At 37.2% G+C, this 72089-nt stretch overlaps 2 protein-coding genes across 3 annotated transcripts; one reads left to right on the top strand and one right to left on the bottom strand.

Annotated features, from left to right (window-relative positions):
- Positions 1-9360: 9360 nt before the first annotated feature.
- On the top strand, positions 9361-17331 carry LOC103705309 (adenylyl-sulfate kinase 3-like). 2 transcript variants are annotated; one of them, XM_008788972.4, is made up of 7 exons: positions 9419-10094; positions 10896-11036; positions 14250-14399; positions 14662-14780; positions 14873-14957; positions 15129-15175; positions 16824-17331. In XM_008788972.4, the coding sequence occupies exons 1-7, from the start codon at positions 9881-9883 to the stop codon at positions 16920-16922; spliced, it is 855 nt and encodes a 284-aa protein (XP_008787194.2). In that variant the 5' UTR covers positions 9419-9880; the 3' UTR covers positions 16923-17331. The 2 variants fall into 2 exon arrangements, with proteins under 2 accessions (XP_038973060.1, XP_008787194.2); XM_039117132.1 differs by lacking the exon at positions 14250-14399 and having other exon boundaries at positions 9361-10094.
- Positions 17332-26277: 8946 nt separating this feature from the next.
- Positions 26278-58161, bottom strand: LOC103698347 (anthocyanin synthase-like). Its single transcript, XM_039117095.1, has 2 exons — positions 57946-58161; positions 26278-26820 (listed from the first exon to the last, which is right to left on the bottom strand). The coding sequence occupies exons 1-2, from the start codon at positions 58159-58161 to the stop codon at positions 26278-26280; spliced, it is 759 nt and encodes a 252-aa protein (XP_038973023.1).
- Between the last annotated feature and the right edge of the window lie 13928 nt (positions 58162-72089).

The following is a 72089-nucleotide window of genomic DNA, read 5'->3' as shown; positions in this document are numbered from 1 at the left end:
GACGCCGCATATTAAAGGCGCCTCGAAACGCGCGATAATTCAAAATCCCCTAATCCATAGACATAACCGAAACTACTTCCCGCGCTCGAACTTGCGAGCAGCTCGAGCTCGAAAGTCGGGGGGTAGTGTTAGGGGAAAATGTCGCCACCCCAGGGGCCGACCGAGCAGACCCCTCCGAGCAGGGGCCGACCGAGTAGACCCCTCTGAGCAGGGGCCGACGGAGCAAACCCCTCCGACCCGCAGGCGGTCGAGCCGACCCCCCCTTCGGCCTGGCAACATCCAGATAGCCCTACCAACCCTTGGACGTCTGACCTGCGCGTTGAGATCACATCCTCCCGCAGTACGATCAAAAGACCACGTTTTGTCTTCGCCAACAATTAATGTGTATGGGTCCTGCGGACATCCGGTTCACTCAACAATCAAAGCGCATGGCACCTGCAGGCCCTCAGCCTACTCAACAATTAAAGAGTATGGCTTCCATCGATTACGGACTTCGAGCCTCTCACGGCAAACCAGCATGGCTACGAATGATGGCATGACTCCACGACGACTTGAGCTTCGGCCTAATCTCCTACAGTAACAGCATTGATTTACACGATCGGGCATTGATGCACAATTGTACGACAAGCCATTTGCTCTGTCACATCACAGATAACCCGGCCCCCCTATAAAAGGAGAACTCCTCCATTTTAGAAGGGGATCTGACTTTCCGGCCCTCTCTCTCTCTCCCTCGATCTCTCTCTTCCCCCACATTGATCCTTCACTAACTTAAGCATCGGAGGGCCGGCGCCGAACAGCCCGGCCACCGGCTTCTTGCAGGTCTCCAGGAGGACGCCGCTCGCCGACAAATCGCTACCCGCCACTTAGGCAGCGGAGCTCCTCCCTTTCGGCCGACAGTCGCCCCCGGGTCCAGTTTCCAGCAACAGATACGTACATATGTATGTATATATACATACATATATATATACACACACACACATATATATACACACACACACACACATATATATGTGTATATGTATGTGCATACATATATATGTGTATATATATGTGTATATATATTATTAATGCTTTATCTGGTTAATTGTCTCAAGTATTATATATGTACTCCTGCCACACAACACACTCCGGATCCATAGAAAAATTATAAGAGTGCAAGTCGGATCAATTGGCATTCTTTTAGGTTTGGATTGATTTTGTTTTTACATATCTTCCATCAATATTTGAACGTTAGCTTTGACCCACGCGGTGAAAAAGAGTTGTTTGCAGGATCAAGCGTAGCAACATTGTCGGTGTCCATCGTGCGTCACTGTTGAAGCTGCAAATAGGTGGGTCAACCTATGATCTGACCCGATCCCAATCTATTAAACCTGATGATCTAAATTATATGGGAAGAACCATACAAAAGTTGGGTCGAGTTCGAAAGTTGGAACGGATGTAATTTTTTGGTCGGATTTAGGACATATATTTTCAACTCAGCCCAATCCAATTTGGCTCGTATACTCATCCGAATACAAAAAAAATGGGTCCGTTGCAATCCGAAATAGATTTAACCCAAATCATATAAACTTCCTTCGTCTTTGCTATAAATATTTTTCTTAGTTGATTAAATGAACTCTCATTTAAATTAATTTTGCTTAATTATATTTGAAAATTCATATCTCATTGTTCATTTTGATAGATTTTTATTGTAATGCACTCAAGTAATATATATATATATATATATATATATATATATATATATATATATTAGAGTTTGTAAACTAAAAAATAATCAATTACTTGGATCAAATTAAAAGTTTTTTGAATGAAAATTTAAGTTAAACTGGTACATTTTAGTTTAATTTTTTAATAATTTTATATTTATTTTTTTTAGTTATAAAAGAATAGTTAGATGCTCGAGTCGAATTACAAGCCCAATCCAATCCAACTCGAACTCAAAGATTTTGGATTGGATTCATTCACCTGCTGTCTATTTATTCTTTCAATGGACCTACCTAACCCGACCTAATCATTTAACGAGTTTGGTTTAAGACTAAATTCTGACCCTTATATGAAATCGGGTTGGGCCACAAGCAAGTCCCATCTGATTTGACCTATTTGCAACTGTAATTATTGCTTGGAGCTTGTTAATAAGCAAAAATGATCATGATAATATCTGTTTTTAAAACAAATTAAGGTACATGCTTAGGTTTTTCAAATCAGATAGCACGCGTGTGTGCATGCGTGTATAATTGGCATATAAAATGTTATAATACCTAAGAGAATTTTTGATGGATGGTTAGGATATCCTCTTACGTTAAAATAAAGAAAAGGTAATACTTTTTCTGTTTTCCTCTCCGCATGGGTGCATGCAAGCCCGTGTATTTTCAAGAGAAGTGTCATGACTTTGGTTACAAATAGAGGTTGGCAAACTTCTGTTACTTTTATAGTTACAGAGCTGGTAGGTATCTTTATTTGTAGAAAGGTATGGCTCCTTTTAAAGTTAACATTTTTGATTAGTTGTCTATTAATTATAAGTTCTTAACAACAAGGATAAAAATACATAAAATAAATAAATGCTTGGCCAGCCTATTATAGATATCCTTTGTGTCCACATGGATGAATCATGCTAATTAAGCATCTTTCTCTCTCTAGTGACTTTTTTTTAAAAAAAACCATTGATTTACTTTCACTTTTATTGATCTATGAATAGTTCTACTTGTCATTTTGTTAATTAGCATTATATTAGAGCTTGGGTTTTCCTAAGGATATGAGTTGAAATCCTTTTCAGTATTTAGCATATCTTTATACACCAACTGTTGCACATTAACCTTTGTAGGAAAGAAGAATATGTGGAAAAGAAAATATTGTGGAGGACTTTTTCTACCCTTTCTCATGAGGTAGTTATCATGTACGTATATTTATAGTTGAGAATGTATGAGAGATTACAACTAGAATGATTCAAAGATAGAAAGAAATAACAAATGAATCCCTATGATCAATCCTAAATTTATGTTATTCAAAATTCATAATCCCTAGAATCATGGATCCTTGATATGTGGCTTGATATAGGGCTGCTATGAAGATACTGCCAATACTCTCCTACAAGCTAAGATGGATACCACTAATAGCTTGGAATTACAACTGTTGAAAATATTGGGAGACAAGTTCTATAGTGAATATATCAGTGGTTGGAAGAGATGAATTGGACATACTGATAACAAGTCATTTGCTCTTGATCAAAATGAAAATCAATTTCAATATGCTTGCCCCAAGAATGAAACACATGATTGGTAGTAAAATATATGTCAGATAAAATTATTACACAAAAGTATAAGGGCTTGAGAAAGTGAGATACCTAATTTCTGTAGTAAAGATTGAATCCAAATTAATTCAACAGTAGCATTGTCAAGCCCTTTTTATTCGGATTCAGTACTTGAACATGCCATAGTGTGTTGTTTTTTTTAGCACTCTAGGATATGAGATTACGACCAAGAAAAATATTGAAGCCACTTACAGAACACCGATCATCAGGATCATTAGCCCAATTGGCGTCAGAATAGGCATGAAAAGAAAAGGATGAGCTTTTGGTTAAATAAATACCATAATTGATAGTATTCTTTAAGTAGCAAAGATACACTTGATTGTAAGCCAATGCGTGGAGTGGGCCTATTCATGACCTGACATACTTGATTGACTGCAAAGGCAATGTTAGGACGTATAAGAGTAAGGTACTGAAACACACCCATCATACTCCGATGTTGAGCCGGATTAGAAAGTGACGAACCATCAGAATAAAAAAGTTGGGACTTAGTAGATATAGGTGTTGAGATAGGCTTAGAACCATCCATATTAGTTTTGAGAAGAACATCAGAAATATATTTTGATTAGGTTAGATGAAGGCCAAAAGTAGTAGTCTTAGCGTCAATGCCTAAAATATACTAAAGAGGGCCTAGATTCTTCATGGCAAATTCAGTTTGTAAAGAAGCAATAAGGTCATCCAATAGAGTAGTAAGAGAGCTAGTAAGAATAATATCATCAACATAAACTAGAAGAAGTGTCATATGTTCTTTGGTGCGCTTGATAAAAAGTGAGACATCTGCCTAAGACCCATGAAAGCTAAGAGTATGTAAGTGAGAATTCAATTGTCGAAACCAAGCACATGGTGCCTGTCTAAGACCATAACGCTGTAGCTTGCAAAGATAAGTGGGATGGTTCGGGTTAGTAAAACCAAGAGGTTGTTTCATATAAACATCCTCGATGAGATGTCCATGAAGGAATGCATTTTTGACATCCAATTGCCAAATGCCCAACTTTCAAAAACTGCAAGAGAAAGAACAATATGAATTGTGACACGCTTGATAACTGGGCTAAACGTCTTATTATAATTAATATTCTCTTGTTGATTGAAGCCTTTAGCAACCAAGTAGACTTTATAGTGCTTGATAGAGCTATTAGATCACCTTCTGATTTTTAACACCCATTTACAGCCTATAACATCCTGTGAAGGAGAGGGTGGAACTAAAAGCCAAGTACTATTAGAGAGCAAGGCATTGTACTCATCTGCCATCGCTTCATCTATTGATGATCACATTGAGCTTAAGTGAAGTTGGTGGGCTCGGCAGGAATAGTGGAAGCCACAAATACCAAGGGATATTTTGTGATAAAGTGACGTGGCTTAAGCATGCCATCCTTGGAGCATGTGACCATATGATGACCACCAATGTGGAAAGAAAAAGTCATCGATTTAGGAGTAATTGGTTCGACAAAAGCTATAGAATGTTGGTCATATGTCATGGTTGGATCAATGTCGTATATTTGTAAAGAATTGGGCTGAGTTTGAGGACTTGGGGCTAAAGATATAGGTGGATCAGTGTGGGTTGATGTTAACTGATCATTGGGCTCAAGTGTAAGCCATGGTAAAGAAGAGGCATTAGAAGGGCTACTAGTTGACTTAGAAGTGTCATTAGAAGAGCTCTGTTCATAAAGAAACACTATCTCATCAAAAAAAAAATCATGAGATATGAAAATGCACCTAAAAAAAGGATGATAACACCGGTACCCATGAAAACTTGTAGGATAACTAAGAAAGGCACATGGAAAAGAACCATATTCTAATTTATTTTTTGTTATAGGAATGAAGACAGAGGAAACATAAGGAGCCAAAAACATGAAGAAAATTATAAGCTAGTTTTTTATTAAATAATTTTTTCCAAGGTGAAGAAAAATGGAATGCACATGTGGGTAAATGATTAATGAGAAAATTAGCCATTTCAAAGGCTGTATCCCAAAATTTAGAAGAAAGGTTAGATTGGACAAGAAGAGCAAGGCCTACTTCTATAATGTAGCGATGTTTGCACTCTATAGGCCCATTTTGTTAGGAGGTGTGCGGGCATGAGAAGTGTTGACCAATTCTATGATCATTTAGTTCTTGTTGAAACGGTTGCGACTGAAACTCACGAACACAATTAGTTTGGAGAAATTTAATTTTACAATGTAAAATATTTTCAATATGCAACCGAAAAATATGAAAGACATGATAAATATCAGAACAATTTTTCAATGGATAATATCAGGAGAAACGACTATAATCATTTAAAAAATGTATATATTACTGATACCCAAAATGCGATGTAACAAGAGAAGGCTCCAAAATATCAGTATACACAAGTTCAAGAGAAGAAGAAGATCTAGAGTGAGAGTGTGAAAAGGATAAAGAGTGATTCTTACTTAATTGATAAGCAAATTGAAACTTTATTATTGTTATGAAAATTCAAACATGATTTAAGAATTCTAGAAACAAGGGGTATAGAAACATGGCCAAGACGTTGATACCAAAGAAATTGAGAAACACTAGTTGATGCAACATATGCAATAGAAGCCTTCTTTATGACACTTCTAGATTAGAAACAATAAACTTTTTTCTTAAAGCATGCCCTTGAGGAAGGTTTGAGCGGAGGTGAGGTCCTTCCCACAAAAATGGTCATAACTCAAAATAATTGAAATTATAACATGTAAATTGAGATATAGATAAAAGATTTTTGGTGATTTGAGGAACATGTAAAATATTCTTAAGTTGAAAAAGATGAGTAGAAGTATGTAAAAGAGAGTGACCAATAATTTTTATAACCAAACCTGAACCATTTTCTATGGTAACCTAGTCAGAACCACCACAGTCACAGATAAGATGAAGATTAAGCATATCTAAAGTCATGTAATAAGAGGCACATGTGTATGTGTACCATGTTGAATCATTCACAACAACAATATTTGCTTGTGGAGAAATAACTTCTGCTTGATAAGATTGATCAAAGCAATGGTAACACATCAAGACCGCATGCCTATATTTGTGGCAAACTTGACAATGTATCTTATTTTGATTTCGGGCATTAGTAGTATTTGGAGGTTTTAAGTCACAACCCTTCTGGTGGTAAGATTCCTAAGGAGAAAAAATAGTTGCTTCATCATTTAAGAAATTACGCATTGGCTGCTGGGGTCATTATGGCAGACCTCGTTGGCTGCCTTTTTACACATAATTTGTAGTGGGTGGAATCCCACCCATAGCTAAATGAGTTATGAAAGTTTGGAGTTTCAGTTGGGTATTATGTTGGAGAAGAATGCTATGTAGTTCTTCAAAAGTAGTGGCAATCTTCGTGGTAAGGAGTATGAAGACAAGGTGTTTGTACTCTAGACCAAGGCCGAGCAAGATTTGATGGCATAAATCGCCAGGCAATACTGGTCTATTAATGATAGCCAAGTTGTCAAATATTTTTTTTTTCCTCTTGCAAATAATTCGCTATAGAGAGCGAGCCCCCGTTATGAGCATAAAAATCCGTTATAAGAGTACTGTAACATGCTTCACTCTGGATGTCATTAAGTCGCTCAAGAGCAAGCCAAATATCTTGGGCATATGGTGATCTGACGACATGAACCATTATCGCATAGGATATGTTGTTGAGGAGCCACGCTAGAGCGATTTGATCACAGAGTATCTATGACTTATAGGTTGGATTAGAGATTGGCTTCTCTATCCTTTCATCATCTAAAGTTATGACAATCATTGGAGATGGAGGTGAGATCGTGCCATCAATAAGATTCCATAGTTGGTTGTTAAGAGAGGTTGGATACCTGCCTTCCAGGTAATAAAATTATCCCTATTAAGTTGAATAGCAACTGAAGACAGGTAGAGTGGTAGGTGTAGGCATGGAGTTGAAGGAGGACGCCCTAGAGATAACAAAGGTTGAAGGCACTGATACCATGTAGGAAAAAAGAATATGTGGAAAAAAATATTGTGGAGAACTTTTTCTAACCTTTCTCATGAGATAATCATCATGTATAGTTATAGTTAAGAATGTACAAGAGACTACAACAAGGATAATACAAAGATAGAAAGAAATAACAAATGGATCCTTAAGATCAATCCTATATTTATTTTATTCGAAATTTAAAATTTAGAATTTAGAATTCAGAATTCAGAATTTATAATTTAAAAATTTGAAATTCTTAGAATTATAGATCTTGGATATGTGGCTTGATATAGGGTTGAGATAAAGATATTGCCAAGAACCTTCATAGTTAATGTATACAGTTATGTAGATATTGTAGATCTTTATCTACAAGCTATGCATTAGGTTTGTTTTGATTGCACATCAAACTATACTAGCTATACTCATTAATTCCAATAGAAAATCTATGCAGTTTTTTAAAGGCTACATAAACTTATATAAAAAATGAGTATTTTTATAGCAATTGTTAGCCAATAAAAGAAGGTTAGATATGCAACTGAAACTGAAATTACACAATTATATATTATATTACATAAATTAGTAACAATTATTTTGAATTTTTACATCCCAACTTTGTATGCTAACCTTCATAGATGATCTCCATGTTTTCACAGATATTCAATTATGCCCGATTTTGCTCCTTTTAATTTTGGTGTCATACAAGTTTTCAAATATTGCAAATAGAAACTTGCCAAATTGCACAACATCAATTGAACTGTAGATGTCGTTCACGAAGGTTAATGTGTACAACAAACATATGGAACTCTGAAATAAATCATATTAATTTATACACTGAAATAAATATACTTTTTGCCCTCCTATTTTAATTGGATGGCTAGACTTATTTTTGCAACTGCTCAAGCGCTCTATAAAAGTGTGCAATTTTTCTTACATGCATGGCAAAATGTTACCATCACATTATGTACATAGTGCACGTAAGGTTAACGTGCAAACTAATATAGAGAGAGATGTGCAATTGAAACAATGTTATGCTACAACCATGCTCTTGGGTATTACACAAAGCTGCCACCGACGGCAGCTTTTTTAAGCTGCTTCTTGCTCCGGTTTTTTTTCTCTTAAAACTATATCGATTCCCTTTCATTGATATGATGACAAATTGAATCCATCCCCACCTCCGAAGAAAACAAAAATGATATAATGACAAAGTTTATAAGAAAAACCTTGAAAAACTGTCTTCTTCCAAAAAGTATATAGTGAAAAATGCGCACTTGTGGGCCTTCCGGACAGGATGTCATGTGTCCTCCTGAGGTACCTTAACCACATTTTCTTTCTTCCGTTATCTTCTCCAAAGTGTTACAAATACAAAACTAAATAGAAAAGCTAACCCACCAACACAGTGATGAGGGCCCATCAAATTCTACTTTTTTTTATGCCATTCTCAAGATAAGTTGCAGACAATAATTTTGAGCTTGTATCAAAAAAAGTCTAAGAGTTCGTTTGGTTCGCGAAAAGCATTTTTTTTTCTCAAAAAAATATGATTCATGAAAAATTGATTTCTGAAAAGAGGATGCCTAAGGAAATACTTTTGGCATGTTTGGTTGACCATGAAAAAGTGATAGATTTTAAAGGGCTTATGTTTGGTTGACTATCCTTTTTTTTAGGAAAGTTATGTGTAATTCCTATTATACTCTTAATAAAAATTATGTCTTTAATGCGTTGAATCAAATAAGAATAGCTAAAGGGCCTTTTTCGAAAAAAATAAAAATGTTTCGATTTCCGGTTTATGAAAAAATAATTTTTTCATTTTTATTATTGGAAAGACTTTTTCATGAAACGTGGAAATCATATTTCCATAAAAATCCAACTTTTCCATCTTTTTTTTTTTGAAAATTTCAATCAAATAAAAGGTATCTCTTTACTTTTTCGTTGACCACATTTTTCTTTCTTCTTTTTTCGCAAACCAAATGAACCCTAAACATGCCAAATATCTAAATTAACTCGGCATTGCCCATCGACGGATGCCAAGAAACAAAGAAACTTTAATGGTGTGGGCTTGGCCGACTGATGCACCCCACACCATCCTCACCTACACCCATCACTATACATTCACTAGTGCTGTCTTTGTGGGATCATAACATTTAGTGTTTATCCTCTATTAGATATCAAATATTATAATATCTTCCTCCCGTCCCAGGAATCATAGCTGGATCTTCCCCCCTCCCCTGAAAAAAAAAAAAAAAAAACCACATCCATTTTTTTCTGAAATTTTCTATGCAATGTGCTCTTATGTATAAAAAAAAACAGCCACACGTCACATCTACCACTGCACTCCATCGCTACTCCCACTCTCTCCCCCATTCTGGACTCACCACCCAACGCCACCACGTAGCCGTTGCTCTCTCCATAAATGGCTCTCCCGCCATTTGCCGTTCTCCCAGGCCATTGCGTTGGATTCGTGTCATCGTCTCCTATTAGTTCGTCAATTTGTTTTTAAAAGCAAAACCCAATCTAAACCAAGATAAAGAAATACTCATAAAAATCGGAAGGAAAGCCGCATAATGCGCTCCGCCTAGGCTCCCATTTATAGCCGCCGCAGACCGCGGCGAAGGCGCCGCCTTGTCCTCCCGCGCTTGCCGGCGACCGGTGAGGAGATGCCCTCCCTCGCCATTCCGGCCGTCCTACGGCCGCCGCCTCCAACGACCGGACCGGGGCTCTCCGCTCCCGTGGACATCGTCGGCCCGTGGCGGCGGAGCATGGGGTTGGTCGCCGCCCGACCATGCCCCCGCCCCCTACCCCCGATCCTCGCCGTGGGCAAAGAGACCGTCGAGATCGCCTCCGCCGAAGCCTCCAATGGTTCTGTCTCAGGTATCTTGTCCACTTTTCCCTCCAAGAATTGTCAATAGTTTGCGAACTTTTTCATTAAAATCTCCAGTTTGTGATTTTTGAGTGCTGGTTTGTTAGAAATAGTGCTGCGTTTAGTTAAGTTTCGCGGAGTTTTACGTTTCAATTGGGCTGGGAATGATGAAAGATTGGTTCTTGATGTTTCGTCCTTCAATAATCGTTAGCGGTTTCTGAAATTTGTGTCAGCTTCCAGTCTCTTTCATTTTGTTTGTGATTATGAGTGGATTGGTAGAATTACTGTGCATTTGGTTAAATTTGTCAATTTTTTTTATTTGAATTGGCTTGAATTCTTGGGGGGATGCTGTTCGAGCTTTGAGGGCTGTGTGGATGTGGCCAAAAACTCTTTGGCTGGTCTGGGGGGCTCTTGATGGCTCTTTTTGCCTCATGCAAGGAATTGGGACAATATTTATGGGTTGGTGGGGCCTCGACACAGGGGATGGTAATCAAAAGGGTTTAAAGATGTCTTTCTTTTGATACTTTTCCTTTATACTTGCTCTGGTATCTTTCACCGAACCAAATAATTTATTAGGGCAGATGGGGATGCAGGCCAAGTAGTCTAGAGGTTTGCAAGTACGAGACAGCAGAAAAGATAAAGATTAAGAGAATGACTACTGGTGTAGTTTGTAGTCAATTATGTGAACTAAATCATGACAGGAAGTAAAGGAGTTTGAATATTTTTAGAATCTTGACCACTTTTCATGGTCATTTTTGACGAGTTTGTATTTTCACATTGAACTTCAAGCTTTTTGTTCTTGATGGATCAAGGGAAAAGGAATCTTGTGATGTCCACTGTTGGGAATTCGACAAACATTGTATGGCATGAATGTCTAGTTGGGAAGCTCGAAAGGCAGAAGTTGCTCAAGCAGAAGGGATGTGTCATATGGATCACAGGTCTCAGCGGTTCAGGTTTGTTGACAAAAGTTTCTAGTTACCTCTTGATTTGTTGATGAGCTCGAGCTAAATTTGCACTATTGCTGTCTTCTTGTTTCTGTGCATCTTGTCTCTGGCTATGATGCACCTTAAATCTCAATTTCTTACATGTATTTTTTTAATAATATTTTTTTTTGTATCCATTATATTACATGTAATTATTCAAATCTTTTAAATCAGCTCTTTCATGGTTTACCCTCTCTAGGATTCCATTGGGCTACCTAACCTAGGCCGTACTGTAATTTGGTATGCTGCTTGTTTGAAAATTGGAGTTAGATCCAGTTCTTATTCTTGTGAAGTAGATGGCTCAGATTGATGACTCTCTTGTTAGCACCATATGTGTTACATAGTGTTTTTTAATGGCATTAATTGTTGGTTTTTCAATCATATTCATGTCAGATAAAGTTGTTTGCTTGGTGATATTGAGTTTCAGTCCTCAAATGTGAAACTATTTACTACATTTTTTACCATCTATTTTACATGTTTATGCAAAAATTGCTCCTGTCAGGGTTCATGTCTGTTATTGTCATTTCTACCTGATAATGAGTTAAAAAAACAACTGATGAAATAGGAGGAAAAAAGTCAACACAGATAAACTATAGACATGCCATGCTTCTTTACTTTCTTGATGGTCAGACAATTCTTTATTGAACTTATCTTATAAGAGTAATGCTGTGTTTATACCAATTATTTGTGCATGAGAGTACAAACCATTCAGCAAGAACAGCTACTGCACCAGATATGAGGATGGTGATGTTGATCTTTTTGACTTGATTTACTATAAGACTGAATTACTTTTATTACAAGGTTTGGAGTACTTCATATTGTGCATATGCTTTTCATGCCCGTGACAGAATACTGTTGCTCTGTGTTATGTCGAGTAGCAGCAAATTAAAGCATGAGAAGACACATAATCCTGTGAATTTTAAACACTTTTCCACCAGAAAGAAAGAATTTGGAACAATTAAGATATGTTTACTACTCCTAACTATATTCTAATTTTAGATTTGTTAGCTTGTCTAGTTAAGAGACCTCATATCCTAAAATCCTTTTTGCCCCCTAAGTTTCACATTCCATAAACCCTCAGAAATACTCCAATTGTTCATGAACATCGGTATAAGGCAATTTTCAGACAATGCTAACATCTTCAAGCACAAATTATCAACAAATGACACCACTATTGAAATCTAATCTAAGTAAAAAATGATCAAATAGTTTGATCTACCAAGCACTAACAGTTCTTTCATGTGTCCACCATGTATCAACTGAATTGCATCCTACTAATTTGTATGCTATATACGAGTAAGAGTGGCTAATACTAATTTGATATTTATGGATGTTTGACCTCAAAAATAAAGGTTTTCCTAACTTGTTTTACAGTCCAGCTATCAGAAAGTAGTTTTATCAAAACTTCTCCAAAGGTTGATACGTTGTTTGAAGAAAGACTTTTTACTTTTCGTTTTTTAAAGAAAATCCATTTTCTAACTAAATTCGAGTAGCACTTCTATAAATGAGATAATTTGTTGAATGATTATCCTTAGATAAGAAGGTCATAATTATATATTTTTGATGGAAAATGCTTTTCCCTACTTCTCTTTTTTTATTGAATAAAAGATGGATAACCAATTCTGTTCTTTCTTTTAATGGTTTTCTCACACCCTGTAAAGTTAATTCATATCTGTTCAAAAGTATGTACATAATATGCTCCTTCATATGCTGGACACAGAGCAGAGAAACCTCAATATCAAATATTCTGGAGTTCTGTTTCATATCAATTTTTCTTTAGCATTGTGTACTTGGCAAAAATGAACCTTTTATTATTTAACATGGTAATAGAGTATTGTGAGTACACTTTAGAATCTTAGATACATTTTAATGAGAGTGAGCATCACTGAAAGCAGATCAGGACGAAACTGGAAAAGTGTAACAACATAGAATTGCTGTTGCTTATGTCTAAAGAAAGTGATTAAACTTAATATCTATGAGGGCATGACATTATCAGAAACTTTACTTCAGTCATTCCTTAATTCTTATCCTGCTAGCTACAATGCTATCAGATTCTTTCACATTTTACTATTCACTAGCAACATCCATATTATCCTGAGTTTAGCTGTGACTTGAAAAATTTTGGATTTTCTCTCCCACCAAATCACATGTATAGCTCCCCCTTTAAGCATGTAGTATTAATGAAGATCCTGCATTACCCTTGATCTAGAACATACTATGTGCTTTTGCTTACACTAGCAAAATCTGAGTGTACCCTACTAACCTTCAATACTACCATGCTAGTACTGTTTCTGTCAGATGTTTCAAGTTCAATTGGTTGTGCATTGCTTAAAGATGACTATAGTATAACTATCAAGTCTTGTCTGAATTAATGGGATCCACTTTAGGAATTCTCATTGAACTAGACAAAATTATTCAAAAATTGGTTCTAATGGGCTTCTAATGTTAAAGGTTGGTCTGATAGCCGGGAATACTTTGAAAGAGATTTGAAGGACCCACACAATAAGAGAAATGGTGTTTTTCCATCATTAGTTATGGTAGGAATGGTTATATTGATTTGTGAAACATGATTGACTCTTGTCCTTTGTTTCTTTATGTGAACTCTTCTTCTGGTCAGATATATGTGACATACAAGGGGTGCTTAAATTCCTTGCTACCCTATCTTCATGATTCTGTAAATGTGTAGGAAATATATCTTAAGACCTTTGATTCAGCTGCAAGAGGAGGCAAAAAAAGGGAGTTGTAGGTGGGATCAAAGAGGCCATTGATATGTAATCAAGAGTTTCAGGATACCACAAACATTTTTTAAATGTCTGTGATATTTTGCACTGGGATGTGGTTTTAGACAAAAACTCTAGCTTAATCACAATTAGTTTTTCAAGAACTCTTTCTTTCTTTTTTTTTTTTTTTTGCAAAATAATGATTAGTTTTGTAAGTTAGATGTTTGCTTATTGGATCATATCTGGAAGGACATATAATGGTGATTCCTAGTTGATCCAATTTTCTTGATCAAGTTTCTGTCAATGGGTGTCTTTGTAGCCACTACCTGCAGAGTCATTGATTGTCTTTGGTCATTTCTGCTTATTTTTTGCAATTGGAAATGTATGTTGTAATTAAGCTGACAAAGGAAAAAAAATCCTTTTTCCAATTTCTCTTATATTTAATTATGCATCCATGCTTTAGGCAAAAGCACATTGGCATGTGCACTGAGTCGTGAGTTGTACAGCAGAGAGTACCTGACATATGTCCTTGATGGTGACAATATTAGACATGGACTAAATCGAGATCTTAGTTTCAAAGCAGAAGACCGTGCAGAAAATATACGCAGAGTTGGTAAGTGTTTTTGGAAATGTTTGTATGTTTTTTCTTGGTACAAACATAAAGAGTTTCTTGTTAATAAATGTATTGGAAATTTAAGTTTTTAGCCAGTTGCTCTTAGAGACCCATGTTTGTGATCTATTTCTAGGATCTCTTCTCTAGTTGTGTTTCTTAAATACTTGGTGTGCTTTCTAAGTGAGCAGTGCACTTTGGGAAATTAATGCAGAAATATTATTTTTGTACAATCATTTCTAAGTTCCCCCACAATCTTTTATAGGGGAATTAGCAAAGCTCTTTGCAGATGCTGGTGTTATATGCATAGCTAGCTTGATATCTCCATACAGAAGAGATCGTGATGCTTGCCGTGCTCTACTGCCAGATTCTACATTTATTGAGGTAAATGCTTCTGTTATAACATTATTAAACATCCAAATTATTGATTATTCCTGCTAGCATAAATGATTTATGAAAAAGTAAAAGTTATTCAGGTATTCATGAATATTCCACTAGAAGTTTGTGAAGCAAGGGATCCAAAAGGCTTGTACAAACTTGCACGCGCAGGAAAGATCAAAGGTACACATCAGAAATTGATTAGGTTATTGATCTGGGGTCTTGTAAGTGATTCTTGATAAGTTGTATATTGCCTTTTATTTTGTTATGGAAACATAGCAAGCATGGCTCCAAAGAAACAGCCTATTTGCCTGATTTGCATTAGTGTTTGAAGTTTATTTTGTGAAACTGCAGGTTTTACTGGAATAGATGATCCTTATGAGCCACCCTTGGACTGTGAGGTGAGTCATGATGAGCTTTTATGATTTGCAAGGAAAATTTTCTTTCAACATTATATATATGCATAACTTACACGGACTCATTATTGGAAACATCTGAATTCCTCAAGGTCTACAAGGAGTTTGGTTCCATTAGTGCCAAGACAATGGTATCTAACGAATAGAATTCAAGATAAAGAATTTCAGCTCTTTGAAGCATCATTGCTTAAGAAATTTTCCCTCTGCCATGCAAACAGAAAATTCAGCATTGGGTTAATAAATTAATTGCCAAGGAGAAATATATTTATTATGATAGTCTGGAGACATTGAAGTATAATTGGTAGTTGGTGGTTGATCATGTTGCTACAATTTGAAATAGATCAATGATCAAAGACAAGATACTTTTGGGATTTGGGATGTTTTGTGCATATAACGGAACCATGTGAACTATTGAGTCTTAAATTTAAATGGACATTAATGAAATCATCAGATAATCAATATTAGCAAACTTAATTGAACAGTGGTTTTTAATTGTTAATGCCCCATAAGTTATTTTGTAAGGACTCGGCTAGCATATTTGATTAGCACAAACAACTGATCACCAACATTTATCTTTAACATCTAAATATGATTAACAATTTCTTTAAAATAATGCACATTAGTAATTTCCTAAAGTAACTTTGGAAAGGATAGCTAATGAAGTATATATTAGAAAGTTTACTTGTAGTCACACACACATGAAGAGTTTTACATTGTGGCTTGTCCATAGACTTCTTAAGATGGATCTGCAGGCATTAGTATCTTCAACCTGAAGATGGTAACAAATGAACCTTCCCTTACTACATCAACATCAAGTATTTGTATTTCATTTCATTGCTAGTCATTTGCATGTGTGCGCTTTTTTTTTTCATTCTACTGCTCCAGCCATTCTTCTTTTTTTGTCCTTTGAAAATACAAGTCCATGATTAGATCCCTCTGGTATTCGCTGCATATCCAGAACAATCAGTTATCCATTTTGGTTTATCAAGTGTAACATAATTTTCTTGGCATGGGCGACTGGCTACACTTCTCCCTCCACACACTCAATAGGTATAATCAATGCACCCTCTAGGCAAGGTTTTAAATCCTGTGGGTCGGGGCTGTTCCGGTTTGCCCATGGAATGGGAGATACTGCCATCCTGGCCTATCCTGACACATGGGACAAAGGATATCCCAAGATTTGCGGATCGGGATGTTGGAAAAATGACGTAACAGTCTGGTCCCGAAACTCAAGACGGTACCGCATGCTAGTTTCCCACAGGACATCCCGCTGGGATTTGAGACGATTCCTCTAGGTTCATTGTTGCTGGTAAAGGAGAGAACCGGCCAAAGATGGGTCTGTTTATCAAATTATGTAATAGAAAAAACCTACAACACTATGGGGGGATTGCAGAAATCCATGCTTTCCACCAGACAAAATGGAGGTGCATTTATTATGGCCATCTATGTGTCCTCTCATGTACATAGGATGTTCCCTACACTAGTTGGAGTGTAAAATATCTTTCCAGATGCATGTCTTAAATATCCCCCGTCCACTTTCTTATTAGTGTGATGCTTATATTTGCCTTTATTGCACCAGTATAGCTTGTCTATTGATGTAGGTAGCACTGAAGTTATAGTGCCCTTCTTTCAGATAGTAATAGAAGCAAAAGCTGGGGAGTGCCCTTCTCCAGTAGCCATGGCCGACCAAGTGATATCATACCTCAACAATAATGGCTTCCTGCAGGCATAAGGGTAATTGCTTTTTGTCCACAACTCGTGGACCCATTCAAAGCTGTTTTCGGCTCTGCAGATATAACCGTGGAAACAACTGTATAAGTTGTATTATTTGACATCCGCATTGTAGACTCCAATAATAACCGCCTACCTGCCTGCAGTTGTCTTGTAACAATATGTGCATTTCTTCAGATGTAATCATGTGCCCCATTAGCTCGTCAAATCAGTTTGCAGCTTGCAGACTTTAGCATATTACTTTGTGTTTGTGGGTCCCTGCCCCGTGTCTCAGCGTATAAGAGTCGTATATGTAGTTCAATTTCTTCAGGCAATGCTTTGTCAGAATTGCTATGTACTATAATGTACACTAGATTGCTTTGTCATTCTGTTTTGTTTTGGATGTGCATTCATGAGAAGATCAAGGTTTTCTTGTGGCTCGCTTCCTTAGAACTGGGAGTCTCAATAAGAGATCATGGCCTTTACCTTCGTGCGCTCTTTATTATAATGCTGAAGAGATTGGCTTTCATTTATTCCACTGTTCTTATTCTAAACAGCTTTGGGAGTATTCTTGAATAGGGATCAAAGGGAGGGTTCATGCTCGTGCCCCTCTCTTCATTCTGAGGTTTATGGAGAGTCAAAAGATTAATTCCAAAGAGAAAAGGTCTTGGGATATATTGGCAGCAGTGATTTGGTCAAAATTGTGGAAGGAAAGGAGTACACAAATTTTTTAAATTTTCGGCTAATTCTTTCAATTCCGAGCTTTTGAAATCATTTATATTTGGTGGGAATTCTTGATACAAAGTTTCACTCTGAGCCTGAGGTCTTATATTTCAAATCTCTTTTATTGAAAAGACGTCAGCTGATTTCATGTTTCTGATTTCATAATCTCATTAAATTTTTTTTAAATTTTTTTATTATATTTATAGTTCTTGATACAGCCTTATACCTCCCTTCACTTGCCCTCTCTATTGACTTACCTAGGAATATCACTAGGGTGGCAGAATGGTGATCCACTTACCCTCATACGTTAGTTGTGGACCATCAACATTATTACCCATGAGGACTACGATGAGGAATTGATCTGTGTGGGGAACCATTAAAAGTGCCAGGTGGAGCTGGGGGCATGATGGGTAATAGTTGCATAAAATGTAATGGAACCCTTCTCTTATCATACATTCTACCTGCTCTTTGTTTCTACCTAACTTTTCAAAAATACCCTTTCCAACCTTATAGCCAGTTGCCAGGTTGCCTCCAAGAATGCTTTGCCTGCATCCCTATAGTTGGGGGGTTCCGAGCGCTAGAGGTGGATGATCTCATCATTGGTGGGGCGGCCTTGGTGGCGAAGAACTTCTGGACGGCTATGGTCAGGCTACACAGTGTAGTTCACGAGGGTTGTGCAATCCTTTGCCATATACTTTATTTTCTCTTTCAATGGGAGGGTGAAGAAAGCCTTGGCAGCTTCGAGCATCTATGATGCCATGGTTGACAATAAGGAAAAGGCCCCAATCGACATAAGCATTTTCTATAGCTTCTATGATGTCAGCTTTAGCCAATGGGTCATTAAGGCCTTGGAGGTTGATTATAGGGATGGCAGAGTTGGAGGATGGTGGTGCTTTGAATTGGAAGAGGGTGGGCTCTGGGAAGCAATTCACCTCTTTGTGGTTGGATAGAGTAATGACGGGTGGAACAGTAACAAGTGTGGTAGGGGTGTTATGGTTTTGGTTTTTATATAAGTTTAGCAATAGGGCTTGCAATAGAAAGGTAGTGGAATGGAATGCCAAGTTATAATAGGTTAGTGGGAGTTGCGGTCTAGAAAAGTGCACAACCGTGGAACATTTTAGCTATTTGTCTTTATGCACATTGCATTAACAACTAGTAGTCAATTAGCTATGAAAGATAAAACAATTTTGTTGGCGATAATTGCTTGCTAGGACGAGTTATGGTTATGACATCAAGAAAGCTAAAATTTGTTGGATCATCATAGGTTAGTTATACAAGTGGCACTTAACAACTCATAAAAGTTAAAACCAATAATAAAGTTTATTTGAGAATGACCTAGTCCTTTTTTATACAAAAGAAAAGCTAAAATAGATAATAAAGTTGATTTGAAATCCAAATCTATTTTATGTGCATTAGATAATTGTAAAGACAAGTAGGAATCATCAGATCATCACAACCAAAATTTGTTTAGCACTTACCAAAATTTGCTAATATTAGTGATGCTCCCCAATGCATGAAAGCTAGAGTTAGTTTCACACTAATTAATTGATAATTTTGGACTTTATTTGCACGCTTTTAACTATGAAAGCCAAAATTAGTTTGATAGTCATTAGATTTTGCTAGGACAAGTAGTAGTCACCGAAGTAATGGAACCCAAAATTAGTTCCTTGTGCACTAGAGTTTGCTAACACATGAGATGCTCTCTTGCTCATAAAAGCTGAAATTAGTTTTATAGCTATCCAAGTTTGCTAACACATGTATCAATCACCAATTCAAGGAAGCCAAAATTAGTTCTATGCTCATCAAAGTCACTTATAGATGGGGGACTTTACTAACACACGAAAGCTAGAATTAGTTTAAAACAAACTAGTAGAGAGGGTATGATTTCATTTTGCCAATATAGTACAATCGAAAATAAAATTGCTACTTTCAGGTTGCTAACCATTATTGGTTATTTATATTCGGAAATAGCTGCAATCATGACTTCAATAATATTACTACTTTCATATTGTTGATTATCAGTTTTAACCATATTAGCATAGTGGCGATTCATCAAGACTTTTATAATGGCCAGTGAAAATTTTGGTGGAAGGTACTCCCATTGCTGAAATCTTAAAGATCAACTTGCATATTTATATAGTAAGTGAATTAAACTGTATGCTAATTGAAGTAACTCACACTGCAGTAGCCATAAGAAAATCTAGTAGAACTATAAGGCATAAATTTTCAGTGCAATGCTGGACAACATGAGATAGGATTTTGGATGGGTTATTGTTGGTTTGTGAAACTTTAGATTTCTCTTTTCTTTGTGCAAATGCTATGTCTAATTTTTTTATAGAAAATTTATTTTTTGGATCCTTAAATATTATTATAATGACAATGAATAATTTTCTTGTAGAAGCATCATATTTGAACTTTATTAAACTAGTGCGCCCCACTTCCTATCGATTGCACATTTAGCTTAGTTGATGCCCTACTATGAAACTTTCACACATTCAAGTAGTTGATTTGCATATTTGGTAACATATGTTCAAATATACTAGTTGATTTGCTTATGAAAATGTCTTATAGTATTCATAAGCACGAGGATGTAATGGTCAAAGGAGAACCTTTGTCTAAAAAAGGTGATTCTTCTCCCAAAAATGAGAAAATTTATTTTTCTTGCCGAGCATATTTTGGTTTTGGGGCCAATTTTTTGCATTTTGGGGTTTCTTTGGTTCCATCAATGTCTTTTCATGCAGCCTTTTTCTGAGGTTTTCTTTCAGATAGTTTTAATTACATAAATACTATTTTAGGATAGACTTGGGAATTTTGATTAGGCCTTGTAGCTTGAATTTGTTTGAGCATGCCGATAAAACTTTAGGCCCGACTAGCAGCACTTATTTTTGATGCAAAGATCAAGCTTGGGCCAACATTGTTTTTGGCTACATTGATACTGAGTTATTACTTAGTGCTACGAATGCGAAGGTTCAAGGTGAGAATCTTTAAGAGTTGCCGAATCCCATCCTCCTCTATGTTGTGGAAATGGTTGACTCCATCTCGAATCAAGCAAATTTTAAAGTAATTATCAGGCGACAAATACCCTTCTAAGTGCCATTTAGGAGGATTCCTTTATGCACCAACCAATGGATTGTTTTACCCTTCCACCCAACTTTGATATTCTAGAAAAATAGTACACTATCTTAATGTTTTAAGCTTAGTATGTATAAATGCCTATACTTCACCCACCATTATCTGTAGTAATAAAAGCTTATAATAAAGAGCATTAGCTCTACTTTCCTGCTGTCATAGTACATGCATTTTATATATCATAAAAAATTAACAAAAGTAAAGGTGTTAGCACCCTACTTTCTAGAATTCTTCATGATTATTAGTTTATCTAAGAGATTCAAGCTAAGCAAGTTGAAGAAATCATTCTTTCTCTCCTTTTGAACAAAGTTGATATTTTTTTTGGTACACTGGCTGCTCATACTAATCTCGCATGGGCACAGCCAAAAGAGTCATAAAAGAAGCTGGCATAGCAGTGGAGAAACAGATATATGCCGGGTCCAGAGGATCTCTCCAAAGAGTTGGGCAATAAAGGAGGCGGCCCAATCAACTGCTCTATTCGCCTCTCGATACATATGCACAGTCTGGAAGGCATCATACTCCCTTAGCAACCGACGGATGTTGCCTAGTAGCGGGTGCTCTGCCCCTCCGCCTCTTTTAATATCCATTCAATCACCACCCTCTCAATCACCACGACTGAGTCGCCCTCAAGGATAATACTCCCAGCCCCTAACACATGTTTCACATAAGAGATTTCCTTCCACGATGCTCTGAGCTCCACCCCAAAAGTTGATGCCTCGAAGGTGCGTCGCCCCCCCTCCCCATCCCGCAGCAATCAACCTGGAGTCATGGTCCTTGATCACAAATGCAGTTCCAGCTTTGTCTCCATTAGCAAGCAGACTGCCATCAAATTTGTTATTAAAGTTGATATTAAAGCTTTCCCACTTTGGCAAATTTAGGAACAGCTAAATTCTTCGAATAGGCGGAGCATGCAATTTGGATTAAATACTAAAAATTTGTTCTAGAAAAAGTTGTTGCAAGTATCTCATTTTATATACTTCTATATTGTCCAACTATGGATGCTTAGGGTATAGATCCACTCTTATATATCCCCAAACTGTACATAAAAAAAATTGTAACACTATTTTTCCATATTCTTTTTTAGTACCTTGCTTATCCAAAATTTTAAAGTTTATACTCTATATAAACCAAAACATAATTTTCTAGAAACAACGCACATTGAGAATGTCATAATTATCTCACCCTCTATAATCGCCATCCCTCCAACCCTTGCCCTACCCTGACAAAAAAAAAAGAAAAAAAAGATTCTGATTCATGTGGAGGATTCTAGAAGACTTGATATAACCATGCCAACAAAATCTTTGCATACAAAATTTCTCTACGAAGTTCAAAGTAAGAGAGAATCTCAATGATCATTACTAATGCTCCTTATGTTCAACTTTCAATATCATAAATATTGAACGTTGAATTGATGAAAGAGAAATATCTTAGCATAAAAGAGTTTATTAATGCAGCAATAGGAACTTAACTCTACTAAGATGACCATCATTAATTTATAGACTCATAAAATTGACTTGATGAGGAAACATGGTAGACATAGATAATATAAAGACCAATACCGAAATGGCAGACTCGATGACACACAAGACCTAGCATGCTCTTATGATTATTTGACCAAAGATAAGTGTGATGAATGAACACCTCCCTATGATCCCCTAAATATGAACCACAGTGTCAAAACCATTGATCCCATGCCCATTTGCAACTGCCAATGAAACCCGAGTCATTTTCTTATTTACCACTACTTGGTCCTCTACAGCCTTGTACCTCCCTTCACTTGCCCTCTCCATGGACTTACCTAGGAATACCATTAGGAGAGAGGCATATGTGGAACAGTGACCTACTTACCCTCATATCTTAGTTGTGGTCCATCAACATTGTTATCCATGAGGACCCCAATGAGGCATTGATTAGTGTGGGGTCCCATTCCATGTGCTAGGTGGTGCTGGGAGCTTGATGGATAATAGTTGCATAATTTGTATTGGAACCCTTCTCTTATCATGACTTCTACATACTATCATCTTTGCCTAACCTTCAAAAATGGCCCTTTCCAACCTCCTAGCAAGTTTTCAGGCTGCCTTTAAGAATGCTTTGGCCGCATCCCTATTGTTGGAGGGTTCCAAAGACCAGAGGTGGATGACCTCATCATTGATAGGGCGGCCTTGCTAGCGGAGTACCTCTTGCCAGCTATGGTCATATTGTGCAATGTAGCTCATGAGGGTTGTGCTATCCTTTGTCATATATATTTAATCTTCTCTCGCTGTGGGAGGGCGAAGAAGGCCTTGGCAGCTTCGAGCATCCCCTCCATTATTGATGCCTCGACGCTATGGTTGACAACAAGAAAGAGACCCTAATCGGCATAGGCCTTGTCTATAGCCTCTATAATGCCAACTATAGCCAATGGGTTGTTGAGGCCTTGGAGGTTGATGATTGGGATGGCAGAGGTGGAGGATAGTAGTGCTTTGAATTTGGAGAGGGTGGGCTCTAGGAAGCGATTCACCTCTTTGTGGTTGGATAGAGTAATGACGGGTGGGACAGCAATGAGTGTAGTAGGAGGTGCCAAGGTCTTGGTTTTCAATTATGTTTAGTGATAGGGCCTGCAATAAAAAGGAAGTAGAGTAGAATCCAAATTTATAATGGGTTAGTGGGAGTTGCGGACTAGGAAAATGTCCAACTGCAGAACATTTTAGCCATTTGTCTTCATGCACATTGCGTTAATAACTAGTAATTAATTAGTTGTGAAAGAAAACAATTTTGTTGGCAATAACAGCTTGCTAGGATAAGTGATGCTCAGGACATCAAGAAAGCCAAAAATTATTCGATCATCATTGGTTAGTTATACAAGTGGCACTTAGCAACTCATAAAAGCTAAAACAGATAATGAAGTTGATTTGAAAATGACCTAGTCCATTTTTGTACAAAAGAAAAGCCAAAATTCGTTAGGTATCAGGTTCAGCAGAGTGTTCAAACTCTATTGCCACAATTATCTTTGAAATCCATCTATATTTTATATGCATCAGATAGTAATGAGGATAAGTAGAAATCATTAGGTCATGACAACCAAAATTTGTTCAGCACTTACCAGAATTTGCTAGAATTAGTGATAGTCCCCAATATATGAAAGCAAAAGTTAGTTTCACACCAATTAATTGACAATTTTGGACTTTGTTTGTACTCTATTAATTACGAAAGCCAAAATTAGTTTCATAGTCATCAGATTTTGCTGGGACAAGTACTAGTCAGCAAAGTGATGGAACCCAAAATTAGTTTCTTGTGCACTAGAGTTTGCCAACACATATTATGCTCTATTGCTCATAAAAGCTGAAATTTGTTTTATAGCTATCTGAGTTTGCTAACAAATATATTAGTCACCAATTTAGTGAAGACAAAGTTAGTTCTATTCTCATCAAAGTTCTCTAATAGATGGGTGACTTAACCAACACGTGAAAGCCACAATTATTTTAAAACTAATTAGTAGAGCGGGTGCAATTTCATTTTGCCACTATAGGTATAGTGGAAAAAATCATTGCTACTTTCATGTCGTTGACTATTATTTGCTTTGATATTGGCAAATAGCTACAATCATGACTTCAATAATATATTGCTACTTTCATGTTGCTGACTATCAGTTTAATCATATTAGTATAGTGGCAGTTCACCATGACTTCTATAATGGTCAGCAATATTTTGGCAGAAGATACTCCCATTGCTGAAATCATAAAGACCCACTTGCGTTTCTATATAGTAAGTGATTTGAACTTTATGCTAATTGAAGTAATTCACACTGTAGTAGCCATAAGAAAGTCTAGTAGAACCGCAACACATAAATTTTCAGTGCAATGCTGGAGAACATGAGATAGGATTTAGGATGGGTTATTCCTGGTTTGTGAAACTTGGATTTCTTTTTTTCTTATCCAAATGCTATGTTTAAATTTTATACAAAAAAATATTTTTTCGGTTTCAAAAATATTATTATAATGACAATGAATAATTTTCTTGCAGAAGACTTTATTTAACTAGTGTGCCCCACTTTCAGTCAATTGCACATTTATCTTAGTTGATACCCCTCCTATGAAACATTCACACATTTAAGTAGTTGATTTGCATATTTTGTAACAGATGTTCAAATATGCAAGTTGATCCACATGTGAAATTGTCTTTTAGTATTCAAAAGCACAAGCATACAATGGTCGAAGGAGAACTTTTTTCTAAAAAAGGGGATTCTTTTCCTAAAAAATGACAAAAATCATTTTTCTTGCAAAACATATTTTGGTTTTGGGGCCAATTTTTTGCATTTTGGGGTTTCTTTGGTTCCATCAGTGTCTTTTCATGCAGGCTTTTTTTTTGAGGTTTTCTTTTCGATAGTCTTAAATACATGAACACTATCGTAGGACAGACCTGGGCATTTTTATTAGGCCTTTTAGCTACATTGATTTTTGATGCAAAGATCGAGCATGGGCTAGCATTTTTTTGTCTGCATCGATACTGAGCTATTACTTAATGCTACCAATGCCTAGGCCCGAGGTGAGAATCTCTTGGAGCTCCCAAATCCCATCCTCTATGTTGTGGCAATGGTTGACTCGATCTTGAATCAAGCAAATTATAAAGTGATTATTAGGTGACAAATACCCTTCTTGGCGCCATTTGGGAGGATTCTTTTGTGCATCAACAATTGGATTGTTTTACACTTCCATCCAACTTTTATATTTTATAAACTTAGTATACCATCTTACTATTTTAATCTTAATATATATGTATAAATGCCTATACTTCACCCAACATAATCAGTAGTGTAACAAAAGCTTATAATAAAGAGCATCAACTCTACTTTCCACCCGTGATGATACATATGGTCAACAGATTATAAAAATTAACAAAAGTAAAGGTCTTAGCACCCTGCTTTCTAGAAATTTTACTGATTATTATTTATTTAGGAGATTCGAGTTAAGCAATTTGAAGGAATCATTCCTTCTCCCCTTTCGAACAAAGTTGGTATTAGAGCTTCCCACATTGGTAAATTCAGAACGAGCTAAATTTTCTAAATAAACGGAGCATGCAATTTGGATTAAATACTAAAAAATTATTCAAGAGAAAGTTGTTGCAAGAAAAAAAAGACTATGATTCATGTGGAGGATTGTAGAAGACTTCATACAACCAAGCCAACAAAATCTTTGGATAGAAAGTTTCTCTATGAAGGTCAAAGTAAGAGAGAATCTCAATGAACATTACCGATGCTCCTCATGTCCAACTTTTGATATCACAAAGATTGAACTTTGAATTGATAAAAGAGAAATATCTCCAAATAAAAGAGTTCATTGATGCAGCAATACAAACTCAAGTCTGCTAAGATGAGCACCATTAATTTATAGACTTATAAAATTGACTTGATGATGAAACATGGTACGCATGGACAATCTATAAACCAACACCGAAATGGTAGACTCGATGACATGCAGGACACAGTATGCTCCTGCGATTATTTGACCCAAGATAAGTAAGATGAAGGAACACCTCCCTATGATCTTCTAAATATGAACCATAGTGTCAAAACCTCTGATCTCAGGCCCATTGCCAACTGCCAATGAAATTTGAGTTGTTTTCTCATTTACCACTACTTGGTGCTCTGCAGCCTTGTACCTCCCTTCACTTACCCTTTTCATGGAATTACCTAGGAAAACCACTAGGGCGGCAGCCACATGTGGAACAATGACCCATTTACCCTCGTGCCTTAGTTGTAGACCATGAACATTGTTATCCATAAGGACCTTGAGGAGGCATTGATCTGTGTGGGGCCCCATTCCAAGTGCCAGGTGGGGCCGGGGGCATGACGGGTAATAGTTGCATAACATGTATTGAAACCCTTCTCTTATCATGCCTTCTACATACTCGTCTTTGCCTAAACTTTCATAAATGGCCCTTTCCAACCTCGTAGCTAGTTGCCAGGTTGCCTCCAAGAATGCTTTGGCCACATCCCTATAGTTGAAGGGTTCCGAGGGCCAGAGGTGAATGATCTCATCATTGGCAAGGCGACTTTGGTGGCGGAGAACTTCTTGATAGCTATGGTCAGGCTGCAAAATGTAGTTCACGAGGCTTGTGCTATCGTTTGTCATATATTTCATCTTTTCTTCCTACGGGAGGGTAAAGAAGGCCTTGGCAGCTTCAAGCATCCCCTCTATTATCGATGTCTCGATGCCATGGTTGACAACAAGGAAGAGACCCCAATCGACACAGGCCTTGTCTATAGCCTCTATGATGCCAGCTTTAGCCAATGGGTCGTTAAGGCCTTGGAGGTTGATGATCGGGATAGCGGAGGTGGAAGATGGTGGTGCTTGAATTGGGAGAGGGGGGGGGGGGGGGGGGGAGGGGGGGGGGGGGGGCTCTGGGAAATAGTTTGTCGCTTGGTGGTTGGATAGAGAGATGACCGGTGGAATAGCAATAAGTGCGGTAGGAGGTGCCATGGCCTTGGTTTTCAAACAAGTTTAGCGATAGGGCCTACAATAGAAAGGTAGTGGAGTAGAATCCCGATTTATAATGGGTTAGAGGGAGTAGTGGTCTAGAAAAGGGTACAACTGCGGAGCGGTTTAGCTGTTTGGCTTCATGGACATTGCATTAACGGCTAGTAATCAATTAGCTATGAAAGATAAAAATAATTTTGTGGGCAATAACAACTCGCTAGGTCGGGTGATAGTCACGATGTCAATAAAGCCAAAATCTATTTGATCATCATAGGTTAGTTATACAAATGGCACTTAACAACTCATAAAACCTAAAACTGATATGGAAGTTGATTTGATAATGACATAGTTTGTTTTTGAACAAAAGAAAAGCCAAAATTCGTTAGGTATTCGGTTCTACAAAGTGTTCGAACTCTATTGCCATAATTATCTTTGATATCCGTCTATGTATTATATGCATCAGATAATTATGAGGGCAAGTAGGAATCATCAAGTCATTACAACCAAAATTTGTTCAACACTTACCAGAATTTGCTAGTATTAGTGGTGGTCCCTAATGTATGAAAGAAAAAGTTAGTTTCACACTAATTAATTGACAAATTTGGACTTTGTTTGCATTCTGTTAACTACAAAAGCCAAAATTAGTTTGATAGTCACCAAATTTTGCTAGGACAAGTGGTAGTCACTGAAGTGATGGAACCCAAAATTAGTTTCTTGTGCACTAGAGTTTGCTAACACATGGGATGCTCTCTTGCTCATAAAAGATGAAATTAGTTTTATACCTATCTGATTTTTGCTAGCACATGTATTGGTCACCAATTCAAAAAAGCCAAAGTTAGTTCTATGCTCATTAGAGTTCACTAAGAGATGGGTGTCTTAACCCACACACGAAAGCTAGAATTCGTTTAAAACCAACTAGTAGAGCGAGTATGATTTCATTTTGCCAATATAAGCACAATGGAAAATAACATTGCTATGAGGTTGTTGACCACTGTTGGTTATTTATATTCGCAAATAGCTGCAATCATGACTTCAATATTATTACTACTTTTATGTTGCTGACTATCAGTTTTAATCATATTAGCACAATGGCGATTCCTTAAGATTTTTATAATGGTCAGTAAATATTTTGGCGGAAGGTACTCCCATTGTTGAAATCTTAATGGCCAACTTGCGTATCTATATAGTAAGTGAATTGAACTTAATGCTAATTGAAGTAACTCACACTACATTAGACGTAAGAAAATCTAGTGGAACTATAATGCATAAATTTTTGGTGCAATGCCAGACAAAATGAGATAGGATTTAGGATGGGTTATTCTTCGTTTATAAAACTTGTATTTCTTTTTTCCTTGTGCTAATGCTATGTCTAATTTTCTTATAAAAAAATCATTTTTTGGTCCATAAATAATATTATAATGATAATGAATAATTTTCCTATAGAAGCATCATATTTGGACTTTATTAAACTAGTGTGACCCACTTTCTATCAATTGCAGATTTAGCTTAGTTGATGCCCCTACTATGAAACATTCACACATTCAAGTAGTTGATTTGCATATTTGGTAATAGATGTTCAAATATACAAGTTGATCTGCATGTGAAAATGTTTTATAGTATTCATAAGCACGAGCATGTAATTGTCAAAGGAGGACCTTCTTCTAAAAAAAGTGATTGTTCTCCCAAAAATGAGAAAAAATATTTTTCTTGCAAAGCATATTTTGGTTTTGGGTTCATTTTTTTGCATTTTGGAGTTTCTTTGGTTCCATCAATGTCTTTTCATGCAGGTTTTTTCTGAGGTTTTCTTTTGGATAGTTTTAATCACATGAATACTATTGTAGAAGAGACTTGGGTATTTTGATTAGGCCTTCTAGCTTGAATTTGGGGGAGCATGCCAACGAAACATTAGGCCCAACTAGCTGAACTGATTTTTAATGCAAAGATCAAGCCTTGGACAGTAATTTTTGTCTGCAATGATATTGAGCTATTACTTAATGCTACCAATGCCATGGCCCCATATGAGAATCTCTTGCAGCTCCCAAATCCCATCCTCTATGATGTGGCAATGGTTGACTCGATCTTGAATCAAGCAAATTGTAAAGTAATTATTAGGTGACAAATACTCTTCTAGGTGCCATTTGGGAGGATTCCTTTATGCATCAACAATTAAATTGTTTTACACTTCCATCCAACTTTTATATTCTTTAAAATTAGTAGACCATCTTACTGTTTTAAGCTTAATATATATAAGTGCCTATGATTCGCCCATCATAATTAGTAGTAACAAAAGCTTATAATAAAGAGCATAAAGTCTACTTTCAACCTGTGATGGTACTTATGGTCTATATATTATAAAAAATTAATGAAAATAAAAGTCTTAACACCCTGCTTTCTAGATTTTTTATTGATTATTATTTTATTTAGGAGATTTGAGTAGAGCAAGTTGAAGGAATCATTCTTCACTCCTTTCAAACAAAGTTGGTATTAGAACATCCCTCATTGGTAAATTCAGAAAGGGCTAACTTCTCTAAATAGGCAGAGCATGCAATTTGGATTAAATACTAAAAAAAATATTCAAGAGTAAATTATTGCAAGCATCTCATTTTATAAGTTTCTATATTGCCTATCAATGGATGCTTAGAGTACATATCTGCTCTTATATTTCTCCAAACTATACTTTTAGAAAAAAATTACAATATTATATTTTCATATTCTTCTTTAGTACTTTTCTTATCCCTATTTTAAGGTTTATACTCTATACGAACCAAGAGCAAATTTTCTGAGAACAATGTACATGAAGAATGTCACAATTCTCTTGCCTCTGTAATTGCCATCCCTCCAGCCCTTCCACTACACCCCACAAAAGAAAAGAAAGAAAAAAAAGGCTATGATTCGTGTGGAGGATTCTGGAAGACTTGATATAACCAAGCCAACAAAATTTTTGGATACAAAGTTTCGCTATGAAGGTCAAAGTAAGAGAGAATCTCAATGAACATTACTGTGGAGTGATTGAGTATTCCCTAATTGATTTTGATGAGCACAAAGCATTTGAGTATATCTTATGTTATTCTAATGAATTCAATCTAGTGTTTCAGGTAAATCTTTATGAATTTCTGTCTAAGTGCCTCAAGCTTTGGTTCAAAGTATTTTGGTTAAGTATTGGACTCTATTTGAACCAAAGTCTGCATCACGAGTCTTGCGAGTCGACTCCGGAACACTTAAAGTTTCTAGCACAAGCTCGAGTCGACTCCAGGACACGCCGAGTCGACTCCGACTGAGAACAAACAGAAAGACAAAAAGATGGAATTTGAGACCTTGTTAGCGAGTCGACTCCAGAAGGTTGCAAGTCGACTCCGATGCTTGGCGAGTTGACTCCAGATGGTCCCGAGTCGACTCCAAAGAAAAGCTGACAAAAAGACATAACGTTAGTTTTTGAGACCCTGTCAGCGAGCCGACTCGCGAAGACTACGAGTCGTCTCCCATATCAGCCGAGTCGACTCCCAGTTTGTTCGAGTCGACTTCCAGAGGAAAGTAGTCTGAAAGGTAGAGAAGCAGTTTCGGAGACCCTGTGAACGAGTCGACTCCAGATGTTCCAGAGTCGACCCCCAAGAGAGCCGAGTCGACTCCAGTAAGGTCCGAGTCGACTCCAAGGCAGATATGTTCAAAAGACAGAGAATCAATTTTTCGGTCTCTGAGAGCGAGACGTCTCCCGAAGATCTCGAGTCGTCTCTCAAGACAGTCGAGTTGACTTCATGTAAACCCGAGTCGACTCGAGGAAGAAAAATAGAAAGTTGGATTTCTGAAAGCCTGAGAACGAGCCGACCCCTAAGTGCACAAGTCGTCTCTAATTGTTGGCGAGTCGACTCTGGTTTAGTTCGAGTCGACCCCAAGACAAGGCATGCACTTTAATTCAAATCTAAAACAGTGGGCGAGTCGTCTCCAGTAAAGTGCGAGTCGACTCTAGTAACAGCCGAGTCGACTCCAGATCGCGCGAGCCGACTCCGATCCTAACGGATATATTGTCAAAATGTGCAGATGGGTCAGAACGGCTCTAATCTCCTCTCTAACGGCTAGTTTTCGAAAGGAATCACTTAAATAGCTAGAGTGAACAGTAGTAGACAACAAGAGAGCTATTTCATTTGAGCATTAAAGTATTTTCAACTATCAAGAGCTTTCGAAGAGTGAATCCAAGCAAAAGAAGAAAGAAGTGCATTCAACTCAAACCAAACAGGCTTCCTTCGCATTCAAGGCTCTACCTACTGTCCTCCATCCTTCGGTTCATTCAAGAGAAGACTCAGAAATCGAGAAGCCCCACTTCCTCATCTCAAATTTGTTTGAGAGCGTCTAACTCAACCTTGCTTATATTGTTTCATATTTGCTTTTTTAGAAGCTTCTTCTTGTGAACTTTAAACTCTTATTTTGTATACTTGATTCAATCAGGGAAATTGAATCAAGGGTTGTAAGGTTTGTTGGTGAGCCAAAGATAAAACCAATGGTGTAAGGTTGTGGTTGGTGAACCGGAGAAACCAAATGAATTTGATTATAAATCCGGAAAAACAATCGAGTGGTTCTAGTCGGTGAGCCTGTCAAAATCGACCGAGTTCGTTGTAATCTCGTGAAAACAACAAGTTAGGTTGTGAGCTTGTAAAACAACCAGCTGTAATCCTAGGAATTATAGTGAACTCCCAAGTGTGGCTTGGGGAGTGGACGTAGGAGCAAGAGTTGGCTCCGAACTACTATAAACCTCTCTATGTTTGTATTGGTCCTTGTCTCTTCATCTCTCTTCACTCATTGCATTTAGTGGTCTAACTAATTCACTTGCAATAGGTTTAGTTAATCACTCATCAAGTTTTTAATTGGTCAATATTTAATCAAAACCCAATTCACCCCCCCTCTTGGGTTGTCTCCTTAGGCAACAAGTGGTATCAGAGCAGGTGCTCTCATATCGATTGGTGTTCTATTTTTTAAAAAGAGTAAAAGATTGAGATGACAACCCCATTTGGATCTTTCCTTAGTGAAGGATAATCCACCAATAGGCCACTATTTTTCAATGGTACAAATTATACCTATTGGAAGGCTAGGATGAGAATCTTCATCCAAGCCTAAGACTATGATGTATGGAGCATCATAGTAAATGGACCAGACATTCTAAGACACACGATAGATAATGTGTCCATTCCTAAGCTTGAAAAAGATTGGGATGAATTTGATAGAAGAAAAGTACAACTTAATGCTAAGGCAATGAATGTACTATATTGTGCCTTAGACCCAAATAAATTCAATAGAATCTCTACTTGTATTTTGCAAAAGAGATATGGGATAGACTTGAAGTGACCCATGAGGGTACAAATCAAGTCAAAGAGTCTAAAATTAACATGCTAGTTCATAAGTATGAACTATTTAAGATGGAGTCTAATGAAACTATTACTTGCATGTTCACCAAATTTACTGATATTATCAACAGCCTAAAAAGCCTTGGTAAAAGTTATTCTAACAGTGACCTTGTTAGGAAGGTTTTTCGCATGAACTCACGATAAAACAACACAGTGAAGAAGAATCCTCCCATAAGAAAAAGGTAATTGCCCTCAAGTCTACTTCTTCTAACAATGATCTTTCTTGCAGTAGCAGTAATGAAGAAGAAGGCAATGTGGAAGATGAAGAAGAGGCTCTTCTTGTGCGAAAATTCAGAAGATTCATCAATAGGAAGAAACCCTTCCATAGGAAGAGGTTCCTTTCAAGCTCCTTCCACAAGGACAAGGGTAAGGAGAAGAAAAATGAGGGAATCAGATGCTACGAATGCAAGAAGTTGGATCATTTCAGAGCCGACTGCCCCTTGCTGAACAAGATCAACAAGCACAAGAAGAAGAAAGTCCTTCTCACCACCCTGGACTGACTCCGATAAGTCATCATCATCATCGAAAGAGGAGCAAAAGGAGAAGATCAATTTCAGTCTTATGGCCAACGAGGGATGAGGTAAGTATTGAAATCATTTAGATTTTATCTTGAAGAATTGTATGATGCCTTTAATGAACTAATGGATTGAATATAGGACAATAACCTTTAAGAACAAAGAATTGAAGCTACCTAATCAATCTTACATTCATAAAACTGATAAATTGATTAAGGATAAGGACTCTATTATCAAGAAAATTTAGAACTTAAAATACGCAACCAATTGCAAACTCAAAAAACTGATACTTTAATTAAAGATAAAGAAAGACTAACTAAGAAAATTTTCTAAACTTAAAAATAGTAGATCATACTTTAAAAGATAATTCAATTAATAATGTTAAATCATTGAATGAAGAAAACTTGAAATATAACTAAAGGAACTGAAAATATAACCTATTGTTTGAGAAGTTTACCTATAGCTGAAAAACTAGGAAATGATTCTTAATAGTCAAAAGCAGCTGTATTTAATAGAGCCGGGTGAGGGTATAAGCCTAAGAACAAATAGAAATTTCTTTAAAACTTCTTTGTAAAAGCCGGTGAAAGTAAAGCTAAAGATGTAATCTATTTTTGTTGTGATAGAATAGGACATAAAGCTAATATATGCAACTATAAAAAACAGAAGCTAAAAGAAAGATTAAAAAGGTTTGGGTTCCAAAAAGAACTAACATAGCTAACTTAGAAGGATCTAAGAAAATTGGGTACCTAAGACTGCTTGATTTCTTTGTGTATAGGAGTGTCTTGGCCAAGCTCATAAACACTGTTGGTACTTGGATAGTGGCTGTTCAACACACATGATGGGTGATAAGGAGAAATTCTTCACTCTAGAATCTAAGAAAGGAGGTGTAGTAACGTTTGGAGACAATAACCAAGGTCACATCATTGGTATCGGTAAAATACAAATCACACCTTCAACCATTGTTGATAATGTTCGATTTGTAGATGGTCTCAAGCATAATTTACTTAGCGTTAGTCAATTATGTGATAAAGATTTTGACGTTTTGTTTAGGTCATCTTTATGCATCATAACCAATTCATTTGACAATAGCTTAGTTTTCAAAGGATAAGACGTGGCAATGTGTATGTAGTAGATCTTGATGATTTTGCTAAAACAGCCCGCTGCTTAGTAGCTAATGATACTAAGCTCAATGAGTAAAGTTGGTTATGGCATCATAAATTAGGTCATGTAAGTATGATACACTATCTAATTAATTAAAAGAGATTCTGTGATTGGTTTGCCAAAGCTGGAATTTGGAAGAATAGAATTTGTAGAGCATGTCAATTTGGAAACAATCTAGAAGTTCTTTTAAGTCTATAAACTATGTTTCTACTACTAGACCCTTGAGCTACTTCACATGGACTTCTTTGGACCAACTAGGATCAGAAGCCTTGGTGGAAAGAAGTATGGTTTTGTGATAATAGATGATTTTCTAGAACACATGGTCATGTTTTTGGCTCATAAAGATGAAGCATTTTCAGCATTTAAGAAATTTCATAAGAAAGTAACCAATGTAAAAAATACTTCAGTTATAGCTATTAGGAGTGATCATGGAACAGAATTTGAAAATCATCTTTTTAAAAATTTTATAGTAAAAGGGTATAACTCACATTTTTCTGCACCTAGGACTCCACACAAAAATGGAGCGGTAGAAAGAAAGAATAGAATCCTAGAAGAGATGGCTAGGATCATGTTGTGTGAAAATGATCTTACAAATTAATTTTGGGCTGAAGCTATTAACACATCATGTTATATTCTAAATAGAGTTTTGTTGAGACCAATTATAAAGAAAACACCTTATGAACTTTGGAGAGATAGAAAACCTAAAGTAAACTACCTCATGTTTTTGGTTGTAGGTGTTTCATTCATAATAATGGTAAAGATAATTTAGGCAAATTTGATTCTAAATCTGATGAAGGTATCTTTTTGGGATACTTACATCAAGTAGGGCATATAGAGTCTTCAATAAAAGAACTCTTGTTGTTGAAGAATCTATTCATGTTATTTTTGATGAGACTATGATGCTTCCTCTAGCAAGAAAGTAGCTTTTGATGATGATGCAGGGATACTTGAAGAAAAGATGGATGACATGACCTTACAAGAGGATGAACCAAAACAAATTGAAGAGACTTCAACAAGCCAAGAGGTAATTGCTGATCATGGGCTTACAAAGGCTTGGAGGTATGCTTACGGTCATCTAAAGAGTTATCTTAGATGATCCATCTCAACCTGTTAGAACTAGAGCTTCTCTTAGGAATTAAATAATCATCTTGCATTTGTATCATATTTAGAACCTAAAAATATTGAGAAGCTGAAAATGATGTAAATTGGATAAATGCTATGCAAGAGGAACTTAATCAATTTACAAGAAACAATGTAGAACTTAGTTGAAAGATCCTCTGAATACTCAATAATTGGAACAAAATGGGTGTACAAAAATAAGCTTGATGAAAATGAGTTGTGTTAGGAACAAGCTAGACTAGTAGCAAAGGGTTATAATCAATAAGAAGGTATAGATTTTGATGAGACCTTTGTTTCTGTGGCTAGACTCGAGGCAATTAGATTGTTACTAGCATTTGCATGTTTTAAAGATTTCAAATTATTTCAAATAGATATAAAAAGTGCTTTCTTAAATGGGTATATTAATGAGGAGGTTTATGTAGAACAACCTCCTGATTTTGAAAATCATTAATACCCTAACCATGTTTCAAATTAAATAAAACACTTTATGGTCTAAAACAAGCCTCAGAGGTATGAAAGACATAGCAAATTTCTATTAGATCATGAATTTTCTAGAGAAAATGTTGATACAACCTTGTTTTTGAAAAAGAAACAAAGATATGTTAATAGTACAGATTTATTTAGATGATATTATTTTCGGTGCTACTAACAATCGTCTTTGCGAAGAGTTTGCTGAATTAATGCAGAGTGAATTTGAAATGAGCATGATGGGAGAGCTGAACTACTTTCTTGGACTTCAAATCAAACAATCTAAGAAAGGGATTTTCATCAATCAAGCTAAGTACATCTAGAGATGCTAAAAAATTTGATATGGATAGAAACAAGTCAATCGGTACCCCCATGAGCTCATCATGCAAACTAGACAAAGATAAATCAATAAGTAGTAGATCAAAAGCTGTATAGAGGTATGATCGGATCATTATTATATCTTACAGCAAGTAGATCTGATATCATGTTTAGTGTATGCATGTATGCTAGATATCAATCTAATCCTAAGGAATCACACCTAATTGCAGTTAAAAGAATTTTTAAGTATCTAATAGGAACAAAAGATATAGGATTATGGTACTCTAAGAATCAAGCATAGACTTAATAGGGTACACTGATTCAGACTTTGTTGGTTGCAAACTTGATAGAAAAAGCACCAGCGGATTATGTCAACTTTTAGGAGAGAACTTAATCTCATGGTTTAGCAAGAAACAAAACTCGGTTGCACTATCTACGGCAGAGGCCGAATATGTTGTTGCCGGAAGTTGTTGTGCTCAAATTTTATGGATCAAGCAACAACTTGAAGATTATGGCATTAAACAAGATAAGATTTCTATAAACTGTGATAATACAAGTGCCATAAATCTAACTAAAAATCAATTAAGCACTCAAGAACTAAACACATTGAGATAAGACATCACTTCATAAAAGATCATGTGTTAAATGGTGATGTGATGCTTGAATTGTTTGTACTGATGATCAACTTGCTGACATCTTCACAAAACCCTTAAGTGAAGATCGATTTTGTTCTTAGAAGAGGGTTAGGAGTGATTTGATATATTTTTTGATTTTTTTCTCTCATTCATTGATCTTGATCATTAATCTATGTTTTATATAGTATTCCACGTCTATGATCATCAAATCATTCCTTAAGCTCTAAAGATTACCGTTTCTCTCTCTTTTGGCACGGTCCTAATTGAGATTTAGGTTTGTGCCAGAGTTCGAGTTGACTCGATGATTCAAGAGTCGACTCGTGGACGAGTCGACTCGCAAATTTTTAGGAGTCGACTCGAGGTCGAAATCCATCTTTTAACCCTAAACGAACCGACTTTTTCCAAATCTTTCTTTTCGGCCGTCACTGTTCCAAAACCCTCGAATCGTCTCCCACGGTCGTCTCCGCCTCCTCCCTTCATTTTTCCTCCAATTTCACGTCTCTCCTTCCTTTAGTAGGTTGGGATGCCTAGGAAAGCCATTGTATCTCGCCGGAAGAGGTCTCTCGTTGCGAGCGGCGCCGAGAGACGATCCAAGATGAGGAATGAACCCATGAGACCACCTCCTCCGGTTTCTCCCCATCTCGGTCGGTTCCCTCGCTCGTGCGCCGAGAGAGTTGTCTCTATTGGGAGGAAAGACGATTTTGACTTCCTCTCCCGAGAAGGGTTTACCTTAGGGCATCATCTTAGGGCTCAAGGTCTAGATTCTTTTGTTCCCTTGATCTTCACACATACCCTGGGTTAGTCCGGAAATTCTATGGCACCGCCACACGGGGTGGTGGTGGTCTTTAAGGGAGGGTAGCCAATGTCCCTATCTGTATCTCGGAGGACCTCATTGCCGAGTCCTCCACCTCTCTCGTGAGGGTATAGCTCCTACTCACCCCTCTGATAGATCCGAGGCCCTTACGACCATTCTAGGGAGAGTACCCCAGTCCCCCATTGAGGAGGTCTTCGCAAATCAGCACTCTGCTAAGATGCGCCTCCTACTGAGTATTATTTCTCGCACCCTCTTTCCTAAAATGGGTAGGTTTGACTTTATTTCTGAGAGAGACCTAGCTATCATGTTCAACATCCTACATGACGTCCCTCTCAACTTTCCAAGACTCATTTACAGTCATATCTGTGATCCCTAGAAAAAACAAGATTAAGTCTTCCATATGGTATGCTCTTCACCCTGATCTTTAGGGAATTAGAGGTCCCTATCTCTGAGGGGGAACCCTCTCGTTCACTTCGCTACACTGACCATATGGACGAGAGGACTCTCCACAGAATGGGATTCCATAAGATGGAGGGTACTTGGGTTAGGAAAACTTCTTCTGCCATACCATCTGACCCCACTGCTCCTCACTCTTCTACTTTTGACCATGATCCGGATACCTCCACAGATCCTTCCATCTTTCCATCCACTGCTGGCCCTTCATCCACTGTGCCACCATCTCAGCAGCCTCTTGAGGTTAGGCTTAATAGTAAGCAGCTCAGAGCACTGAGGGATGATATTTTGAGAGAACTGAGGAGTACCACAAGTACACCCTTTACTGATCTGACCCCTTCCACCGTAGCTATTTCAATGATGATTGCTGAAGTGAAGGAGGAGTTATCTAGTCTGAATGTCTTATTCAGGGTCAATACATGAGATTCTCAGATATTCAAGAAGCTACAAAGAAGATGCAAGGCTCCATAAGATCAGAGCTGTTAAAGCTAAAAAAGGAGCTGAAAGAGTAGCAAACACTGTTGTAGATAAGCTTGATGCAAACATCGACAGCGTAACCCAGCTGACCCAAACCCACAATAGGACTACTTCAGAAATCATTCAGCAACTGGGAAATATCTCTAAGGCAGTTCGTTTGATTATGGAGTGTCAACGACGAACCTTGGGAGCCTCATCTTCTTCTAGACGTCCACCTCCCTAAACTTGTATTTTTCTTGAAAATCATTTAAAGTCCTTTTGAACTTTCAATCATTGTACTCAATTGTGTAATACTTACAATGAATTAAAAAGTCTTTTCTAAGAACTTGTGTATTTTGTATTTTTTGTGTTTGAGTACTATATACTTTCTGAACATCTTTTATGTATTCAAGCTTACAGTGAATGAAAAGCATATCTTTTTGTCTCATTAACTATGCTTCTTGTATGTTTTTGACTCTTTGATACTTCAACTTTTTGCTACGATGACAAAAAGGGGGAGAACATATGATATAATTGCAAGTAAAGGGAATCACTAAATAAGAAAATTTTTAAGGGATATTCGGAGATTAGTTGGATTATATTCAAGAACAAATCGTCAGATTTTCTCTTCTATGATTAAGAACTTAAGTTCAAGTTTAAAATATTAAAGAAAAATTCAGAAAATTTAAACAAAGTTCAAACAAAATTGAATGCACATGTTGAGAAAAAGAATCTGAAATTCTATGAAAGCAAATTCATTCATATAAGCCAAAAAAATGATTGTATGATTTGAAGGCTTATATAATTTCAAATGAAAGGGAAAAACTTTAATTTCAGAGTTTACTGACTCATACCTTTCAATTTTGGATACACTAAATGACTAGACATTTGAATTCATTTCAAAATTTACCTTAAATCATTCCTTGGATGAGTAATTTGAAAGTGATTCCTAGGTTCTTCGTGTTTTAGCATGCTGAATTTTTTTTTTTTTTTTGAAAACCATGGCTGAACCTGATCGGGTTGCCTACGTACCCCTTCACAAGGAAAATCAAGCCACACGTAGTTCTTTTAAAATTTCAAAAATACAGCTGAAAAATGAATCAAACAATTTAATTCATGCATGCTTACAAGATCAAATCTAGAAATCAGCATATTAAGAACACATAGGATTATGCCGGAATCGTTTAAACAATTATGCTAAAACTTTTATGCATAATTAACTATCAGATCTGAAACTTAAAACTCTATTCCAATAATCTCCGAATATCCATCGAATGGATTCTGAAGATATCTCCGTGAGGAGCCCTAAAAGAGGGTAAAACCTCGGAGAATCGGACCTAGACCTTGACACCATAATAAATGATTAATGCTAGATTAATACCTTTATGATGGATGAAAGTTGTGAATCTGATTTTTGACTTCGCAGCCACGCACACGAATGGCCTCTACGAGAAGTACACGCGAAGTCCTGAAGGATCTTCTTCTACAACAGTGCTAGCAATTGCAGAACACTTGAAAGCTGAAATCTGCCCGTCGGGATTCAATCAACTCTTGATCAATCGTCTTGAAGCAGATGGAGATGAGGTTTGTAAGAAAAGTAGAAACTCAGATCTGATCTTGAATCTTCTAGATATTCACCCTGAAACCCTATCTAAAATGGAGAAGAAGAGGAAGAGGAGGCGGGTGAGGAAGAAGGCTGCAATGGATGTTTTTTGGTGCCCATGTTTGACCCCTTTTAATGGCCTCCGAATTTTCATTCAAAATTCGAAATTTATTTTCAGAAAACCTCTTTTAGTTGGCACATGCAAAGGAATAGGAACAACCCAAATCAGATCTCAACCAAATCTGATTTAAATTCAAATTTTAAACACATGTGCAAGAGGAAGGAATTTGAAATCCATGCGACAAGGTAAAACACTTCATAATTCGAAATCACCTCTTGAAATTCGAATTTAATCCATTCAAAACTCATACGCCACCTTGGCTGATGGTTTGAGTGATTAAAATCATTTAACACATTGCTTAATGTTTGAATTTAAATCCAAATAACAAACAATGTCGCCATGTGTCAAGCAATGGGTCCATGTGCCATGCAATAATTTTGGTTTATTTAAAATTCATGAAATCCAATTCCATGTCACCAATAATTGCCACATCATCTGAGCCTAATCCCCTTGGGTTGCACCTAATCAAATTTGGTCAAACCCGAATTAAAACAAAGCAATTTGGTTGAACCCAATCTAATCAGGTCAGACCCTGATTGAGCTCAACTTGAATCCAATTCAATTTTGGCTCATGCAAACTCAATCAAATTGAATTAATTACTTTGTGTTGGACCTAATCCAATTTGGTCGGACCTAATCCAATTTGGTCAATCCCCAATTAAGAACAAATTAATTTAAAATTAATTTGATCAGCTTAAGTCCTTTTTGGTTCTAACCTAATCCAATCAGGTCAAAATCCTGATTGAGCCCAAACTTGAATCTAATTCAATTTGGCTCATCCTTAGCACAATTACTCAATCAAATTGAGTTTATTAGTAATTTAATTACTAATTAATCCTTCAATAATTACTTTAATTATTTTATAAGATAATTTGCCAATCAAATTGACCAAATTATCCCTGAATGATTCTTAATCATTCATCAGCTTTCTTGATCAATCAGGAATCTTCTATGCGTGTGACCTCATAGGTTCAAACCTAAGCCGGTAGTATAGGAACAATTTTCTACACTAATTGATGTGACCATCTAGCAATGGTACCAATGTCCGGATAGGCTGAATATATGCGAAGCAAATATTCTGGAACCCTGAACTATGGTTACTGTATAATTCAATCCCTTTGACTCCTAATGCCAGGATGACTTAGAGCTCACTGTCAACCCTATAATTAGTACATCCATTATGTGATTAACTTTAGATATCTCGTGACTCCTCACTGGAATTACCCTGGCCAAGGTTTTGCTAAATTAATCACAAGATATTATCTCCTATTTTCAGAGGGGTCAATTCCATCTTGACTCACAACTGACTACGCAAGTACTTGACTGCACCCAGTGACCTTCCGTCACTGAATTAGAAATTCAGGTAGTCTGGTACCAAAGTACAGTGAGTTGCTTGCTAGTCACAGGTTGCGGTCTCAGGTCAGAGGGCCAAACTTATACCCATATCCACTCGGAACATCTCTCGACAGTAGAGCATTCCGAAATTGGTCACGTTCAGTGAAATGTACTCCTACACTTCACCTGTGTGGCATACCAGTGTCTCCACACTCCTTGGTTAAGAGGACAACCAACGTATATGTCACACAACGACCTAATCTCGATAATGCTGTCGTCCTAGTAACAACATATATTGGTCGTGAACAAGTTTAAGGACTCAAAGATAAATCCTCCTTTATCATAACATAAGTCCTAAGGACTTCATCATATAAGAGTTCATTTGAAGATGAAATGATGAATAATGCCAAATAACACTTTATTAATTTGTCAATTCATTTACAAAATTCAATCATCAATATGCTGACGATTGACATTTAGGATACAAATCCCAACATAATTCACTTTACAAATACTCAATGTTTTATCATCATCAAAAAGGGAGAGATTGTGGAGTGATTGAGTATTCCCTAATTGATTTTGATGAGCACAAAGCATTTGAGTATATATTGTGTTGTTCTAATGAATTCAATCTAGTGTTTCAGATAAATCTTTATGAATTTCTGTCTAAGTGCCTCGAGCTTTGGTTCAAAGTATTTTGGTTAAGTATTGGACTCTATTTGAACCAAAGTCTGCATCACGAGTCGACTCCTGAACTTTGCGAGTCAACTCCGGAATACTTAAAGTTTCTGGCACAAGCTCGAGTCGACTCCAGGACAAGCCGAGTCGACTCCGACTGAGAACAGACAGAAAGACAGAATGATGGAATTTGAGACCTTGTTAGCGAGTTGACTCCAGAAGGTTGCGAGTCGACTCCGATGCTTGGCGAGTCGACTCCAGATGGTCCCGAATCGACTCCAAAGAAAAACTGACAAAAAGACAGAATGTTTATTTTTTGAGACACTGTCAGCAAGCCGACTCACGAAGACTACGAATCGTCTCCTATATCAGCCGAGTCGACTCCCAGTTTGTCCGAGTCGACTCCCTGAGGAAAGCAGTCTGAAAGGCAGAGAAGCAGTTTCGGAGACCCTGTGAACGAGTCGACTCCATATGTTCCAGAGTCGACCTCCAAGATAGCCGAGTCGACTCCAGTAAGGTCCGAGTCGACTCCTTGGCAGATATGTTCAAAGATAGAGAAACAATTTTTCGGTTTCTGAAAGCGAGACGTCTTTCGAAGATCTCGAGTTGCCTCTCAAGATACCCGAGTCGACTCCAAGTAAACCCGAGTCGACTTGAGGAAGAAAAATGGAAAGTTGGGTTTCTGGAACCTTGAGAACAAGCCGATCCCGAAGTGCACGAGTCGTCTCCAGCTGTTGGCGAGTCGACTCCGGTTTGGTCCGAGTCGACCCCAGGACAAGGCATGCACTTTAATTCAAATCTGGAATAATGGGCGAGTCGTCTCCAGTAAAGCATGAGTCGACTCCAGTAACAGCGAGTTGACTCTAGATCGTGCGAGCCGACTCCGATCTCAATGGATACACTGTCAGAATGTGCAGACGGGTCAGAACGGCTCTAATCTCCTCTCTAACGGCTAATTTTTGAGAGGAATCACTTAAATAGCTAGAGTGAACAGTAGTAGACAACTAGAGGGCTATTCCATTTGAGCATTAAAGTATTTTCAACCACCAAGAGCTTCCGAAGAGTGAATCCAAGCAAAAGAAGGAAGAAGTGCATTCAACTCAAACCAAACAGGCTTCCTTCGCATTCAAGGCTCTACCTATTATCCTCCATCCTTTAGTTCATTCAAGAGAAGACTCAGAAATCGAGAAGCCCCACTTCCTCATCTCAAATTTGTTTGAGGGCTTCTAACTCAACCTTGCTTATATTGTTTCATATTTGCTTTTTTAGAAGCTTTTGCTTGTGAACTTTAAACTCTTATTTTGTATACTTGATTCAATCAGGGGATTGAATCAAGGGATGTAAGGTTGTTGGTGAGCCAAAGATAAAACCAACGGTGTAAGGTTGTGGTTGGTGAACCGGAAAAAATCAACTGGGTTTGATTGTAAATCCGAAAAAATAATCGAGTGATTCTAGTCGGTGAGCCTGTCAAAACCGACCAAGTTCGTTGTAATCTTGTGAAAACAACAAGTTAGGTTGTGAGCTTGTAAACAACCAGCTGTAATCCTAAGGATTATAGTGAACTTCTAAGTGTGGCTTGGAGAGTGGACGTAGGAGCAAGAGTTGGCTCCGAACCCCTATAAACCTCTCTGTGTTTGTATTGGTCCTTGTCTCTTCATCTCTCTTCACTCATTGCATTTAGTGGTCTAACTAATTCACTTGCAATAGGTTTTAGTTTATCACTCATCAAGTTTTTAATTGTCAATATTTAATCAAAACCCAATTCACCCCCTCTTGGGTTGTCTCCTTGGGCAACAATTACCGATGCTCCTCATGTCCAACTTTTGATATCACAAAGATTGACCTTTAAATTGATAAAAGAGAAATATCTCCAAATAAAAGAGTTCATTGATGCAGCAATACAAACTCAAGTCTGCTAAGATGAGCATCATTAATTATAGACTTATAAAATTGACTTGATGATGAAACATGGTACCATGGACAATCTATAAACCAACACCAAAATGGTAGACTCGATGACACGCAGGACACAGTATGCTCCTGCGATATTTGACCCAAGATAAGAGATGAAGGAACACCTCCCTATGATCTTCTAAATATGAACAATAGTGTCAAAACCTTTGATCTCAGGCCCATTGCCAACGCCAATGAAATCCGAGTTGTTTTCTCATTTACCACTACTTGGTGCTCTGCAGCCTTGTACCTCCCTTCACTTACCCTTTCCATGGACTTACCTAGGAAAACCACTAGCAGCAGCACATGTGGAACAGTGACCCATTTACCCTCATGCCTTAGTTGTAGACCATCAACATTGTTATCCATAAGGACCCCGAGGAGGCATTGATCTGTGTGCCCCATTCCAAGAGCCAGGTGGGGCTGGGGCATGATGGGTAATAGTTGCATAACAAGTATTGGAACCCTTCTCTTATCATGCCTTCAACATACTCTTCATCTTTGCCTAACTTTTCATGAATGGCCCTTTCCAACCTCGTAGCTAGTTGCCAGGTTCCCTCCAAGAATGCTTTGGCGCCGCATCCTATAATTGAGAGTTCTGAGGGCCACAGGTGGATGATCTCTTCATTGGCAGGTCGGCCTTGGTGGCGAGAACTTCCGCCACTTTGGCCAGCTGCGAAATATAGTTCATGAAGGTTGTGCATCCTTTGACATATATTTCATTCTCTTCCTGCGGAGGGCGAAGAAGGCCTTGGCAGCTTCAAGCATCCCCTCTATTATCGATGTCTCGATGCCATGGTTGACGACGAGGAAGAGACCCATTCGGCACAAGCCTTGTCTATAGCCTCTATGATGCAGCTTTAGCCAATGGGTCGTTAAGGCCTTGGGTTGATCGGAGATGGCAGAGGTGGAGGATGGTGGTGCATTGAATTTGGAGAGGTGGCTCTAAGAAGCAATTCACCTCTTTGTGTTGGATAGATCATCGGGTGACTGCAACGAGTGTGTAGGGTGCCATTCTTGGTTTTCAAAGAAGTTTAACGATTGGGTTGCAATAGAAAGGGAGTAGAATCCCAATTTATAATGGGCCAGAGAGTTGCGGTCTAGGGAAGGCACAACTACGGAGCGTTTTAGCAATTTGTCTTCATGCATATTGCACTAACAACTAGTAATCAATTAGCTATGAAAGATACAAACAATTTTTGGTTGGCCATAACAGCTCGCAAGGATGTAATAGTCATGATTCAGGAAAGCCAGAATCGTTCAATCATCATAGGTTAGTTATTCAAGTTCCACTTAACAACTCATCAAATCAAAACAGATGATGAAGTTGATTTGATAATGAGCTGGTCCATTTTATTCAAAAAAAGCGATATTAAATAGGTCAGGTTCAGCGGAGTGTTCAAACTTATTGCCACATATCCTTGAAATCCATCTATAATTTTATATGCATCAGATATCTATGAGGACAAGTGGAATCATCTGGTCCCGACAGCCAAAATATATCATCACATACCAGAATTTGTTACTATTAGTGGTGGTCCCCAAGTATGAAAGAAAAAGTTAGTTTCACACTAATTAACTAAAAATTTTTGACTTTATTGCACTCTATTAACTATGAAAGCCAAATTCGTTTGATAGTCACCAGATTTTGCTTGGACAAGTGTAGTCACCAAAGTGATGGAACCCAAAATTAGTTACTTGTCACTTGAGTTTGCTAGCACATGTGACACTCTGTTGCTCAAAAAAGCTGAAATAAGTTTTATAGATATCTAAGTTTGCTATCACATGTGTTGGTCACTAATTCGGAAGCCAAAGTTATTTCTATGCTCATCAGAGTTCGCCAATAGATGGGTGACTTAACCAATATGCGAAAGCAACAATTAGTTCAAACCAACTAAGAGCGGGTATGATTTCATTTGCCAATATAGGTATAGTGGAAATGACATGGCTACTTTCAGGTCGCTGACCATTATTTTTATGTCTGGCAAATAGCTGCAATCATGATTTCAATAATATTGCTTCTTTCATGTTGCTAATTATCACTTTAATCATATCAGCATAGTGGCGATTCACCATGACATCTATAATGTGAGCAAAATTTTGCGAAGATACTTCATTGCTGAAATCTTAAAGACCCATCAATTTCTATATGTAATGAGTTACATTATGCTAATTGAAGTAACCACACTGCAGTACCATAAGAGTAATAGTCATTGACATCAGGAAAGCCAGAATTCGTTCGATCACCATAGGTTAGTTGTTCAAGTTGCACTTAACAACCCATCAAATCAAAAACTGATCATGAAGTTGATTTGATAATGAGCTAGTCCATTTTTATAAAAAGAAAAGCGAATATTAAATAGGTCAGGTTCAGCGGAGTGTTTGAACTTTATTGCCACAATTATCATTGAAATCCATCTATATTTATATGCATCAGATATCTATGAGGACAAGTGGAATCATCGGTCACGACAGCCAAAATTTGCAGCACTTACCATAATTTGTTAGTATCTGGTGTGTCCCCAATGCATGAAGAAAAAAGTTAGTTTCGCACTAATTAACTAACAATTTTTGGACTTTATTTGCACTCTATTAACTATGAAAGCCAAAATTCGTTATAGTCACCAGTTTTACTTGGACAAGTGTATCACCAAGTGATGAACCCAAATTAGTTACTTGTGCACTAGAGTTTGCTAGCACATGGACACTCCGTTGCTCAAAAAAGCTGAAATTAGTTTTATAACTATCTGAGTTGCTAACACATATGTTGGTCCCTTAATCGGGAAGCCAAAGTATTTCTATGCTCATCAGTTCGCAATAGATGGTGACTTAACCAATATGCAAAAAACACAATTAGTTCAAACCAACTTGTAAAGCGAGTATGATTTCATTTTGGCAATATGGTAAAGTGGAAAATAACATAGCTACTTTCTGGTTGCTGACCATTATTTGTTTGTTTTTGGTAAATAGCTGCAATCATGACGTCATAATATTGCTTCTTTCATGTTACTATTATCACTTTAATCAATCAACATAGTGGCGATTCACATGACATCTATAATGGTGAGCAAAATTTGCGGAAGATACTTCCATTGCTGATTAAAGACCACTCACATTTCTATATGTTATGTTGAACTTATGCTAATTGAAGCAACCCACACTGCAGTAGCCATAAGATGAGTAATAGTCATGACGTCAGGAAAGCTAGAATTCGTTCGATCATCATATTTTGTTATTCAAGTTGCACTTAACAACTCATCAAATCAAAAACTGATCATGAAGTTGATTTGATAATGAGCTAATCCATTTTATAAAAGAAAAGCGAATATTAAATGGTCAGTTCAGCGAGGTTTGAACTTTATTGCCACATTATCATTGAAATCCATCTATATTTTATATGCATCTGATATCTATGAGGACAAGTGGATCATGTGGTCACGACAGCCAAAATTTGTTCAGCACTTACCAGAATTTGTAAGTTTTCGTGGTGGTCCCCTATGCTGAAAGAAAAAGTTAGTTTCGCACTAATTAACTAACAATTTTTGACTTTATTTGCACTCTATTAACTATGAAAGCAAAATTCGTTGATAGTCACCACATTTTACTTGGACAATGTAGTCACCAATGTGATGAACCAAATTATTACTTGTGCACTTGATTGCTAGCACATGTGACACTCCGTTGCTCAAAAAGCTGAAATTAGTTTTATAGCTATCTGAGTTTGCCAACACATGTGTTGGTCACTAATTCGGGAAGCAAATTTCTATGCTCATCAGAGTTCGCCAATGGAGTGACTTAGCCAATATACAAAACCCAATTAGTTCAAACCAACTAGTAAAGCGAATATGATTTCATTTGCCATATGGTATAGTGGAAATAACATAGCTGCTTTCAGGTAGCTGACATTATTTGTTATGTTTTTGGCAAATAGCTGCAATCATGACTCAATAATATTGCTTCTTTCATGTTGCTAATTATTGCTTTATCAGATCAGCATAGTGGGATTCACATGACATCTATAATGGTGAGCAAAAATTTGCGGAAGATACTTCCATTGCTGAAATCTTAAGACCCACTCATATTTCTATATGTAAGTGAGTTGAACATTAGCTAATTGAAGTAACCCACACCGCAGTACCATAGGATGAGTAATAGTCATGACGTCAGGAAGCCAAATTTGTTCGATCATCATAGGTTAGTTATTTAAGTTGCACTTAACAACTCATCAAACAAAAACTGATCATGAAGTAGATTAGATATGAGTTAGTCCATTTTTATAAAAAAAGAAGCAAATATTAAATAGGTCAGGTTCAGTGGAGTGTTTGAACTTTATTCCACAATTATCATGAAATCCATCTATATTTTATATGCATCAGATATCATGAGGACAAGTGGATCATCTAGTCACGACAGCCAAAATTTGTTCAGCACTTACCAGAATTGTTAGATTATGGTGTCCCCAATGTTTAAAAGAAAAAGTTTTTCGCACTAATTAACTAACTATTTTTGGACTTTATTTGCACTCTATTAACTATAAAAGCCAAAATTCGTTGATAGTCACCAGATTTACTTGACAAGTGGTGGTCAACAAAGATGGAACCCAAATTAGACACTTGTGCACTGAGTTTGCTAGCACTGTGACACTCCGTTGCTCAAAAAGCTGAAATTAGTTTTATAACTATCCGAGTTTGCTAACTCATGTTGGTCGGGAAGCCAAGTTATTTCTATGCTCATCAGAGTTCGCCAATAGATGGGTGACTTAACCAATATGCGAAACCATAATTAGTTCAAAACCAACTAGTAAAGCGAGTATGATTTCATTTTGCCATTGGGTATAGTGGAAGTAACATAGCTACTTTCAGGTCGCTGACCATTATTTGTTATATTTTTGGCAAATAGCTACAATCATGACTCGAATAATTTACTTCATTTATGTTGCTAATTATCGCTTTAATCATATCAGCATAGTGGATTCACCATGACATCTATAATGGTGAGCAAAAATTTGCGGAAATACTTCCATTGCTGAAATATTAAGACCCACTCACATTTCTATATGTAAGTGAGTTGAACATTATGCTAGTTGAAGTAACCCACACTGCAGCAGCCATAAGAAAATTTATTTAGAACTTAATGCATAAATTTTCAGTGTAATGGACACTTGAGATAGGATTTGGATGGGTCATTCTTAGTTGTGAAACTTAGATTTCTTTTTTCCTTGGCCAACGCTATGTTTAATTTTTTACAAAAAATTTATTTTTTGCTTTCATAAATATTATTATAATGACAACGAATAATTTTCTTGCAGAAGGCTTTTTTTAACTAGTGTCCCCCTTTCACTCAGTTGCACATTTAGCTCAGTTGATGTCCCTACTACGAAACAATCACACGTTTAAGTAATTGATTCGCATATTTGTAACAAATGTTCAAATATACAAGTTGATCTACATGTGAATTGTCTTATAGTATTCATAAGCTCAAGCATATAATTGAGGGAAACCTTTTTCTAAAAACGGTAAATTTTTTACCAAAAATGACAATTCATTTTCTTGAAAAAACTTATTTTGGTTCTGGAGACATTTATTTTGCATCTTGGATTTCTTTGTCCATCAATGTCTTTTCATGCAGGTTTTTTCCAATGATTTCTTTTCGATAGTTTTAATTAGATGAATGCTATCATAGGATAGACTTGGTAGCCTAATTAGGCCTTCTAGCTTGTATTTGGCAGCATGTCGATGAAAATTTAGGCCCAACTAGCTGCACTGATTTTTGATGCAAAGATCCATTCTGGGCCAGCATTTTTCTCTACATTGATATTAGCTATTATTTAATGCTACCAATCCCTAAGCTCGAGTTCAGAATCTCTTGCAGCTTCGAATCCCAACCTCTATGATGTGGCACCGGTTAACTCCATCTCGAATCAGGCAAATTATAAAGTAATTTCCGGCGACAAATATCCTCCTAAGTGTCTTGGGACGATTCCTTTTATGCACCAACAATTGGATTGTTTTTACCCTTCCATTCAACTTTTAGATTCTATAAATTAGTATACCATCTTACTGTTTTAGGCTTAAAGTGTCTAAATGCTTCACTTCATCCACCATTATCAGTGGCAATAAAAGCTTATAATAAAGAGCATAAACTCTATGTTCCACCTATGATTGTACATAGTGTTTACATATCATAAAAATTAACCAAAGGAAAGGGCTTAGCACCCTGCTTTCTAGAATTCTTATTAATTATTATTTTATTTAAGAGGTTTGAGTTGAGCAAGTTGAAGGAATCATTTCATTTCTCCTTTGGGACAAGTTTCTATTTGAGCTTCCCACTGTGGTAAACTTAGCAAGAGCTCAATTTTCCAATAGGCGGAGCATAAAATTTGGATTAAATACTAAAAATTTGTTTTGGAACAAATTGTTGGAAGCACCTCATTTATATTCTATATTGCCCAACAATGGATGGTTAGAGTATAGATCCACTCCTGTATATGCCCAAACTATTTTTTCGAAAAAAACATGCAACACGATTTTCCATTTTCTTCATTAGTACTTTGCTTATCCATATTTTTAGCATTCGCGATCTATATGAACCAAGACAAAATTTTCTCAAACAATGTACATGTAGACTGTCACAAGTTTCCCACCCGCAATTCGAAAAAAAAACATGCAACACAATTTTCCATTTTCTTCATTAGTACTTTGCTTATCCATATTTTTAACGTTCGTGCTCTGTATGAACCAAGACAAAATTTTCTCAAAACATGTACATGTAGATTGTCACAAGTTTCTCACCCTTAATAATTGCCATCTCTCAAACCCCTCCCATACCCCGACAAAAAAAAAGATAAAAAAGCCTACGATTCATACGGACGATTCTAGGAGACTTGATATAACCATGCCAACAAAGTCTTCGTATACAAAGTTTCTCTATGAAGGTCAAAGTAAGAGAGAATCTTAAAGAACATTACTGATACTCCTCATGTCCAACTTTTGATATCACAAATATTGAACTTTGAATTGATGAAAAGAGAAACATCTTAGGATAAAAGAGTTTGTTGATGCAGCAATACGAACTTAACTCTGCTAAGATGACCATCATAATTTATGGACTCATAAAATTGACTTGATGATGAAACATAGTAGACAAGGACAATCAACAAACTAACACCAAAATGGTAGACTCGATAACACGCAGGATCTAGCATGCTCCTGCGATTATTTGACCCAAGATAAGTGAGATGAAGGAACACCACCCCCGCAATCCTCTAAATATGTTTCATAGTGTCAAAACCTTTGATCTCAGGCCCGTGCCAACCGCCAATGAAATTCGAGTCGTTTTCTCATTTACCACTACTTGGTGTTCTGCAGCCTTGTACCTCCCATCACTTGCCCTTTCCATGGACTTACCTAGGAAAACCACAAGGGCGGCAGGCACATGTGGAACAGTGACCCATTTACCCTCGTGCCTTAGTTGTAGACCATCAACATTGTTATCCATGAGGACCCCAATGAGGCATTATCTGTGTGGGCCCCATTCCAAGAGCCAGGTGGGGCTGGGGGCATGATGGGTAATAGTTGCATAACAAGTATTGGAACCCTTCTCTTATCATGCCTTCAACATACTCTTCATCTTTGCCTAACTTTTCGTAAATGGCCCTTTCCAACCTCGTACTAGTTGCCAGGTTGCCTCCAAGAATACTTTGGCCGCATCCCTATAATTGGAGGGTTTCGAGGGCCACAAGTGGATGATCTCTTCATTGGCAGGGCGGCCTTGGTGGCGGAGAACTTCCCGCCAGCTATGGTCAGGCTGCGAAATGTAGTTCACAAAGTTTGTGCCATCCTTTGACATATATTTCATCTTCTCTTCCTGCGGGAGGGCAAAAAGGCCTTGGCAGCCTCAAGCATCCCCTCTATTATCGATGTCTCGATGCCATGGTTGACAACGAGGAAGAGACCCCATTCGAAACAAGCCTTGTCTATGCCTCTATGATGCCAGCTTTAGCCAATGGGTCGTTAAGGCCTTGGAGGTTGATGATCGGGATGGCAGAGGTGGAGGATGGTGGTGCATTGAATTTGGAGAGGGTAGGCTCTAAGAAGCGATTCACCTCTTTGTGGTTGGATAGAGTAATGACGGGCGGAACTGCAACGAGTGTGGTAGGGGGTGCCATGGTCTTGGTTTTCAAAGAAGTTTAACGATTGGGTTGCAATAGAAAGGTTGTGGAGTAGAATCCCAATTTATAATGGGTCAGAGAGAGTTGCGGTCTAGGGAAGTGCACAACTACGGAGCGTTTTAGCTATTTGTCTTCATGCATATTGCATTAACAACTAGTAATCAATTAGCTATGAAAGATACAAACAAATTTGTTGGCCATAACAGCTCGCAAGGATGAGTAATAGTCATGACGTCAGGAAAGCTAGAATTCGTTCGATCATCATAGGTTAGTTATTCAAGTTCCATTTAACAACTCATCAAATCAAAAACAGATGATGAAGTTGATTTGATAATGAGCTGGTCCATTTTTATACAAAAGAAAAGCGAATATTATATAGGTCAGGTTCAGCGGAGTGTTCAAACTTTATTCCTACAATTATCCTTGAAATCCTTCTATATTTTATATGCATCAGATATCTATGAGGACAAGTGGGAATCATCTGGTCCCGACAGCCAAAATTTGTTCAACACTTACCAGAATTTGTTACTATTAGTGGTGGTCCCCAATGTATGAAAGAAAAAGTTAGTTTCGCACTAATTAACTAACAATTTTTGGACTTTATTTGCACTCTATTAACTATGAAAGCCAAAATTCGTTAGATAGTCACCAGATTTTGCTTGGACAAGTGGTAGTCACCAAAGTGATGGAACCCTAAATTAGTTACTTGTGCACAAGAGTTTGCTAGCACATGTGACACTCTGTTGCTCAAAAAAGCTGAAATTAGTTTTATAGCTATCTGAGTTTGCTAACACATGTGTTGGTCACTAATTCGGGGAAGCCAAAGTTATTTCTATCCTCATCAGAGTTCGCCAATAGATGGGTGACGTAACCAATATGCGAAAGCCACAATTAGTTCAAGACCAACTAGTAGAGCGGGTATGATTTCATTTTGCCAATATAGGTATAGTGGAAAATGACATGGCTACTTTCAGGTCGCTGACCATTATTTGTTATATTTTTGGCAAATAGCTGCAATCATGATTTCAATAATATTGCTTCTTTCAAGAACCCCATTTCGACCAAGTTCCGGTTGCTAATTATCACCTTAATCATATCAGCATAGTGGCGATTCACCATGACATCTATAATGGTGAGCAAAAATTTTGCGGAAGATACTTCCATTGCTGAAATCTTAAGGACCCACTCACATTTCTATATGGTAAGTAAGTTGAACATTATCCTAATGAAGTAACCCACTCTGCAGTAGCCATAAGGATGAGTAATAGTCATGACGTTAGGAAAGCCAGAATTCGTTCGATCATCATAGGTTAGTTATTCAAGTTGCACTTAACAACTCATCAAATCAAAAACTGATCATGAAGTTGATTTGATAATGAGCTAATCCATTTTTATAAAAAAGAAAACCGAATATTAAATAGGTCTGGTTCACCGGAGTGTTTGAACTTTATTGCCACAATTATCATTGAAATCCATCTATATTTTATATGCATCAGATATCTATGAGGACAAGTGGGAATCATCTGGTCACGACAGCCAAAATTTGTTCAGCACTTACCATAATTTGTTAGTATTTGTGGTGGTCCCCTATGCATGAAAGAAAAAGTTAGTTTCGCACTAATTAACTAACAATTTTTGGACTTTATTTGCACTCTATTAACTATGAAAGCCAAAATTCGTTTGATAGTCACCAGATTTTACTTGGACAAGTGGTAGTCACCAATGTGATGGAACCCAAAATTAGTTACTTGTGCACTTGAGTTTGCTAGCACATGTGACACTCCGTTGCTTAAAAAGCTGAAATTAGTTTTATAGCTATCTGAGTTTGCTAACACATGTGTTGGTCACTAATTCGGGGAAGCCAAAGTTATTTCTATGCTCATCAGAGTTCGCCAATGGATGGGTGACTTAGCCAATATACGAAAAACCCAATTAGTTCAAAACCAACAAGTAAAGCGAGTATGATTTCATTTTGCCAATATGGGTATAGTGGAAAATAACATAGCTGCTTTGAGGTAGCTGACCATTATTTGTTATGTTTTGGCAATAGCTGCAATCATGACTTCAATAATATCGCTTCCTTCATGTTGCTAATTATCGCTTCTTTCATGTTGCTAATATCGCTTTAATCATATCAGCATAGTGGGGATCACCATGACATCTATAATGGTGAGCAAAAATTTTGCGGAAGATACTTCCATTGTTGAAATCTTAAAGACCCACTCATATTTCTATATGGTAAGTGAGTTGAACATTATGCTAATTGAAGTAACCCACACCGCAGTAGCCATAGGGATGAGTAATAGTCATGACGTCAGGAAAGCCAAAATTCATTCGATCATCATAGGTTAGTTATTTAAGTTGCACTTAACAACTCATCAAATCAAAAACTGATCATGAAGTAGATTTGATAATGAGTTCGTCCATTTTTATAAAAAAGAAAAGCAAATATTAAATAGGTCAGGTTCAGTGGAGTGTTGAACTTTATTGCCACAATTATAATTGAAATCCATCTATATTTTATATGCATCAGATATCTATGAGGACAAGTGGGAATCATCTAGTCACGACAGCCAAAATTTGTTCAGCACTTACCAGAATTTGTTAGTATTAGTGGTGGTCCCCAATGTTTAAAAGAAAAAGTTCGTTTCGCACTAATTAACTAACTATTTTTGGACTTTATTTGCACTCTATTAAATATAAAAGCCAAAATTCGTTTGATAGTCACCAGATTTTACTTGGACAAGTGGTAGTCACAAAGTGATGGAACCCAAAATTAGACCCTTGTGCACTAGAGTTTGCTAGCACATGTGACACTCCGTTGCTCAAAAAAGCTGAAATTAGTTTTATAACTATCCGAGTTTGCTAACACATGTGTTGGTCGGGGAAGCCAAAGTTATTTCTATGCTCATCAGAGTTCGCCAATAGATGGGTGACTTAACCAATATGCGAAAACCATAATTAGTTCAAAACCAACTAGTAAAGCGAGTATGATTTCATTTTGCCAATTAAGTATAGTGGAAAGTAACATTGCTACTTTCAGGTCGCTGACCATTATTTGTTATGTTTTGGCAAATAGCTACAATCATGACTCGAATAATATTACTTCTTTTATGTTGCTAATTATCGCTTTAATCATATCAGCATAGTGGGGATTCACCATGACATCTATAATGGTGAGCAAAACTTTTGCGGAAGATGCTTCCATTGCTGAAATATTAAAGACCCACTCACATTTCTATATGGTAAGTGAGTTGAACATTATGCTAATTGAAGTAACCCACAATGCAGCAGCCCTAAGAAAATCTATTAGAACAGTAATGCGTAAATTTTCAGTGTAATGCTGGACAACTTGAGATAGGATATAAGATGGGTCATTCTTAGTTTGTGAAACTTAGATTTCTTTTTTCCTTGGGCCAACGCTATGTTAATTTTTTTACAGAAAATTTATTTTTTTGCTTTCATAATATATTAAAATGACAACGAATAATTTTCTTGCAGAAGGCTTTTTTAACTAGTGTGCCCCCCTTTCAATTTGCACATTTAGCTCAGTTGATGTCCCTACTACGAAACAATCACACATTTAAGTAATTGATTCGCATATTTGGTAACAAATGTTCAAATATACAAGTTGATCTACATGTGAAATTGTCTTATAGTATTCATAAGCTCAAGCATATAATGGTCGAAGGAGAACCTTTTTCTAAAACGGTAAATTTTTTACCAAAAATGACAATTCATTTTCTTGAAAAACTTATTTTGGTTCTGGAGACATTTCTTTGCATCTTGGGATTTCTTTGGTCCCATCAATGTCTTTTCATGCAGGTTTTTTCCAATGTTTCTTTTCGATAGTTTTAATTAGATGAATGCTATCATAGGATAGACTTGGGTAGCCTGATTAGGCCTTCTAGCTTGTATTTGGGCAAGCATGACGATGAAAATTTAGGCCCAACTAGCTGCACTGATTTTTGATGCAAAGATCCATTCTGGGCCAGCATTTTTTCTCTACATTGATATTGAGCTATTATTTAATGCTACCAATCCCTAAGCTCGAGTTCAGAATCTCTTGCAGCTTTCGAATCCCAACCTCTATGATGTGGCACTGGTTAACTCCATCTCGAATCAGGCAAATTATAAATTAATTTTCCGGCGACAAATATCCTTCTAAGTGTCATTTGGGACGATTCCTTTATGCACCAACAATTGGATTGTTTTACCCTTCCATTCAACTTTTAGATTCTATAAAATTAGTATACCATCTTACTGTTTTAGGCTTAAAGTGTCTAAATGCTTCCACTTCATCCACCATTATCAGTGGCAATAAAAGCTATAATAAAGAGCATAAACTCTATGTTCCACCTATGATTGTACATAGTGTTACATATCATAAAAAATTAACCAAAGGAAAGGGCTTAGCACCCTACTTTCTAGATTCTTATTAATTATTATTTATTTAAGAGGTTTGAGTTGAGCAAGTTGAAGGATCATTTCTTTCTCCTTTGGGACAAAGTTTCTATTTGAGCTTCCCCTGTGGTAAACTTAGCAAGAGCTCAAATTTTCCAATAGAAGGAGCATAAAATTTGGATTAAATACTAAAATTTGTTTTGGAACAAATTGTTGGAAGCACCACATTTTATATTCTATATTGCCCAACAATAGATGGTTAGAGTATAGATCCACTCCTGTATATACCCAAACTATTTTTTTCGGAAAAAACATGCAACACGATTTTCCATTTTCTTCATTAGTACTTTGCTTATCCATATTTTTAGTGTTCGCGCTCTATATGAACCAAGACAAAATTTTCTCAAAACAATGTACATGTAGACTATCACAAGTTTCCCACCCGCAATTCGAAAAAAACATGCAACACAATTTTCCATTTTCTTCATTAGTACTTTGCTTATCCATATTTTTAACGTTTGTGCTCTGTATGAACCAAGACAAATTTTCTCAAAACATGTACATGTAGACTGTCACAAGTTTCTCACCCTTAAAAATTGCCATCTCTCAAACCCCTCCCATACCCCGACAAAAAAAAAAGATAAAAAGCCTACGATTCATATGGACGATTCTAGGAGACTTGATATAACCATGCCAACAAAGTCTTCGTATACAAAGTTTCTCTATGAAGGTCAAAGTAAGAGAGAATCTTAAAGAACATTACTGATACTCCTCATGTCCAACTTTTGATATCACAAATATTGAACTTTGAATTGATGAAAAGAGAAACATCTTAGGATAAAAGAGTTTGTTGATGCAGCAATACGAACTTAACTCTGCTAAGATGACCATCATAAATTTACGGACTCATAAAATTGGCTTGATGATGAACATGGTAGACATGGACAATCAACAAACTAACACCAAAATGGTAGACTCGATAACACGCAGGATCTAGCATGCTCCTGCGATTATTTGACCCGAGATAAGTGAGATGAAGGAACACCACCCGCAATCCTCTAAATATGTTTCATAGTGTCAAAACCTTTGATCTCAGGCCCGTTGCCAACCGCCAATGAAATTCGAGTCGTTTTCTCATTTACCACTACTTGGTGTTCTGCAGCCTTGTACCTCCCATCACTTGCCCTTTCCATGGACTTACCTAGGAAAACCACGAGGGCGGCAGGCACATGTGGAACAGTGACCCATTTACCCTCGTGCCTTAGTTGTAGACCATCAACATTGTTATCCATGAGGACCCCAATGAGGCATTGATCTGTGTGGGGCCCCATTCCAAGAGCCAGGTGGGCTGGGGGCATGATGGGTAATAGTGCATAACAAGTATTGGACCCTTCTCTTATCATGCCTTCAACATACTCTTCATCTTTGCCTAACTTTCGTAAATGGCCCTTTCCAACCTCGTAGCTAGTTGCCAGGTTGCCTCCAGGAATACTTTGGCCGCATCCCTATAATTGGAGGGTTTCGAGGGCCACAGGTGGATGATCTCTTCATTGGCAGGGCGCCTTGGTGGCGGAGAACTTCCCGCCAGCTATGGTCAGGCTGCGAAATGTAGTTCACAAAGTTTGTGCCATCCTTTGACATATATTTCATCTTCTCTTCCTGCGGGAGGGCAAAAAAGGCCTTGGCAGCCTCAAGCATCCCTCTATTATCGATGTCTCGATGCCATGGTTGACAACGAGGAAGAGACCCCATTCGCACAGCCTTGTCTATAGCCTCTATGATGCCAGCTTTAGCCAATGGGTCGTTAAGGCCTTGGAGGTTGATGATCGGGATGGCAGAGGTGGAGGATGGTGGTGCATTGAATTTGGAGAGGGTGGGCTCTAAGAAGCGATTCACCTCTTTGTGGTTGGATAGAGTAATGACGGGCGGAACTGCAACGAGTGTGGTAGGGGGTGCCATGGTCTTGGTTTTCAAAGAAGTTTAATGATTGGGTTGCAATAGAAGGTAGTGGAGTAGAATCCCAATTTATAATGGGTCAGAGAGAGTTGCGGTCTAGGGAAGTGCACAACTACGGAGCGTTTTAACTATTTGTCTTCATGCATATTGCATTAACAACTAGTAATCAATTAGCTATGAAAGATACAAACAAATTTGTTGGCCATAACAGCTCGCAAGGATGAGTAATAGTCATGACGTCAGGAAAGCTAGAATTCGTTCGATCATCATAGGTTAGTTATTCAAGTTCCATTTAACAACTCATCAAATCAAAACAGATGATGAAGTTGATTTGATATGAGCTGGTCCATTTTTATACAAAAAAGCGAATATTATATAGGTCAGGTTCAGCGGAGTGTTCAAACTTTATTCCCACATTATCCTTGAAATCCTTCTATATTTTATATGCATCAGATATCTACGAGGACAAGTGGGAATCATCTGGTCCCGACAGGCCAAATTTGTTCAACACTTACCAGAATTTGTTACTATTAGTGGTGGTCCCCAATGTATGAAAGAAAAGTTAGTTTCGCACTAATTAACTAACATTTTTGGACTTTATTTGCACTCTATTAACTATGAAAGCCAAAATTCGGTTTGATAGTCACCGATTTTGTTTGGGACAAGTGGTAGTCACCAAAGTGATGGAACCCTAATTAGTTACTTCTGCACTAGAGTTTGCTAGCACATGTGACACTCTGTTGCTCAAAAAGCTGAAATTAGTTTATAGCTATCCGAGTTTGCTAACACATGTGTTGGTCACTAATTCGGGGAAGCCAAGTTATTTCTATCCTCATCGAGTTCGCCAATAGATGGGTGACTTAACCAATATGCGAAAGCCACAATTAGTTCAAAACCAACTAGTAGAGCGGGTATGATTTCATTTTGCCAATATAGGTATAGTGGAAAATGACATGGCTACTTTCAGGTCGCTGACCATTATTTGTTATGTTTTTGGCAAATAGCTGCAATCATGATTTCAATAATATTGCTTCTTTCATGTTGCTAATTATCACTTTAATCATATCAGCATAGTGGCGATTCACCATGACATCTATAATGGTGAGCAAAAATTTTGCGGAAGATACTTCCATTGCTGAAATCTTAAAGACCCACTCACATTTCTATATGGTAAGTAAGTTGAACATTATGCTAATTGAAGTAACCCACTCTGCAGTAGCCATAAGGATGAGTAATAGTCATGATGTCAGGAAAGCCAGAATTCGTTCGATCATCATAGGTTAGTTATTCAAGTTGCACTTAACAACTCATCAAATCAAAAACTGATCATGAAGTTGATTTGATAATGAGCTAATCCATTTTTATAAAAAAGAAAAGCGAATATTAAATAGGTCTGGCTCAGCGGTGTTTGAACTTTATTGCCACAATTATCATTGAAATCCATCTATATTTTATATGCATTAGATATCTATGAGGACAAGTGGGAATCATCTGGTCACGACAGCCAAAATTTGTTCAGCACTTACCAGAATTTGTTAGTACTCGTGGTGGTCCCCTATGCATGAAAGAAAAAGTTAGTTTCGCACTAATTAACTAACAATTTTTGGACTTTATTTGCACTCTATTAACTATGAAAGCCAAAATTCGTTTGATAGTCACCAGATTTTACTTGGACAAGTGGTAGTCACCAATGTGATGGAACCCAAAATTAGTTACTTGTGCACTTGAGTTTGCTAGCACATGTGACACTCCGTTGCTCAAAAAATCTGAAATTGGTTTTATAGCTATCTGAGTTTGCTAACACATGTGTTGGTCACTAATTCGGGGAAGCCAAGTTATTTCTATGCTCATCAGAGTTCGCCAATGGATGGGGTGACTTAGCCAATATACGAAAAACCCAATTAGTTCAAAACCAACTAGTAAAGCGAGTATGATTTCATTTTGCCAATATGGGTATAGTGGAAAATAACATAGTGCTTTCAGGTAGCTGACCATTTTTGTTATGTTTTTGGCAAATAGCTGGCAATCATGACTTCAATAATATTGCTTCTTTCATGTTGCTAATTATCGCTTTAATCATATCAGCATAGTGGGGATTCACCATGACATCTATATATGGTGAGCAAAATTTGCGGAGAGATACTTCCATTGCTGAAATCTTAAAGACCCACTCAATATTTCTTATGGTAAGTGAGTTGAACATTATGCTAATTGAAGTACCCGCACACCCAGTAGCGCCATAGGGATGAGTAATAGTCATGACGTCAGGAAAGCCAAAATTTGTTTCGATCAATATAGGTTTAGTTATTTAAGTTGCACTTACAACTCATCAAATCAAAACTGATCATGAAGTAGATTTAGATAATGAGTTCCATTTTTATAAAAAAGAAAAGGCAAATTATTATAATAGGTCAGGTTCAGTGGGTGTTTGAACTTTATTGCCACAATTATCATTGAAATCCATCTATATTTTATATGCATCAGATATCTATGAGGACAAGTGGGAATCATCTAGTCACGACAGCCAATTTGTTCAGCACTTACCAGAATTTGTTAGTATTAGTGGTGGTCCCAATGTTTAAAGAAAAAGTAGTTTCGCAACTAATTAACTAACTATTTTTGGACTTTATTTGCACTCTATTAACTATAAAAGCAAAAATTCGTTTGATAGTCACCAGATTTTACTTGGACAAGTGGTGGTCACCAAAGTGATGGGACCCAAAATTAGACACTTGTGCACTAGAGTTTGCTAGCACATGTGACACTCCGTTGCTCAAAAAAGCTGAAATTAGTTTTATAACTATCCGAGTTTGCTACACATGTGTTGGTCGGGGAAGCCAAAGTTATTTCTATGCTCATTTCAGGTTCGCCAATAGATGGGTGACTTAACGCAATATGCGAAAACCATATTAGTTCAAACCAACTAGTAAGCGAGTATGATTTCATTTTGCCAATTGGGTATAGTGGAAAGTAACATAGCTACTTTCAGGTCGCTGACCATTATTTGTTATATTTTTGGCAAATAGCTACAATCATGACTCGAATAATATTACTTCTTTTAATTGTTGCTAATTATCGCTTTAATCATATCAGCATAGTGGGGATTCACATGACATCTATAATGGTGAGCAAAAATTTTGCGGAAGATACTTCCATTGCTGAAATATTAAGACCCACTCACATTTCTATATGGTAAGTGAGTTGAAACATTATGCTAAGTTGAAGTAACCCCACACTGCAGCAGCCATAAGAAAAATTATTAGAACTGTAATGCATAAATTTTTCAGTGTAATGCTGGACACTTGAGATAGGATTTGGGATGGGTATTCTTAGTGTTTGTGAAACTTAGATTTCTTTTTTTCCTTGGGCGCAACGCTATGTTTAATTTTTTTAGCAAAAAATTTATTTTTTGCTTTCATAAATAATTATTATAATGACAACGAATAATTCTTGCCAAGGCTTTTTTAACTAGTGTGCCCCCCTTTCACTCAGTTGCACATTTAGCTCAGTTGATGTCCTACTACGAAACAATCACACGTTTAAGTAATTGATTTGGCATATTTTGGTAACAAATGTTCAAATATACAAGTTGATCTACATGTGAAATTGTCTTATAGTATTCATAAGCTCAAGCATATAATGGTTGAGGGAGAACCTTTTTTCTAAAAACGGTAAATTTTTTTACGAAAAATGACAATTCATTTTCTTGAAAAACTTATTTTGGTTTCTGGAGACATTTCTTTTGCATCTTGGGATTTTCTTTGGTCCCATCAATGTCTTTTCATGCAGGTTTTTTCCAATGATTCTTTTCGATAGTTTTAATTAGATGAATGCTATCATAGGATAGACTTGGGTAGCCTAATTGGCCTTCTAGCTTGTATTTGGGCAGCATGTTGATGAAAATTTTGGCCCAACTAGCTGCACTGATTTTTGATGCAAAGATCCATTCTGGCCAGCATTTTTTCTCTACATTGATATTGAGCTCTTATTTAATGCTACCAATTCCTAAGCGAGTTCAGAATCTCTTGCAAGCTTTCGAATCCCAACCTCTATGATGTGGCGCTGGGTTAACTCCATCTCGAATCAGGCAAATTATAAATTAATTTTCCGGCGACAAAATATCCTCTAAGTGTCATTTGGACGATTCCTTTATTGCACCAACAATTGGATTGTTTTACCCTTCCATTCAACTTTAGATTCTATAAATTAGTATACCATTCTTCTGTTTTAGGCTTAAGGTGTCTAAATGCTTCCACTTCATCCACATTATCAGTGGCAATAAAAGCTTATAATAAAGAGCATAAACTCTATGTTCCACCTATGATTGTACATAGTGTTTACATATCATAAAAAATTAACCAAAGGAAAGGGCTTAGCACCCTGCTTTCTAGAATTCTTATTAATTATTATTTTATTTAAGAGGTTTGAGTTGAGCAAGTTGAAGGAATCATTTCATTTCTCCTTTGGGACAAAGTTTCTATTTGAGCTTTCCACTGTGGTAAACTTAGCAAGAGCTCAAATTTTCCAATAGAAGGAGCATAAAATTTGGATTAAAATACTAAAAATTTGTTTTTGGAACAAATTGTTGGAAGCACCACATTTTATATTCTATATTGCCCACAATAGATGGTTAGAGTATAGATCCACTCCTGTATATACCCAAACTATTTTTTTCAAAAAAACATGCAACACGATTTTCCCATTTTCTTCATTAGTACTTTGCTTATCCATATTTTTAGTGTTCGCGCTCTTATGAAACCAAGAAAAATTTCTCAAAACAATGTACATGTAGACTGTCACAGTTTCCCACCCGCAATTCGAAAAAACATGCAACACAATTTTCCATTTTCTTCATTAGTACTTTGCTATCCATATTTTTAACGTTCGTGCTCTGTATGAACCAAGACAAAATTTTCTTCAAATAACAATGTACATGTAGACTGTCACAAGTTTCTCACCCTTAATAATTGCCATCTCTAGAACCCCTCCATACCCCGACAAAAAAAAAAAGATAAAAAAGCTACGATTCATATGGACGATTCTAGGAGACTTGAGTAAAACCATGCCAACAAAGTCTACGTATACAAAGTTTCTCTTATGAAGGTCAAAGTAAGAGAGAATCTTAAAGAACATTACTGATACTCCTCATGTCCAACTTTTGATATCACAAATATTGAACTTTGAATTGATGAAAAGAGAAACATCTTAGGATAAAAGAGTTTTGTTGATGCAGCAATACGAACTTAACTCTGCTAAGATGACCATCATAAATTTACGGACTCATAAAATTGATTGATGATGAAACATGGTAGACATGGACAATCAACAAACTAACACCAAAATGGTAGACTCGATAACACGCAGGATCTAGCATGCTCCGCGATTATTTGACCCGAGATAAGTGAGACGAAGGAACACCACCCCGCTCCTCTAAATATGTTTCATAGTGTCAAAACCTTTGATCTCAGGCCCGTTGCCAACCGCCATGAAATTCGAGTCGTTTTCCTCATTTACCACTACTTGGTGTTCTGCAGCCTTGTACCTCCCATCACTTGCCCTTTCCATGGACTTACCTAGGAAAACACGAGGGCGGCAGGCACATGTGGAACAGTGACCCATTTACCCTCGTGCCTTAGTTGTAGACCATCAACATTGTTATCCATGAGGACCCCATAAGGCATGGATCAGTGTGGGGCCCCATTCCCAAGAGCCAGGTGGGGCTGGGGCATGGATGGTAATAGTTGCATAACAAGTATTGGCAACCCTTCTCTTATCATGCCTTCAACATACTCTTCATCTTTGCCTAACTTTTCGTAAATGGCCCTTTCCAAACCTCGTAGCTAGTTGCCAGGTTGCCTCCAAGAATACTTTGGCCGCATCCCTATAATTGGAGGTTTGAGGGCCACAGGTGATGATCTTTCATTGGCAGGGCGGCCTTGGTGGCGGAGAACTTCCGCCAGCTATGGTCAGGCTGCGAAATGTATTCACAAAGTTTGTGCCATCCTTTGACATATATTTCATCTTCTCTTCCTGTGGGAGGGCAAAACAGGCCTTGGCAGCCTCAAAGCATTCCCTCTATTATCGATGTCTCGATGCCATGGTTGACAACGAGGAAGAGACCCCATTCGGCACAAGCTTTTGTCTATAGCCTCTATGATGCCAGCTTTAGCCAATGGGTCGTTAAGGCCTTGGAGGTTGATGATCGGGATGGCAGAGGTGGAGGATGGTGGTGCATTGGATTTGGAGAGGGTGGGCTCTAGAAGCGATTCACCTCTTCTGTGGGGTTGGATAGGGTAATGACGGGTGGAACTGCAACGAGTGTGGTAGGGGGTGCCATGGTCTTGGTTTTCAAAGAAGTTTAACGATTGGGTTGCAATAGAAAGGTAGTGGAGTAGAATCCCAATTTATAATGGGTCAGAGAGAGTTGCGGTCTAGGGAAGTGCACAACTACGGAGCGTTTTAGCTATTTGTCTTCATGATATTGCATTAACAACTAGTAATCAATTAGCTATGAAAGATACAAACAAATTTGTTGGCCATAACAGCTCGCAAGGATGAGTAATAGTCATGACGTCAAGAAAGCTAGAATTCGTTCGATCATCATAGGTTAGTTATTCAAGTTCCATTTAACAACTCATCAAATAAAAAACAGATGATGAAGTTGATTTGATAATGAGCTGGTCCATTTTTATACAAAAGAAAAGCGAATATTATATAGGTCAGGTTCAGCGGAGTGTTCAAACTTTATTCCCACAATTATCCTTGAAATCCTTCTATATTTTATATGCATCAGATATCTATGAGGACAAGTGGGAATCATCTGGTCCCGACAGCCAAAATTTGTTCCACACTTACCAGAATTTGTTACTATTAGTGGTGGTCCCCAATGTATGAAAGAAAAAGTTAGTTTCGCACTAATTAACTAACAATTTTTGGACTTTATTTGCACTCTATTAACTATGAAAGCCAAAATTCGTTTGATAGTCACCAGATTTTGCTTGGACAAGTGGTAGTCACCAAAGTGATGGAACCCTAAATTAGTTACTTGTGCACTAGAGTTTGCTAGCACATGTGACACTCTATTGCTCAAAAAAGCTGAAATTAGTTTTATAGCTATCTGAGTTTGCTAACACATGTGTTGGTCACTAATTCGGGGAAGCCAAAGTTATTTCTATCCTCATCAGAGTTCGCCAATAGATGGGTGACTTAACCAATATGCGAAAGCCACAATTAGTTCAAAACCAACTAGTAGAGCGGGTATGATTTCATTTTGCCAATATAGGTATAGTGGAAAATGACATGGCTACTTTCAGGTCGCTGACCATTATTTGTTATGTTTTTGCAAATAGATGCAATCATGATTTCAATAATATTGCTTCTTTCATGTTGCTAATTATCACTTTAATCATATCAGCATAGTGGCGATTCACCATGACATCTATAATGGTGAGCAAAAATTTTGCGAAAGATACTTCCATTGCTGAAATCTTAAAGACCCACTCACATTTCTATATGGTAAGTAAGTTGAACATTATGCTAATTGAAGTAACTGACTCTGCAGTAGCCATAAGGATGAGTAATAGTCATGGCGTCAGAAAAGCTAGAATTCGTTCGATCAACATAGCTTAGTCATTCAAGTTGCACTTAACAACTCATCAAATCAAAAACTGATCATGAAGTTGATTTGATAATGAGCTAATCCATTTTATAAAAAAGAAAAGCGAATATTAAATAGGTCTGGCTCAGCGGAGTGTTTGAACTTTATTGCCACAATTATCATTGAAATCCATCTATATTTTATATGCATTAGATATCTATGAGGACAAGTGGGAATCATCTGGTCACGACAGCCAAAATTTGTTCAGCACTTACCAGAATTTGTTAGTATTCGTGGTGGTCCCTATGCATGAAAGAAAAAGTTAGTTTCGCACTAATTAACTAACAATTTTTGGACTTTATTTGCACTCTATTAACTATGAAAGCCAAAATTCGTTTGATAGTCACCAGATTTTACTTGGACAAGTGGTAGTCACCAATGTGATGGAACCCAAAATTAGTTACTTGTGCACTTGAGTTTGCTAGCACATGTGACACTCCGTTGCTCAAAAAAGCTGAAATTGGTTTTATAGCTATCTGAGTTTGCTAACACATGTGTTGGTCACTAATTCGGGGAAGCCAAAGTTATTTCTATGCTCATCAGAGTTCGCCAATGGATGGGTGACTTAGCCAATATACGAAAAACCCAATTAGTTCAAAACCAACTAGTAAAGCGAGTATGATTTCATTTTGCCAATATGGGTGTAGTGGAAAATAACATAGCTGCTTTCAGGTAGCTGACCATTATTTGTTATGTTTTTGGCAAATAGCTGCAATCATGACTTCAATAATATTGCTTCTTTCATGTTGCTAATTATCGCTTTAATCATATCAGCATAGTGGGGATTCACCATGACATCTATAATGGTGAGCAAAAATTTTGCAGAAGATACTTCCATTGCTGAAATCTTAAAGACCCACTCATATTTCTATATGGTAAGTGAGTTGAACATTATGCTAATTGAAGGAACCCACACCACAGTAGCCATAGGGATGAGTAATAGTCATGACGTCAGGAAAGCCAAAATTCGTTCGATCATCATAGTTTAGTTATTTAAGTTGCACTTAACAACTCATCAAATCAAAAACTGATCATGAAGTAGATTTGATAATGAGTTGGTCCATTTTTATAAAAAAGAAAGCAAATATTAAATAGGTCAGGTTCAGCGGAGTGTTTGAACTTTATTGCCACAATTATCATTGAAATCCATCTATATTTTATATGCATCAGATATCTATGAGGACAAGTGGGAATCATCTAGTCACGACAGCCAAAATTAGTTCAGCACTTACCAGAATTTGTTAGTATTGGTGGTGGTCCCCAATGTTTTAAAGAAAAGGTTAGTTTCGCACTAATTAACTAACTATTTTTGGACTTTATTTGCACTCTATTAACTATAAAAGCCAAAATTCGTTTGATAGTCACCAGATTTTACTTGGACAAGTGGTAGTCACCAAAGTGATGGAACCCAAAATTAGACACTTGTGCACTAGAGTTTGCTAGCACATGTGACACTCCGTTGCTCAAAAAAGCTGAAATTAGTTTTATAGCTATCCGAGTTTGCTAACACATGTGTTGGTCGGGGAAGCCAAAGTTATTTCTATGCTCATCAGAGTTCGCCAATAGATGGGTGACTTAACCAATATGCGAAAACCATAATTAGTTCAAAACCAACTAGTAAAGCAAGTATGATTTCATTTTGCCAATTTAGGTATAGTGGAAAGTAACATAGCTACTTTCAGGTCGCTGACCATTATTTGTTATGTTTTTGGCAAATAGCTACAATCATGACTCGAATAATATTGCTTCTTTTATGTTGCTAATTATCGCTTTAATCATATCAGCATAGTGGGGATTCACCATGACATCTATAATGGTGAGCAAAAATTTTGCGGAAGATACTTCCATTGCTGAAATATTGAAGACCCACTCACATTTCTATATGGTAAGTGAGTTGAACATTATGCTAATTGAAGTAACCCACACTGCAGCAGCCATAAGAAAATCTATTAGAACTGTAATGCATAAATTTTCAGTGTAATGCTGGACAACTTGAGATAGGATTTGGGATGGGTCATTCTTTGTTTGTGAAACTTAGATTTCTTTTTTCCTTGGGCCAACGCTATGTTTAATTTTTTACAGAAAATTTATTTTTTTGCTTTCATAAATATTATTATAATGACAACGAATAATTTTCTTGCCAAAGGCTTTTTTAACTAGTGTGCCCCCCTTTCAATCAGTTGCACATTTAGCTCAGTTGATGTCCCTACTACGAAACAATCACACATTTAAGTAATTGATTTGCATATTTGGTAACAAATGTTCAAATATACAAGTTGATCTACATGTGAAATTGTCTTATAGTATTCATAAGCTCAAGCATATAATGGTCGAGGGAGAACCTTTTTCTAAAAACGGTAAATTTTTTTACCAAAAATGACAATTCATTTTCTTGAAAAACTTATTTTGGTTCTGGAGACATTTCTTTTGCATCTTGGATTTCTTTGGTCCCATCAATGTCTTTTCATGCAGGTTTTTTCCAATGTTTTCTTTTCGATAGTTTTAATTAGATGAATGCTATCATAGGATAGACTTGGGTAGCCTGATTAGGCCTTCTAGCTTGTATTTGGGCAAGCATGTTGATGAAAATTTAGGCCCAACTAGCTGCACTGATTTTTGATGCAAAGATCCATTCTGGGCCAGCATTTTTTCTCTACATTGATATTGAGCTATTATTTAATGCTACCAATCCCTAAGTTCGAGTTCAGAATCTCTTGCAGCTTTCGAATCCCAACCTCTATGATGTGGCGCTGGTTAACTCCATCTCGAATCAGGCAAATTATAAATTAATTTTCCGGCAACAAATATCCTCCTAAGTGTCATTTGGGACGATTCCTTTATGCACCAACAATTGGATTGTTTTACCCTTCCATTCAACTTTTAGATTCTATAAAATTAGTATACCATCTTATTGTTTTAGGCTTAAAGTGTCTAAATGCTTCCACTTCATCCACCATTATCAGTGGCAATAAAAGCTTATAATAAAGAGCATAAACTCTATGTTCCACCTATGATTGTACATAGTGTTTACATATCATAAAAAATTAACCAAAGGAAAGGGCTTAGCACCCTACTTTCTAGAATTCTTATTAATTATTATTTTATTTAAGATGTTTGAGTTGAGCAAGTTGAAGGAATCATTTCATTTCTCCTTTGGGACAAAGTTTCTATTTGAGCTTCCCACTGTGGTAAACTTAGCAAGAGCTCAAATTTTCCAATAGAAGGAGCATAAAATTTGGATTAAATACTGAAAATTTGTTTTGGAACAAATTGTTGGAAGCACCACATTTTATATTCTATATTGCCCAACAATAGATGGTTAGAGTATAGATCCACTCCTGTATATACCCAAACTATTTTTTTCGAAAAAAACATGCAACACGATTTTCCATTTTCTTCATTAGTACTTTGCTTATCCATATTTTTAGTGTTCGCGCTCTATATGAACCAAGACAAAATTTTCTCAAAACAATGTACATGTAGACTATCACAAGTTTCCCACCCGCAATTCGAAAAAAACATGCAACACAATTTTCCATTTTCTTCATTAGTACTTTGCTTATCCATATTTTTAACGTTTGTGCTCTGTATGAACCAAGACAAAATTTTCTCAAAATAATGTACATGTAGACTGTCACAAGTTTCTCACCCTTAATAATTGCCATCTCTCAAACCCCTCCCATACCCCGACAAAAAAAAAAGATAAAAAAGCCTACGATTCATATGGACGATTCTAGGAGACTTTATATAACCATGCCAACAAAGTCTTCGTATACAAAGTTTCTCTATGAAGGTCAAAGTAAGAGAGAATCTTAAAGAACATTACTGATACTCCTCATGTCCAACTTTTGATATCACAAATATTGAACTTTGAATTGATGAAAAGAGAAACATCTTAGGATAAAAGAGTTTGTTGATGCAGCAATACGAACTTAACTCTGCTAAGATGACCATCATAAATTTACGGACTCATAAAATTGACTTGATTATGAAACATGGTAGACATGGACAATCAACAAACTAACACCAAAATGGTAGACTCGATAACACGCAGGATCTAGCATGCTCCTGCGATTATTTGACCCGAGATAAGTGAGATGAAGGAACACCACCCCGCAATCCTCTAAATATGTTTCATAGTGTCAAAACCTTTGATCTCAGGCCCGTTGCCAACCGCCAATGAAATTCGAGTCGTTTTCTCGTTTACCACTACTTGGTGTTCTGCAGCCTTGTACCTCCCATCACTTGCCCTTTCCATGGACTTACCTAGGAAAACCACGAGGGCGGCAGGCACATGTGGAACAGTGACCCATTTACCCTCGTGCCTTAGTTGTAGACCATCAACATTGTTATCCATGAGGACCCCAATGAGGCATTGATCTGTGTGGGGCCCCATTCCAAGAGCCAGGTGGGGCTGGGGGCATGATGGGTAATAGTTGCATAACAAGTATTGGAACCCTTCTCTTATCATGCCTTCAACATACTCTTCATCTTTGCCTAACTTTTCGTAAATGGCCCTTTCCAACCTCGTAGCTAGTTGCCAGGTTGCCTCCAAGAATACTTTGGCTGCATCCCTATAATTGGAGGTTTCGAGGGCCACAGGTGGATGATCTCTTCATTGGCAGGGCGGCCTTGGTGGCGGAGAACTTCCCGCCAGCTATGGTCAGGCTGCGAAATGTAGTTCACAAAGTTTGTGCCATCCTTTGACATATATTTCATCTTCTCTTCCTGCGGGAGGGCAAAAAAGGCCTTGGCAGCCTCAAGCATTCCCTCTATTATCGATGTCTCGATGCCATGGTTGACAACGAGGAAGAGACCCCATTCGGCACAAGCCTTGTCTATAGCCTCTATGATGCCAGCTTTAGCCAATGGGTCGTTAAGGCCTTGGAGGTTGATGATCGGGATGGCAGAGGGGAGGATGGTGGTGCATTGAATTTGGAGAGGGTGGGCTCTAAGAAGCGATTCACCTCTTTGTGGTTGGATAGAGTAATGACGGGCGGAACTGCAACGAGTGTGGTAGGGGGTGCCATGGTCTTGGTTTTCAAAGAAGTTTAACGATTGGGTTGCAATAGAAAGGTAGTGGAGTAGAATCCCAATTTATAATGGGTCAGAGAGAGTTGCGGTCTAGGGAAGTGCACAACTACGGAGCGTTTTAGCTATTTGTCTTCATGCATATTGCATTAACAACTAGTAATCAATTAGCTATGAAAGATACAAACAAATTTGTTGGCCATAACAGCTCGCAAGGATGAGTAACAGTCATGACGTCAGGAAAGCTAGAATTCGTTCGATCATCATAGGTTAGTTATTCAAGTTCCATTTAACAACTCATCAAATCAAAAACAGATGATGAAGTTGATTTGATAATGAGCTGGTCCATTTTTATACAAGAGAAAAGCGAATATTATATTGGTCAGGTTCAGCGGAGTGTTCAAACTTTATTCCCACAATTATCCTTGAAATCCTTCTATATTTTATATGCATCAGATATCTATGAGGACAAGTGGGAATCATCTGGTCCCGACAGCCAAAACTTGTTCAACACTTACTAGAATTTGTTAGTATTAGTGGTGGTCCCCAATGTATGAAAGAAAAAGTTAGTTTCGCACTAATTAACTAACAATTTTTGGACTTTATTTGCACTCTATTAACTATGAAAGCCAAAATTCGTTT

This window comes from Phoenix dactylifera, unplaced genomic scaffold (genome assembly GCF_009389715.1).
Source record: "Phoenix dactylifera cultivar Barhee BC4 unplaced genomic scaffold, palm_55x_up_171113_PBpolish2nd_filt_p 000184F, whole genome shotgun sequence".
In the NCBI taxonomy this organism is placed as follows: Eukaryota; Viridiplantae; Streptophyta; class Magnoliopsida; order Arecales; family Arecaceae; genus Phoenix; species Phoenix dactylifera.
Note: the sequence above shows the minus strand (reverse complement) of the source record. Positions and strands in the feature narration are given on the sequence as shown.

Coding starts and splice junctions, on each gene's coding strand:
- LOC103705309 (XM_008788972.4), top strand. CDS start 9,881: ATGCCCTCCCTCGCCATTCCGGCCGTCCTACGGCCGCCGCCTCCAACG. Junction 14,400..14,661: donor AGAAAATATACGCAGAGTTG/GTAAGTGTTTTT, acceptor AATCTTTTATAG/GGGAATTAGCAAAGCTCTTT. Junction 14,781..14,872: donor CAGATTCTACATTTATTGAG/GTAAATGCTTCT, acceptor AAAGTTATTCAG/GTATTCATGAATATTCCACT.
- LOC103698347 (XM_039117095.1), bottom strand. CDS start 58,161: ATGCCCCCAGCCCACCTGGCTCTTGGAATGGGGCCCCACACAGATCAA. Junction 26,821..57,945: donor CTGCAGAACACCAAGTAGTG/GTAAATGAGAAA, acceptor TACATTTTGCAG/CCTGACCATAGCTATCAAGA.